This window comes from Anastrepha obliqua, chromosome 5, assembly GCF_027943255.1.
Source record: "Anastrepha obliqua isolate idAnaObli1 chromosome 5, idAnaObli1_1.0, whole genome shotgun sequence".
NCBI lineage: Eukaryota > Metazoa > Arthropoda > Insecta > Diptera > Tephritidae > Anastrepha > Anastrepha obliqua.
The window spans coordinates 45165650-45237738 of NC_072896.1; the positions used below are offsets into that span (position 1 = coordinate 45165650).

General features: G+C 36.7%; 2 protein-coding genes, 2 non-coding genes and 4 pseudogenes across 4 annotated transcripts; 1 reads left to right on the forward strand and 7 right to left on the reverse strand.

The window, feature by feature from the left end:
- Nucleotides 1-16888: 16888 nt before the first annotated feature.
- LOC129248716 (uncharacterized) lies at nucleotides 16889-18410 on the reverse strand. The gene is made up of 5 exons (XM_054888342.1): nucleotides 18226-18410; nucleotides 17868-18161; nucleotides 17698-17813; nucleotides 17548-17635; nucleotides 16889-17487 (listed from the first exon to the last, which is right to left on the reverse strand). The coding sequence occupies exons 1-5, from the start codon at nucleotides 18329-18331 to the stop codon at nucleotides 16889-16891; spliced, it is 1203 nt and encodes a 400-aa protein (XP_054744317.1). The 5' UTR covers nucleotides 18332-18410.
- Nucleotides 18411-23604: 5194 nt separating this feature from the next.
- On the forward strand, nucleotides 23605-24369 carry LOC129248717 (uncharacterized; annotated as a pseudogene).
- A 936-nt stretch (nucleotides 24370-25305) lies between these two features.
- LOC129248718 (uncharacterized) lies at nucleotides 25306-26464 on the reverse strand. The gene is made up of 3 exons (XM_054888343.1): nucleotides 26446-26464; nucleotides 25811-26389; nucleotides 25306-25745 (listed from the first exon to the last, which is right to left on the reverse strand). The coding sequence occupies exons 1-3, from the start codon at nucleotides 26462-26464 to the stop codon at nucleotides 25306-25308; spliced, it is 1038 nt and encodes a 345-aa protein (XP_054744318.1).
- Nucleotides 26465-52740: 26276 nt separating this feature from the next.
- Nucleotides 52741-52879, reverse strand: LOC129249560 (U2 spliceosomal RNA; annotated as a pseudogene).
- Nucleotides 52880-53592: 713 nt separating this feature from the next.
- LOC129249653 (U2 spliceosomal RNA) lies at nucleotides 53593-53788 on the reverse strand. Its single transcript, XR_008582695.1, has one exon. It is a non-coding gene; the product is annotated as a U2 spliceosomal RNA (small nuclear RNA).
- Nucleotides 53789-54020: 232 nt separating this feature from the next.
- LOC129249654 (U2 spliceosomal RNA) lies at nucleotides 54021-54216 on the reverse strand. The gene has a single exon (XR_008582696.1). It is a non-coding gene; the product is annotated as a U2 spliceosomal RNA (small nuclear RNA).
- Nucleotides 54217-54448: 232 nt separating this feature from the next.
- On the reverse strand, nucleotides 54449-54634 carry LOC129249510 (U2 spliceosomal RNA; annotated as a pseudogene).
- Nucleotides 54635-69882: 15248 nt separating this feature from the next.
- LOC129248719 (uncharacterized) lies at nucleotides 69883-70848 on the reverse strand (annotated as a pseudogene).
- Between the last annotated feature and the right edge of the window lie 1241 nt (nucleotides 70849-72089).

The window sequence follows — 72089 nt, forward strand, 5'->3', positions numbered from 1 at the left end:
TGCATTGCTTTGGATATTGCAATGCATTGGTTTTCGTTGCATTGTCGTCATGCCATTCAATTCATTGCATTCTTTGCGGGCATTCTCTGCGCGACGCCATGAAATTGCGATTGAAAATGAGCAGGTGACGGAAAGTGCTTGCTGGCTCGTAATGAGCAGGGCGACTCGGGTGAGCAGACGCCAACCAAAGGCAGCGCGTACTTGTATCAAACATAATGTATATGTATGTGTGTACATATGTATATACTCGTACATATTTGCCTCAGGCAGTGCAAGCAATTGAGGTGAGTTTTGTTTAAAGGTAAAACCAGAGTAGAGAAAAATAAATATCAAGCAAGCGAATAAAGGGACGAAAGAAGCGTTAATGAAGCATTGTTAATACGCTGGACTTTTGTTTGTTACTTTGTTGTTGTCATTGTTGTAGCGCCTATTTTCGCGTTACACGCCAGCATCGGCCGCTTGCACAAACAAACAGTTGCGGTTAACTGTCTCATTGTGACACACTTAAAGGTAACAAAAAGAACAACAACCACAACAAAGAATTTGTGAGGCAGAAAATGTATTAAATGCACCTGAGAGTTCACTTAACGGTTGACCACTTGGCGCTGAACCTCACGTACATGCACACATGTGCATGTAAATATGAACTTATGTCCATTTCGTTACTAAAGCGCACTTTGATGAATGATAGTTTTCTTTGGCGGCTGCAGCGATTACCGGCAACATTAGTTAAAAGTACCATTAAAAAGGGTCACTCAACGAAAGAAAATCCCAGAAATCTGCAAAGTCATGACTTATCTATTGACCCATATAGCACAAGTGGACTCACGCAAAACAGCGATAGATATGAAAAAAAAACAATAGGGATGCCAGTCCCGTAATACCAGGTTTTCGGTATATTTAAGACCCGAAAATCCCAGGATTATTCGCCAACAATTAACAACTTCTTATGACGCATATGAAAGGGAGACAGAAAAATGTCATTTTTAGAATAGAAACGCCATTGACTTTAACTTTTCAACATATATACAGGGTCCGGCACTCGAAGTGTAACCAATTAAAAAGGCCATAAATTTGGTTTGGAGAATTAGTTTTCGTCAATTCAAAGTAAAAAATGTGTGAAAATAATACAAAATTAAGAATCAATTTACTTTTACTCGATATGATCAAATTATTTTTTAGGCATTGTTGGTTCACTCGAGCTTTGTAAAACGGAGCCGAGTCTTGTTGAAACGTCCATGGTCTGCCACCGAAATCTCTTTCTGCCCACGGTTTCAAAGCAACCTTCAGAATGCTTTCCCAATAATAATTCGCATTTACCTTGATGGCTCGATGAAAACGATTGGAGAGCGCCCATCTACGGTTACAGCAGCTCAAACCATTACCTATGGAAATAGAGTCTTCAAAAAAACAAACAAGTAAGTAAGTGCTAAATTTGATTGCGACGCTCACAAGTTTTAGTAAAATTTTATAAGGGCTCTAGCCAATTTGTAACATCCGACAGATGGAAGGATATATCGCCTTAACACTTAAAAAGTGTGCGTAATTTTTAAACGATCTCAAAAATGTCTTTCCCCGAGTGATCAGTCACAACTAAAAACCGTGTGTTCAGCATGATCGCTCGATGCCTCGCAGTATATGCACTAGGGATCACTTACCTTACCCATACGGTATAGGTATCTATGGAATTATTCGTGCCCCTAGAGGCACTGAGTTAAGAAGTAGTTCACCTCCCCGAAGTTCCTTTGGAACCATTTGGCAATTGATGAGAAAGTTTCGCCCTCCATCTACCCCTCGGTTCAGTGTCCCATCGGCTTTGCCACCACAGCATAGTTTGGCATCCCCGTTCTGGGATACTAGTGAGGTCTGGTTCTTTTTAGAGTTCCACGTATCCATTTGTTCCCGAATCATGAGGACAACGGGTATCCTCCCGCTGATCACAAAGTCTGCAGCCCCAGAGACAGTGCGGTGGTTGAGGCAACTCTGAGTGCAGCTGTTCGTTGGCTTTGCAGCTTAGCACAATCCCCATACTTCGCTGCTGTACAGAAGTATTGAGTTTGTAGTCGCCATAATTAGCCTCTTTTGCTCTATGTTAGCCCACTGGTATTTTCCATTAATCTACTTAGCATTCCCGTGACCGTTGCTGTTTTGGTAGCCGCATGACGTACCTGGGCCCAGAAAGTAAGTCTGCAGTCAAGTTGAATACCTGGGTATTTCCCTACTTTTTGGATGACTAAGGACGTGTCGCCTATTTGCATGCTATTGGCATGTGACCTCGTGTCATAAGGATAACTTCGGTTTTGTGTTTGGCGAGTTCCAGGCCGTGGTCCTCAATCTTACGTCCTTATCATAACTTGGTACAGCTTCCTTCTAGTCTCCTCAGTGTCCCGAGCTGGTATGACCGCCGCTATATCGTCCGCGTATGCCACTAGATATGTATCTTCTGGCATTTCTATGCTCAAAATCTCGTCGTAGCTCAGATTCCAGAGATCGAAGCCAAGAATAGATCCTTGAGTAGTGCCAGAAGTTACCGCTTAGGTTTTCTGGCCATCTGGTGTGTCGTAAAGCAGTTCACACTCACTCAGGTAGCTATGGAGCATCCTGAGCAGGTATGCAGGTATTTGATACCTTTCTCGTAGTGCCTTTAGACATTAGATCCATCGTAAGCTGTGAAAGGCGTTTCGTACAACAAGCGTTGGCAGTACGGTTCTTAAAGTTGTTGATGTCAATATCATCGGCATATGCCAACAATTGTACGCTTTATAATTGCGCCGGAGCGATTAAGTTTTGCGGCTCGCACGATCTTTTTCAGCATCAGGTTAAAAAAGTCACACGACAGCGAGTCACCCTGTCTAAAAACTCGTTTAGTATCAAACGGCTCGGAGAGATCCTTCCCAATTCTGACGGCGCCGCTGGTATTGAGTTTTTGGTATTAGTTTTGCGGGGACAACAAGTTCAGACATTGCGGCACCGAATGTAGCTTTAAAGTCGACAAAAAGATGGACCCAATAAGGTCCAATCAGTTGTTTGATGGTGGACTTCAGCCTTTCACACAATACGCTCGCCAGAACCTTATATTTAGAAGACTAATCCCGCAATAATTGACACAGATTGCAGTATAACCTTTCTTGTGGATTGGACAGAGCACTCTTAAATTCCACTCGGCGGGCATGCTCTCATACGACCCGCATAGGCAAAGGAGCCTAAGCCATACCTCTAAAACGAATTTGATGTCCCCCGATTTGGGTCGAACTTTTTAGTTTCTTTTCTCATGTAAAGGCCAAAAATGGTGATATTTTGAAATGATTGTATGGGGAACGCCCCAGGGGAGTTCCAGGGGGTGTGCCACTGGCATGTGTGGATCGGCCGTCCAAAGTTAGTGGGGGTCGGTCATACATTTGGACTCGATTGGAGCACTCTAAATGGGTCAAAGTGGGATTTTTCAAAATTTGCCCCTACCCAAAAGTTCGACCCAAATTGGGGGACATCAGAATTCGTTTTAGAGATATGGTTCCTTGGGCAAAGTTTCTTATTTTGATCCCTAGAATACGATTTTCACAGAGCAATGAGCGATTTTTAAATCGACCCGCCCTACCAGCTCCTCGCCGCCATGTTTGACTAGCTCAGCCGGCAGTCCGGATATATCTATTCGGGAGATCTATTTAGTGGCATAAGGAATCTAAGGGCAAACAAATAGCCAGACGAACGCTAACATTTATAGATTAAAAGGAAGTGGGGCCGAGCTTATTTTTATACAAATTTTTCCGCAAACTGTCAGTTTTAAGTAGGAAGCCACTTTAAAAATTTCCTCCCTAATGAGCTTCTATTAGAAAGTAAAAATCTTAGGAAAAGCATATAATTTCTCAAATCGGCTCTTGTAAGTCGTAATATAATATAATTATTGTAGGTAAATGAAAACTTGGATTTTTCGCATTTCACCGCATCTCACGTCATGGAGCGGCAGGCGAAAGGTGCAACGAGCGGTGCGTATGTAGCCTCACTTGAGGCATTTTAGTAACGAACTTTCCCCGTTAGAAATTTTTTGTTTGTAAAAAATTCTGCAAAAACAAAACTGCATCAATTTTTACGGTAATAAATGCATTTTACAGTACCTGCACTAGCAATTATAATAATAATTACAGTTAATTGCTAATATTGCATTTGTAGTTGCACATAGCAGTAGTCATGGATGCATATATCTATGTGCATCTATATTATATATTTATCTGAGTATATACATACATTTTTTTTATATATATGTACATACATACAAATTGCATTTACAATTTAAGCGCTCACATTTCTCGTGCATGGCGTTTGCTGCTGATGCTTTACTTTTATTGCACTTCTCTCTGCTTTTGTTGAGTTTTATACAAGTAAATAATTCACACTACGCTCTGTTAAACAGTTTCACCAAAAAAAGGAAATATATAGATAAGAGGCATAACACATAACTTTCATAGAATGCATATGAATACGGCAAAACATATGAACATTTGCAGGTGAAGTTTATTATTACATTTTATACTGGATTATTAGGATGATCCATCTTTTCGTCGTGAAAAACTTTAAATAATGTCTATTGAGGTAAAAAATTAGAAATAACACGGATATATAGCGTTTTTCAATAGGTGCGCTTCAACTTTTTTCCGATAGGGATGGCGAACGACGCAATATTTTTTATTTTTCGCTTGTCATTTGTAAACTGCTACACACTTGAGCAAATGTTGCAAATCGTGCAAATTTTTTATGAAAATAATCGTTCTGTTGCTGCTACTTTAAGAGCATTACGGTCATTTTACGGTCCATTTTTTAACAAGCCATCCCGTTCGACAATCGACCGTCTAGTGAAAAAATTTGTATCTACATTTTCGCTACATAATGTTCCGGTGCCAGTGAGAGCAAGAAGTGCACGAAGTGTTGAAAATATTGCTGCCGCCAGGGCTTCAGTTCAAAAAGACGCAAATGTGTCGCTCACACGACGTTCTCAACAATTGGGCCTTTCTGTGTCGTCATTGTGGCGAATTTTGCGAAAAGATCTTGGCCTACCAAGATCAAGCTGACACAAGAACTGAAGCCGGTTGACCATTTGAAGCGACGTCGATTCGTAAATTGGACTGAAGATCAACTCGAAAATGATCCAGATTTTTTCCAAAAAATCATCTTCAGTGATGAAGCTCACTTTTGGCTCAATGGCTTTGTCAACAAGCAAAATATGCGTTACTGGGCAGAAAGCAATCCACACGTGATTCATGAGGCACCGTTGCATCCCGAAAAAATCACTGTTTGGTGCGGTTTTCATGCCGGCGGCTTAATTGGCCCATATTTTTTCGTTGACGAGAACGATCGCCACATTACTGTGAATGGAAATCGATACCGCGACATGATAAACGATTATTTTTGGCCGCAATTGAATGGTATGGACTTAGACGACATGTGGTTTCAACAGGACGGGGCCACAAGCCACACAGCACACGCTACAATTGATTTGTTGAAGAGTAAGTTCGATGAGCGCATTATTTCCAGAAATGGACCGGTCGAATGGCCGCCGCGCTCGTGTGATTTGACGCCTCTAGACTATTTTCTTTGGGGCTATGTGAAGTCATTGGTCTACAGTAATAAGCCGGCGACGATTTGTGAGCTCAGAGCCAATATTGAACGCGAAATTGCTGGAATTTCGGCCGATTTATGCAAAAGAGTGGTCGAAAATTGGGTTCAACGATTGGACTTCGTAAAACGTGCACGCGGTGGTCATGCAAAAGAAATCGAATTTCATACTTAAATGTATATGTTCAAACTCGATAATAAAAAAAATTAGTTAAAAAAGTCAAACCGTTTGTGTTTTATTCAAAAAAAAAGTTGAAGCGCTCTTACGCTTTACAGTAAATCGGCAAAAACCTTCACTGGTATTTCCACACAAACCAACGTCTACCCCTTACCTGTTTGAAAAAAATTTGTATATTTCGATATTCAGCTGTAAAGTTTTTATTCTGAAATGCCAATGGTAGAACGTTCAAACCATCTACTTACATTTTTTTTTGTTGTTACTGTGCAACTAGAAAGTACAGCACTCAGCTCCATTAAGTCCATTGTACGCACTCGGTTTCCCTTTTAATTTTCTTTAAATCTACCCGACCTACGAAGAAATCTGAGTAGATTTTTTGGTGACAAGGAGCCAAGGTGGTCGTTTCTTAGCGCATCAGTGCCGAAGACCTCAAGGCTGATTCGAGCGAAGGCGGGGCAGACGCACAGAAAGTGGTCCGCTATCCAATCCTCCTCCTCACAAGCTGGGCAGAGTACACTGTCTGAGATGCCTACCTTTTCCATGTGCTTCGCCCACAGAAAGTGGCCCGTCATCAGTCCAACCAGCCGTCTGCGCTCCCTGCTGCTTAATGACAGAAGGGTTTCCGACAGTCGATCGGACATGACCGGTAACATCAGTTTAGTCCATCTACAGCCTCTCTCAGCCAGCCAAGCTCGCTTGTGGGTTGTAGTAACCCATTTGCTAATCGTGGCTTTGATAGCTGCAGAAGGGAGTGGCAGAACGGGCTCCGGGCCAAAGAAGTTGGCCTCAGAGCCTATCCTCGCTATGGAGTCAGAGGTCTCGTTACCCACGATAGCCACGTGTCCCGAGGCCCATATTAGCATCAGGCTATTATGTCTATCGACATAGTTCAGCCCGGATTTACAGGACTCCACTACCCTTGTTGTGGTTGGGGGCTGCCTAAGGCTATGAGCGCAGCTTGGCTGTCTGCCTCTCCATCTGTTTTCCTCCACAAAGTTCATCGCTTCTTGAACAGCATACACCTCCGCTTGAAACACAGATGCATGCATTCCAAGAGCAAAGTGCAGTTTTGTCCTGCTGGATTCCACGTAGACCTCAGAGCCGTGGTTGGGGAATAAGTTCGTAGAGTTTTTACCGAAGACTTCAATTTAAACAAAAACCAATAATTATATCAATAAGTTATTCATTTATATATTCGCCGTTGCTGTTTACGACCTCTTCCCTACTCGATTAATTTGTTGATGCAGTTCGCCTGGTCTGGTGTGAAAGAAGTTGTTGTTGAGCCAGTTTTGAAGGACTTCTTTGTATCGTAGTTAACGCCTTTCATATGGCTTGACAGAGAGCGAAAAAGATGGTAATCGGCCGATGCAAGCTCCGGAGAATACAGCGGATGCTGAGGGACCTACCATTCGAGCTCTCGGAGTGCGGCTTAAACGATTCTGCAAAATGGAGTCTGGCGTTGTAATGAAGGAGTATGGTTTGATCATATCGATCAGATCTTTTCAGTCGAAAAGCCTCATCCATGCGTTGTAACTGGGCAATGTAGAGCTCCTTGTTGACCGTGGCATTCTTTTCGAGCATTTCCCAGTGCACAATGGCCTCCCAGTTCCACCAAACACATATCATGATCCTCTTTGGATGAAGACCCGCCTTGACCCGCAGCTTTGCCCTATCTCCTGGAGTCACAAACTCCTTTGTTTGCTTCATTTTGTTTTATAGGCATCATTTCTCATCTCCCGTGACGATTTGGTACAAAAAGCGCTGTTTATGACCGCGTGATGCTCGATAACGGGCGAGATGCTGAGTGAGGCGCCTAGGCTCCCAATTATTCGTTAAATCACATTGAATGAATGTGATTGATCGTTTTATAATCGCAGTTCATCTTTTCAGTCAATTCACGACTGGTTTGGCGACCGTTCTCCTTCAAAAAAGATTTGAGACGTTCTTCGTCAAATTCAGAAGGTCTTCCGCTGCGGGACGTGTCATCGACGTCAACTTTTTTTAACCTTGCAAACGTGGACGGCATTTTTGAACTTTGTAAACCATTTCCGTGCTGTGGACTCGTCTATGAAACCGTCTCCTTCTGCTTTGGCAACTTTTTGACCTCGACGAAAAGCAAAGAAGAGCAGGTATCGAAAATATTGATTTTTACCTCCGGGCTATTCCATTTCTAAGCCTCAAAACTAATAAAAAATTAACTAAGTCAAAAATACAATTAACATAGTTTTGTAGAGCAGAAATAATTCTACAGAAATAAATACTTATGTACCCTTTGCCGAACAGCAAACAAATCGTTGTAAAATAAAAGAAACGCAAATTAAATAAAAATAAATAAATAAAAGTGGAAAGTGCCACAGACAGAGAAGAAGCGGCCTCCCACCGCTCAGCGGGATTAATGGTGTAGATGAAGACTCAGGTATTTGGAACAATAGACAATAGAAGAAAAATTTAGAAATAAAAATATTTAACAAAAATTTCGAATTTCTAACAAAAATTTCGAATTTGCAGCTGCCTGCTATGTATGTCCGAGTTCTTTATTGAGCCACTGTGGTAATAATAGCAGTATCCAATGAAAATAATAGTTCGGCTCAAACATCCTTAACAACTATATTCGACGAGCGTAAACTTTCCTTCTATCACTTTGAAGTTTTGCGTTCGATACAAAATTTAAGAGTGAGTGCTTTTTAATAAATTTGTTGCAACAGGTATAGTTAATTGGAAGTATGTTTATAAAAGTATGATTAATGCCTGCTGCAAGATATAATGAGAGAGTAGCACGGAGCGTGGTAACAAGTAATAACAACAAATATTTAAACCAAATTGCTTAATACACTCAACTGCACATTGTACGTGATGTTGGGCGACATACAACTGCCACCTGCATCTGCAGGCAAACATACCCACATACGCGTATGTATGTATGTCGCAAACATGGAATAATAAATATAAATACTTTTAATTTTTGTTTCTAGCAATCTTTCGATTTAACCTACTTTTCTCGCTAATTTGGCATTGGCAGTGGCGCATGCGCATGCGCATCAGTGGAGAATAGAAAGAGATTAAGGTATGCGAAATGTGGTGAGGCGCCTGTTGATCAATGCGCCTGTATTAAAAATTGCTGCTCTATTACTGAATAACTGCTGGCAGCAGAAACCAATTGGGTGTTGCGGTTGCTGCTACTGTTCCAAGTGCAATACAACAACAATATGCATGAATTTAGCAAAAACAAAAACCAACTGAAATAACGCCTTGATCAAAAAGCTTCCGGAGTATATTCAGAAAATTGAAAATACAAGTTTATTCCTCAAAAGTGATATTATCGCCTTCAAAGTACTCTCCATCAACTGCAACGTATTTACACCAGCGTTCAATCCAGCTCTCGAAACATTTCTGAAACATTATTTTCGGTACAGCCATCAGAGCCGTCTTCGATGTTTCCATTACCTGCTTTCGGTTGTTAAAACGCGCTGCCCGTAGTGATTTCTTGACTCGAACAAACAGAAAAAGTTGCATGGAGCCATGTCAGGTGAATTCGATGACTGTTGGATGGTATTCCTTTCATTCTTGATCAAAAATTCACGAAATAATGATGACACTGTGTGGCGGTGCGTTATCATGGTGCAAAATCCACGATTGGTTTTCCCACCAATCCTTTCTCTTTGACTTCACGTAAACGTCTCATAACGCCCAAATAGTCCTTAGTAACTGTCTGAACTTCTGGAAAAAATTCGTGGTGCACAATGTCGTTGTAGTCCATAAAAACCGTTAGCATCGTTCTCTTTTTCGACTGAAAATTAAGTGTTTTTTTGTTTTGATTCATTCGGTCCACCTGAACGTCTGAGTGGCGCGTCGTACTCATAAGTCCACGTCTCGTCTTCAGTAATGATGCGTTGGATGAATATTGGGTCGGATTCAGTTTTAAAAATCATTTCTTTGGCGATATCAACGCTGTCCTTCGGGAAAATAGAGGTCCTTTGGGACCGACTTTTTAGCAACATGGCGTAAAACCAAATCATCAACTACAATGTCCTGATTGGATCCATAAGTAATGTTCGAATCCTCTGCCAACTCATTTGCGGCTATTGATCAAATTTTTTTTCACTTATCACTTTATTGTTGTTCTCATCAGCTTTCGATATCGATGGCCTAAAGCGTTCGTGCCACTCCTGGTTTCTTTAGAGTATCATTATCGAATCAGTTTCTCAACATTTCTAAAGTAAAGTTTTCTCACCATTGAATACATTTGTAAGGCAAAATTTAATACAAACTCGAGGTTGCAAATTCAAACCCATTTTTAAAACTGTAAGAAATCGAGGTAGGTTTTAACACATGGGCTGAAAAGTAAAACAATTAGCTTTATTAATTTCTATCAAGAGCAACGCAATCATTTCAGCGCCGCTCTAACATTTTAGTACCTCTTTTTTTTGAACGATTTACCTTTTGGCTCAAAATAGGCCCAGTTTCAGCGGTAATCTCTTCATTTGAGCGAGAGTTCTTCCCAGTGAACATTTTTTTACGTCTGCGAATAGCCAGTAGTTCGCAGAATGTGGCGAATACGGTGGATGTGGAAGCAATTCGAAGTTCAATTCATGAAGTTTTGCCATTGTTTAGCCATCATCATCAACAGGTTCTTCTTTTTGGTCAACAGTAAGCAAACGTGGCACCCACTTTGAACAGAGCTTTCTCATAGTCAAATGCTCATGCAATATAAAGCCAACACGTTCTTGTGATATCTTTACGATATCAGCTAACTCACGCAACTTCAATTTTCGATAATAGGCGTGGCCATTGAGATGATTGAGCTTTGGTTTCCACGTCATAACCATAAACCCCACGATTCGTCACCAGTTATGACCCTCTGGAGCAAATTTGGATCGTCGCGGACAGAGTCCAACATCTCATTGGCAATGTTTATGCTCGGTTTTGGTATGAATTTTGCGGCGACCCGACTCATGCCCAAATCATTGAAAAAATCGAATGGCATGCGCCAATCGTTATGTCTAGGTCCTCAGTAACTTCTCTAATACGAGGTGTGCCTTTTATATGTAGGGATTAGAGAACAAAAACAAATTTTAATCATCGAAAATCATTTTATTGTTTTTCAAAATATTCTCCATGAAGATCTATACACTTTTGCATGCGTTTGAACCAATTGTCGAAGCAATTTTGCCACTCTGAATGAGGTACCTCCAAAACATGCATTCTGAATGGCGCAACCGCTTCTTCAGGTGTCCAAAAACGTTATCCTCTCAGTTTGTTTTTTACGCACGGGAATAAAAAGAAGTCATTCGGTGCCAAGTCAGGCCTTTTGGGTGCTCAAAAATGCATTTGTTTGAGCCGATGTGTGAGAGCTCGCATTGTCCTGGTGAAGAGTGATCCGTCTTTGGCGATTGGTTTTCCTAATTTCTTGGAAGACAACTGGCAAACAAATGGTTGTGTACCACTCAGAATTTACTGTTCTGCATTGTTCTAGTGGTACGGTTGCGACATATCCAGTTTTTCCGAAAAAACAGGCGACCATTTGCTTGGAAGTGCTTCGTGCGCGAACAATTTTTGTTGAATTTGGCTCATCTTGAAACACCCATACAGTCGACTGCTGTTTACTTTCGGGCTCATACGCGTAAATCCATGATTCATCACCTGTCACGATGTCATAGACGTTCCTTCGACCAATCGACACGAGCCTTTTTTTGAGCGATTGACAAATTGTGTGGCATCCAACGCGAACAAATTTTTTTGACAGTCAAATATTTATGCAATATTGAATGTATGCTGGTCCCACTAATGCCTAAGATTGTCTCAATCTCACGATAGGTCACATGACGATCTTGCAATATCAGTTCGCGCACAGCATCAATGGTTTTCGGAACAACAACTGATTTTGGACGACGTTCACGAAATTCGTCTTGGAGTGAACTACGACCACGATTGAATTCACCATACCATCGACAAACACTGGTCCTTGATAGAGCTTCATCGCCAAAAAATGAATTAAGTTCATCCATGCAATGTTGCTGAGTTAATCCACGTCGAAAGTTGTAAAAAATAATCGCACGAAAATGTTCACGATTTAATTCCATTTTTGGACCGAGATGAATCTTTTAAGTTATTGTAAACAACACAAATAGCGCTAGTAATTCAAAACGTTCTGAGTACGTAAAAGCCAAAAAATGTCAAACTTTGCGATACAGCTGTCAATTGCCAGATTGCAACACCAGGGTTGCCAAATTCCGAAATATAAAAGGCACCCCTCGTATTGGCCAATACCATTTTCTTCACTTCATCAATTTTTTCCTCTGTTGTTGAAGTGCTCACGCGTCCGGCACGCTTTTCGTCATTCGCATCTGCTCGGCCTTCTGAAAACATTTTGTACCACCGATAAACGTTGCTTTGGTCCAAAGTAGCTTCTCCGTATGACACAGTAAACATTCGGAACTTAATTTCGTTTTTCTCACAAAATTTGATACAGGTTCTTTAACCCATCTTTTTGGATAGGTAAAAATCAAGGACGAGCTGAAACACGTGCAAGCAAAGCAGCTGTCAACAATTAATTGAACATTCAAAATGGCCGAACTCGTCGGCATGAGTGAGAGACATTAGTACTAACATATCGCCACAAAAAAATCGAAATTCGAATATACGTAACCTGTGAAAATTTAAAATTCGCGATACTTTTTGAACGCACCTCGTATATACACTTGCCAGAAAAGGTATCTGTACACAAAGCAATGAAAGCAGCATATTAAGAAATTCATTGTGAAAAACTACAGGGTCCGGCATTCGAAACCAACCAACTTCAGACTGCTCGCGCAGCTGATGCACAGGCATAAATAAAGCATTTGTATATCGCACCATTACTCGTTACAACGATACTGGTAACATCGTGAAACGGCGTGGTCATCAAAAGATGCAACGTTACGTGAAATGATTCAAAAAGTGAAGAAGCGACTTGAGCAAATTCCCCGACGAAGTGCCAATCAAATGGTGAAAGAACTGAAAATATCTGACCGTAACATACGCCGCGTACTGCAAAATGATCTCAAGGTAGCATTACCAGATCCAAAAGGTGCATGATCTCACACCAAAGCAGCAACAAGTCAGAGTTGAGAGAGCGAAGGAGTTGCTTCGCTTGGCCAAAAGCGGTCAATTTCCGAACGTTGCTTATTTCACTGAATGATAGGGTTTATTTGACTGACCGTTCATACGAGAGTTTGAGTCATCCAAGTGAATTCGTTATACCTATGTAAGTTTGTTCTAAAAATATTTACTTTTCGAAAAGAATACCGATTTACAACTCATGTGAAATAAAAAAAAGTCTTCGAGTCTATAATTTTTTTAATCACTCCACGAGCCGCCTAATTAGATTGTATTGCCATCCATTGCCTCTGCGCTATATAGCAGGTCAGTCAGAGGAAATGGTTTGGGCCGCTTTAACCGCAGATGGGCGCTCTCCAATCGTTTTCATCGAGCCTGGCGTCAAGGTAATTGCGAAATATTATCGGGAAAGTATTCTGGAGGTTGCTTTGAAGCCGTGAACAGACAAAGATTTTGGTGCCAGACCATAGACGTTTCAACAGAACTCGGCACCGTTTCACAAAGTTTGAGTGAACCAAGAATGGTTAAAAAACGTTCTGAACTTCATAACCCCCACATAATGGCTCTCAAATTCACCAGACGCGAATCACATGGATTATTCTCTTTGGGCCACTTTGGAGTGCAAAGTCCGAACTAAAAGATTCACCGCACTCGAAGCGCTGAGAAAAAACATTGTCCGCGAGTAGACCAAAATATCTGCAAGTCACATTTGGGCAGCTTGCGATTCGTTTCTGGACCATCTCAAGGGCATAGTCAAGGTGGTATTATCGAGCAAAAGTAATTTGATTCTTAATTTTGTATTATTTTCACACATTTTTTACTTTGAATTGAATAAAAGTAATTTTCCAAACTAAATTTATGGCCTTTTTAATTGGTTACACTTCAAGTGCAGGACCCTGTACAAGTATATAAGACGATCAGTGGTCAAGGTTTTTCTCAAATGCCAAAGCACATTTCTGCTGACATGAATTTGCGGTAGCCGATTGCTGCAGCTCTACACCTTCGTCTCAAATTCTTTTTCGTTCTTATTAGTATTTCCGCGTTGCTGCTACTCCCATACAATCAGACTTTTACTAGGTAGTAGAATCTCAATAAAAATAGAAATAAAAATAAAAACAACTACACATAATATTCTTACGACTAACTACCTGCAACAAGCCAACCTGCTACTATTTTTTGCATGCAGCACGTTGCATGTTCCTGTTGCAAATTCCACAGCAATCAATGCTCAGCTGGTCAAGTGGAGTACTGTGCCACTGAGCATTGAACACATGTTTTCCCAAACTCCTACCCGCCTTTTCGCATGCAGTGGCGGACTTCCTCTTTGCACGAGCGTTGACTACCATTTCGCCATCTTTTTAACTACCTGTCTGGCTTATTCAAAATTTTCTCTGCTCAACTTGTTTGTTGTTGTCACAGTTTTTTACTTCATGCCAACAACTACATACATACATACATACATATATATTATTATATTTAAAACTTGCGTTGTTGTTGTTGTTGTTGTTGTTAGTTGATTACTGGGACAACGCATTGCAGCTTTGCATGCATCATTTGTGTTCTCAATATAGAATATTTGCTTCGATTCTCTATTTTCCATTGACTTCTTCAAAGTTGGCTGGCACTTTACAGGTGACTGCCTCTTCCGCTATAACAAATATCGGGTGCATGCAGCAAAAAAATTATAATGAATGAAAATACATACATACATACTTGTGTACATAGGCTTGCATGTGCATAAAAAAGCAAATAAAGAAATGTCATAGGCAGAGTAAAGATTTCGTCACAATTAATTTACAGGCAACCTGCATCTTGCAACAGCATACATACATACATATGTTTATACCTATACGAGCATATGTTTTTCGTGTTGCTCAACTTTTTTTCTCACCATCACCGATCAATAATTGGCGATTTTGTCTTCCAGTAATTATTTTCACATTTCACATGTCCGTAATTGGGTTAATTCCTCGGTTTAAAGTGTAGCACTTAGATGGCTGCTAAACTTATGTACGTTGCTATTCTTACAAGTATATCTGTCACAATACAAGTAAACTGGGATGTGGCAACTTTGTTCATATAACGGTTCTTCGAAAAAATGTGATGCGCGGCGGAGTATCAGTGTGCTTTTCGCCCCAGTCGCTCAACAACAGACCAGGTCTTCAATCTAATGCAAAGCCTTGAAAGATGTTACAAGTACAACAGCGATGCGCATCTGTATGCTCTTCATCGATTTCAAACAAGCTTTTGATAGCGTGCTTAGAATCAAAATCCCTCAAGCATTCACGGAACTCGGCATAAGCAAAAAACTATTACGCTTAACTTACAACACCAAAGGAAAAGTCCTTGTGCAAAAGTCAACCTCGGAACACTTTGCCATCGAAAGTGGTGTCAAACAAGGCGACACCTTATCACGAACCGAGGATTTGTTGGTCCTTTTAAGGTTATGTTAGAATCTTAAATCTTCTTCTCTCAAATCTTCTTAACATTGAAAACCTTTTTACACATTTAAAAAAGCGTTTGAATTTACTGAATACGAATTAAAACCATAGACCCGATTTACACGAGGAGACATCTGGAAGGGAAACATTTTGTTCGGGGACGAAGGACGGTCGGGGAAGAGAGAAGGGATTTTGTCTCCCGTACTCGGCGACACGCTTTGTGCTTATCCGTATTTTCAATGTTGAAGTTGGCTGCAAGCTATTTTTTTGACGCTTGCTTCATTCGTTTTCGTCATTTGTGAGATAAAGTCCTGTGTTTTAAAACGTATGTATATCGGAAAGTAAAAATGGAATACAATTGGGAAAGAGAAGCAGTGGAAAAGCTTATAATATATGTACATATGTGCAAGAAAATACTTGCTTATATAATGTTCGGTCTAGTGAGTATATGGATCGAGGCAAAAAAGCGTCAGCATTTACCGATATCCATAAAAAATTGGAAACGGAAATGTTTGGCGTCACACTGGACGATGTTAAAAAAAAAATGGAAAAACCTCCGTAGCCAATATATGAGGGAGCTACGTATACAAAAAAACTCCAAAAAAAAGGGGAAGTGGAGTAAACGATTTATACGAAGCAAAGCTTTGGTGCTTTGACCAGTTATCGTTCCTTGAAGGCCATGTTGCAACTAGGCAGAGCCAAGACAATACTGAAGTAATAATAAAATGTATTTCAATACATAACTGACATAATTTAACATGTTTCACAAATTTGTTTTTCAGATGCCTTCTTCGAGTAACTCAAGTAATTTAAGTACAGCAAACAGCGCAGAAACCGGTAGCTCGAGTGTAAATGATGAGCCACTGAAAAAACGAAAAAAGGTACAAAACTTGACGATAAATATACAAAAAAAATCAAATTTTGTTTTTTATAGAAAAGCAACCAGTTCGCTGATGTGCAACAGGAGCTGTCAGAATTTAGGTCTATGATCGAATATAAACAACAAAATGGCAAAAAATACGCATAGTTGGGAGCTTTGGTTTCCAATCAAATGGAGGAGATAGATCCTGATAAACAGCAGGACGCCGCTTGGGAAATCCAATCAGTGATAAAAAATATATAGGAGAATCTCAACAGAAGCGTAGCACTCCAACATCAAACAGAACGTCTTCATCGTCAGACAAGGATCTGTTGCAGCTATCTATGGAGGGAGTTTTTGACGGAGAAGATTTTTGCGAATAAAGTAGGTATGGCTTAAAAAACTTATGGAACATGTTAATGTTGAATTACAATTGTTTTTTTGTTTCATTTCTAGACACTGAAGCACCAAAAAAAGTGATAATTATACTCCGTGCCAAATATTATGTTTTAGTAAATAAGTAATAATAAGATAATAAGACGTTATGTTTAAGAAATGTGAACACCAAAGTGCCTTAAAGAAAAGACTGCATTGAAAGCCAATCATTTTTTTGTAACTTTGTTTCAGTTAAACATTTACGCATGAAGTGAATTTTTTTTTAATTCAAAAACAAAGACTAATGTTTACATATATATAAATAAAAACAAATTATTTATTATGTAACCAATCCAGTTTTCCTTCTTCATTTAAATATTTGAGAAACTGTTCACGTACGTTCTCTGCTGCACCTTTTCGCGGATTGTAGAATACATCGAAATCAGTTGAGTGGTTATTATTTACAGTTTCTGCGTTTACTCTCTCATCAGTGAACATTTCGCCATTTTCGATTAAATAATTGTGTAAAGCACAACACGTCAATACAATTTTCTCTACAGTGGCCACTTTCAGATTTATCGGAGCTAGAAGGACGCGAAATCTATTGGATAAAATTCCAAATGCATGTTCCACCACATGCCTTGCACGAGAGAGTCTTTGATTAAAAACTTGTTTTTCCTGGCATTGCGTGTGGTAGGGATATGGCTTCATTAAATGCATCTGCAGAGGAAATGCATCGTCTCCGACTACGACGTACGGTAGGCGTCGATCGGAAGCAGCTTTTGGTATTTCCTTCTCTTCTTGCAGAACATCCCTTAATTTGCTTTGCAGAAATACTCCAGCATCGTTACTGCGACCGTTACAACCAACGTCCACGAAAATAAATTTGGAATTAGCATCCACCAGGGCTAGTAAAATTATACTTCTAGCCCCTTTATAATTGTAATAGAAAGCTCCTTCAGTACGTGATGGACGAAAAGTTATATGCTTACCATCTAACGCGCCAATGCAGTTGGGGAATTGCCATTTAACTGCCAATTCTTTTGCAATGGCCTCCCATTCTGAATTGCTGTTTGGAAACTGCGTAAAAATTGTCATTAATTGCAAAATATTACAATTTCTATACTAAAAATAGTGCATACCTTTAAATACGACGATTTCAATTTGTTATAAAGGGCACTGCATACCTCAGGAACTATAATGGAAATTGAAGATTTGGATACACGGATCTGGTAATCCAAACTCACGTAAGACTCTCCTGAAAAAAACACCCGCTCATAACAATGCTACATTACCATTTCTTTTAACTTACCAGTGCTGAGAAATCGCAGCGTTAATGCCAATTTTTCTGCTGCGGGAATCGCGGCTCTCATAGTCGAATCAGAGCGTTGTATTTCATTCGCTATTAGCGACAGCAAATAATCAAATTGAGATTTTGATACTCGTAGGAAGTTCCTGTAGCTTTGCTCATCGTGTACCAGCAATTCTTTGTTTAAAAAGGCGAACGAGCCGCGATCGCACCTATTTTTCCTCCATTCCTTTATCCATTGCCGCTTGGCTCTCTTGATAGGCAACGATGCAGCTTTCTCGCCCAATCTGGCCAATCCTATTAGGAATATATAGTAATTAAAAATCGTATGTGCACATTTTACAAGCACTTAGTAACATACCTAAAAGTATTTCCTCTTTATCGCTGTCATCGGAGTCCAATTGCATAGCTTCTCTAATGGATTGAAATATGCTTGTAATTAATTCGCACTTTTGTTTTTTATCCATATTTTTGGAAAATATTTCCTTCACTTTATAAAATTGAGAATAATAATCGCTGCACAAATTAGAGAAATGTCAAAATATGCAAAATGTCAAAAATGTCCCGGAAACATTTTTGCCCGTGTGAAAGCGAATGAAACATCAAAAGAGAATTTCCAGTGTCTCCCTTCCAGATGTCTCCTCGTGTAAATCGGGTCATAGAGGTGTAATCGTTTCTACCGGTCCTCAATCCTTAATGGGATTAATCAAGAGGTGTAATCATAGTAAAAATAAGCCACAAAATACCAAAAAATACTGAAGAAACCATACTGACATTTTTACAAAAAGAGTTCCTTATCTAGTTACATAACTTCAAATATAGCAAAAAAGTCGTTCCCTTAACAAAAGAGTCTCCCTTAACAAATTAGAGTCTCCCTCATAAATTAAATTGTACATAAGCATAACACATTTATTTAAAAAAACGCACATTTTAAAGACAATTTGTCACGCATACAAAGTTCTTTAAGTAAATCAACAAAAATTTGGTATTTTATGTTCTTTAAATGGAAATTTTAGTGCGTTTTTATATCCAAAGCTAGGCAACATTGCAGTAGGGAGAGAGAGATTTGACTGCTGAAAGCAGAAGAACACCAACAAAAAAAAGTAAAGCTAAAAAAAATGTATATTTTACAAAATTAAAAACATTACTTTTAATTAGAACAGCCTAGAAAAATGTCATGAAGAAAGAACTAAAACTCCAAGACTAAATTACAAAAATCAAAATGCTAAATCATGTTACGAAAATGGTAATCTGGCCATACTGGTGCTAATACGACGTCACTCATTGTGTAATTTGCTGAGAGCAAAAAAAAAAACCGAACAACGAAAGCCGCCATCTCATTATTCGGGTTGGCTTTCCATTTCTACAAATTTCCATTACAAATGTTCTTCTAAACGTTTGTCAAACGAACGCTGAGAGAGAGAAGATCAAAGCGAAATAAGAAAACCCCAGTCAACCACAAGAGAACAATTCTTATATCATGTATAGGAGATATATACAATATAACATACATATATAATATATACACTGATTCTTAAATTATTTATTTTAGAAAATATAAAAAACAAAATATTATGAGAACAACAGTCCATAATACTGTGGTTAAGGAAAAAATTCTGTTTCATTACACTACAGTAACAGGAAGACGAATTCTATTGATTGAGGGTTATATGATCATGAGCGTGTTCTTGGGCCGGAGGCCGCCAGACGTCAACGCCCCACGCGTGAGAGCCACGACAACTTTTAATTTTTTCAGAGATCTCGAGTTGATATTCTGCACTTTTTTCAATATGTTCAAAATGTACTTATTTTTGCTTATGAATTTTAAAACCTTGCCTAAATGTTGGTTGGGCTAACAATAACGGTACTCTCTTAACGGTATTCAAATTTCCCTTATCTATTCAGTGAAACGGCTGTTGATATTTTTACTGAAACAATTTTGTGCAATATGAATAATTATTCTGGCAAATGTAAATAAATTAACAAACAAAGAGTTTAATTACATTGATAACACTGTGGTACAAAAAAAAAAGTTGCAAAAAAACTTTGGATCGGATATGGTGAGGGTTGTAGCTTATGAAAAACTGGAAAGAATGGTATAGTTGAAATTTCCAATACACCCTCAAAATCTCGTTTTAGAGCCAAAAAACCGTTTTTAGGCATATTCATGTACAAAATGCATCGTATCTTTGTCATTTTTTGACAAAATTAAAATTTTTTTTTTTCATTTTCCAGCTAAATGTTTAACCTTTCCAACCGTGAAAGAATTTTTTTATTATCTTTTGAATTCACGGAGATAGAGACCAAAAACTTTCAAAAAATTTAATTTTTTTACTTATTTTTCAACTTTGAGACTAGTTGGTAGCTTTAATTTTATATAAAACATCTATTTTTCTCTTACTAAATCAAAAGTGTATTTAATTTTGCTTTTAATGACCCCTAATTCAAAAGAATTCGTTAGAAATTATCCAAGGAATTGCGTTTATAAGATTATAGTCACTTTACTAGTTTTACAAGTAATGTGATATTTTTTCTATTCTTACTTCCTCGTATTTTTTTTTTTGCGTTTTATGCACTTTTCTATACTTTTTCCACAAAATTATCAGTGTGTAGAGTTTAGTAATACGTTTATCTGATATTATAGAATAATAATAAATATTTTCGTTATATAGAAACTATAAAATTTATTAATTCCATAAACCATTTTAATCTATTAAATTATCTAACAATATTCAATAACACAAAATCTTCTTTCAAAATTTAAAAATGCTTATTTAATCTTTTTCTCTTTAACTTTGAACCGTCTTCTTCGCGTTTGAGCGACCAACAATACTCTGAAAGCATATTAATAGTGCTTTTCCCCTGAAAACGTTTTTCAACGGCTGTCATTTCCTGATGGAATCTTTCCCCTTGCTCGTCACTCATTTGTCCAAGATTTTCAGGAAAGAAATCTAAATGTGAGTGCAAAAAATGGATTTTTATGGACATGTTGCATCCCATTGCACCATAAGCACTTAAAAATTCCTTTACGATTGCTTTGTAATCATGGCTTCTATTGTTGCCAAGAAAATTCTGACATAAGGAAACAAAACTGCTCCAAGCTCGTCTTTCTACATCATTCAATTTCGATGGAAAAACATTGTCGTTCATGATTTTTCGAATTTGTGGACCAACGAATATACCTAAAATTTTTTTAAAATATACAGTATTTTCAAGTTACAACATGACTACTTTAACGTATTAAGACTTGAGTTTATTGTAAAAAAGCTTATATTTCTAGAGATTACCTTCCTTCACTTTGGCGTCACTCAACCTTGGAAATAATATTTTCAGGTATCGAAAAGCTTCGCTGTCAACTGAGAGAGCTTTAACAAATTGCTTCATATATCCAAGTTTTAAATGCAAAGGAGGTAGTATTATGTTTTCTGATCGCACTAACGGAATGTTCAATACATTTTTCTTCCCAATCTTAAAGAATGTACGAATTGGCCACTCTGTTTTTTCATATTTATTCGGTGCTCGACTATCCCACTCGCAAAAATAGCATGGATTTTTGGTATATCCGCCTTGCATGCCGAATAAAATTGTTAAAACTTTTAAATCTGCCACAATTTGCCACTTATGCTCATTGTATTTTATCATTTGAAGTATTTTCTCCATTGTAGCATAGGACTCCTTCATGTTTGTTCCGTACGCTACAGGAACTGACGGAAATGAATTTTCATTGTGTAATAACACAGCTTTCAGACCTTAAAAAATAAATTATCATTAATTTTTAAAAAATATATTTGTCAATCTAAAGTTAAATTAGAGTGTTCTTACTTCTACACGATCCGTCAATGAACAGGCGCCATTCATGCGGTACATAGGTGTGATCCAAGGCAATAAACAATTCATTAACATCTGTACAATAAACAAGAGATTGGTTTTTATCTTCTTCAAAAAGTAGTTTGAAGAACATTCGATCTAAATCATTGCGACCGGAGGTGATCTTGAAGTCACTATCTACCACATTCCACTGCTTTAATCGTGAAGCAAGACCTTCGCTTTGTCTTCGAGAAAATTTAAAATCACGTACAATATCTTTGTAATCTGCATTAGTTATTAGATGGCGTTTAGGTGAATGTGATGTAGAAGGAACACTTTCTGTATCACTGTCTTCACAATCTATTATATTTACAGATGTGTGCAAATTGTCAACGGCTACTGGCACAGGTTTTGTTACGGTCAGAACATCAGCATATTTTATATTAGAACGTGTTTTGTAATGGTGACCAGTAACATTTGTTTGGCAAAAATAGCAATCTTCTTCTTTATGATAAGTTTGATTTTTCCATATCATTGGACTCAAAAGTTGTAGATGATTGTTATTCTTTTTTGATTTTGCTAGTTTTAATTTTGAAGAACAAGCCACACAAATATACTCTGGTTCATACCATTTACTAGTTACGTATGAGCGGTTAAAAATTTCATTATACACTAGAACCATTGCTTTATTGTTTTCAAATTTTAAACGATGCTTCTTATCTATAAACCAGCCGCAAATGTAGCAAAAGCTATTTCGATTTTCGCAAATCATTTCCGATCACACGTTTTTTGTATCTTTAGCACATAAACGACATGACAGTTCCGTTTTATTGATTCCTTATAACATTGAAGATAGCAGCAAACAATTCTTTCACGCCAAAAACGAAATGAAACTTCATAATTTATATCGATATTTGAATAGTTTTGCTATGTAATCAAATTTTTGACCGCACATACGTAAGTAGTAGATGGAACGAACAAGAATATATATTTCTGGCGGGATCTTCAAATTTAAAACTAACAAAAATTAAAAAGAATAATAACTAACATCTACAATTTTTGAGGAAGTAAGAATAGAAAAAATATCACATTACTTGTAAAACTAGTAAAGTGACTATAATCTTATAAACGCAATTCCTTGGATAATTTCTAACGAATTCTTTTGAATTAGGGGTCATTAAAAGCAAAATTAAATACACTTTTGATTTAGTAAGAGAAAAATAGATGTTTTATATAAAATTAAAGCTACCAACTAGTCTCAAAGTTGAAAAATAAGTAAAAAAATTAAATTTTTTGAAAGTTTTTGGTCTCTATCTCCGTGAATTCAAAAGATAATAAAAAAATTCTTTCACGGTTGGAAAGGTTAAACATTTAGCTGGAAAATGAAAAAAAAAAATTTTAATTTTGTCAAAAAATGACAAAGATACGATGCATTTTGTACATGAATATGCCTAAAAACGGTTTTTTGGCTCTAAAACGAGATTTTGAGGGTGTATTGGAAATTTCAACTATACCATTCTTTCCAGTTTTTCATAAGCTACAACCCTCACCATATCCGATCCAAAGTTTTTTTGCAACTTTTTTTTTTGTACCACAGTGTAATTTAATAGATGACGATGAACCTTCCACCAGTGCAGGTGTGAAAAAAACTATAAGCGCGAGAGAAATCAAATCAATGTTGAATTGGACAGACGTGGTTACCGAACTGGGAACACAAGAAAAATGCCTTAAATTCGCGGAAGAAGCTGGGCTCTTGAGAAAAACAATGTTGTGTGCAGTGCATAAGACATAAATGCGACTAAAAATAGGCAACAACAAGGTTGGGTTCTTCGTGTGCTCCCGCTGTCAGTGCAGGTCCAAGAAGAATATCTCTCGTGCCACAGGCACTTGGTTTGAGAACGCGCGACTAGATCTTCCGCGTATTTTTTACTTAATGTTTTGTTTCGCATACCGCACGCTTCATGCAACGGTGCAGCGTGGAGATTTTATAAGGAATGGGACCGTCTTATCATCAAGAACGATATCTGAAAGGTATAGCTACTGCAATGAGGCTGTGGTAATATACCAGTTAGATAATCAAGTAGTTCAAGGGAGAATTGGCGGCGTTGGAAAAATCGTGCAAATTGATGAAAGTAAATTTGGAACAAGAAAGTACAACGAAGGTAATTTGGTTAATAATGCACAAAATTTGTAACAGCATTATCTGTAACTTGACTTACATATATTTTCCAGCGAAAAGAGTCGAAGGACACTGGGTACTTGGAATGATAGAGGATGGAAAAGAAGACCTTCGTTTGGAGGTGTGCCCAGACAATGTAAGATCCGCCGAGGTTCTAATCCTCTTATAAGAAAACATGTGATTGAAGGCACCACCATTCGTACTGATTGCTGGCGAGCATACGACTCCCTGTCGGAGCATGGGTACGTGCACCAAAAGGTGAAACACAGCGATCCTGTCAGTCCATTTGTAGCAGAAGATGGAACACATACCCAGCGCATCGAGTCGCAGTGGCGGGTTGTGAAACGATTTTTTTGCAAAGATAACTGCAACAACACTGGCAACTTCTCCGATGTCATTGTAGAATTCATGTGGAGACGCGACATTAAGTCGAGAAAACTAGACCCATTTAAAAATTTAATTGAAGCAATAAAATATTTATATAAAATATAATAAATTCTTATAATAATTCAGGTTTAAGTAAAGAACGCGAACCGTTTCTCAAGAAACAATATTAAAAAAAAAAAAAAATAATAAATATACTGAAAATTTGGAATAAAAATCGCGCGGTTTTTAGTCCAAATTTTCGCTTGCGACGCTTTTTTGATTGGTGGATTTCCCCCTTTTTTCTGATGTTCAATTTAAATAAATATTATTAATGAAAGAAATGCATTAATTCAACTAAAACCACCGGCCAGACAAAAACGACTCGCAGTTTAAACAGAAGAAAGATTTATGCATGAATTTATTGTGCATTCCAATTAATTTTTGATATTTGGCAAAGAAAATCTAAGCGTTCATTAGGCCTGCGAAATATGATTTTCTGTCTTTTCAAATTACCGTTACTTATTAGCCTTCAAAGCGAACTCACTATTTCAGATTCACAACACCATTGACACGAACCATCTCAGCTATCGACCGGCAGGTGATACTGAATTGCCACCAGTGTAATAAGACGCCAATTTATATGCAAAAATTAGTCTTCAAAATAGCCAATTCTTGCTGAAAAGCCATACCTTTAGTTTACTGGAATTCGTTATTTTTTAATATCGCTAAAGCAATATTGTCTTAATGCCGATAAAGACTACGTTTTCATTCTTAAATGGACCTTACAAGGCAACGGTGCGCATTTTTGGCAATAAAATCTAACAGATTTACAATTATTTTATTAGTCTCTAATGCATATGCATTGAAAAGTATGAACGGGAAAATTTGGAATAAAAAATTGCGCGATTTTTAATTCCAAACTTCCTCTATATTATGAATATATGATATACATATATTCTTTTTTATATATTAAATATCTATATAAAAATAAGAATAGTTAAAAAATTTTAACTTTTCTTAAACAAAACCTAAGAAGCAAGAAATATGTAAATACCGTAGAATAGAATAAATGATTAAATATACTGAATGTTATGGTTTGTAACTGTATTTGATGACATCAATCAGCTTCTCAAAAGGATCATAGCGATTTTTAATTATTGACTTGCGCCAAAGATACTCTACAATAATATCGGCAAAGTTGCTTCGGTTGTTATAATTATCCTTTTGAAAGAACCGTTTTACCACCCTCCATTGAGATTCTATCCTCTGCGTATGTATGCCATCGCTCGTCACAAACGGATTGTCCGGGTCGCTGTGGTTTACTTTTAGGTGCTCATACCCATGATCGCGAAGGCAGTCGTATGCTTTCCAGTAATCCGTGTGGATTGTTGTACCTTCCGCCACATGCTTTTTAATCAAAGGTATGAGCACCTCCGCCGAACGAACGTTGTCCGGACATACCTCCAGCCTTAAGTCTTCGCTGCCGTTCTCTATCATACCGAGAACCCAATGGCCTTCCACTCTTCTCCCTAAATTAACAACAGAAATATTTTAATTAATAAAATGTTTTATATTGCAGGCATACAAAATTTACCTTTATTATATTTTCTTTTGCCGAATTTGCTCTCATCTATTTGCACGATTTTGCCCGGTCCTCCTATTTTTCCTTTGGACTCCTGCTTGTCAACCTGATATGTTACCACAGCCTCACGGCAATAACTGTACCAGTCAGTTATTGTTTCGTTAGACAAGCAGGAGCACTCGACGAAATTTTCTTCTCTAGTCATGGCATTCGACCAGTGATGTGCATACCCATACATTATGTGAAAAATATGGGGGAGCGAAATCTTGGCCTTTTCAAACCAAGTCCCGCTCGCTCTAGACACCCCAGAATTATCTCGGCATGATGCTTTTCTGCACCGAAAAATGCCCAGTGAGCTGTTGCCCCTCATATGCAGTGACATCTGTGTCTTATGCTTTTTACATAATTTCGACCGCAGAATGAGGCCGTTATCCTCAGCAAATTGGACGCACTGCTCTGTTGTCCCCAATCTCCTTATCACTTTTGCAAAATTCCAGCGCTGCTTTATTTCAGCAGCAGTGAGAGCATTGCTTTTAGAAATTGCTGCTTCTTGCAAAGTCCTTCCACTGCTTGTGGAAGGTATATTATCATCTAAAAAGTATATTAATATAATTCAATATATATATGTTTTATAAGAAATAAATTACCTGCTTCCATTTGACTCATTTTGTATTATTAAATATAATCTAAATCACTGAATTGAAAACTTTCAACGTGTTTTAAATGGCAACGGTAAATGGAAAACACGAAAATGCAAAACAAAATGAAAGTAAAAATTACCGTTTTTGGAAGATGCAGGGATGCATTCCCAGTAGGTACGATAGGAGAAATTCGAGTAGGATGGTAGAAATTTTAGTGTTTTTGTGTAAAACTCCTTTATGCGTAGGCGGCCTTCGACGGCGCTTAAAAAAATAAATAAATAAATAAAATAACCGGATACTAGACCGTATGTGCTGTCCACAGTATTTTTGCGTAAAACTTTCTTCTGCGTAGGCGCGCTTCATACAAATAACACCGTCTCCGCTGCACACAGGAGTTTTACGTGAAGCCAAGCATGATATGTTTCAAGGCTTGCTTGATAGCTTTGACGAAAATAATTTTTTTTTTTAAGAGAACTTTGGCTGCCACATCACCTGGGATATGTTTAACGAAATTTAGCTTCTGCTTGTGATATACGAATGCCATGAACATTGGCTGTGTTGATATAGTAAGTAACTTTCAAACTTACGCCTTGAATATCAGATCACTCTTGTTGAAACATAATCCAAAAATGAGACTGATCTGGATACCGATACTCTTCGGCATTACCGGTAATCAACTAGCAATCCAAGCTGCCTAAGCATGATTCAATAATAAAAGGTTTGCTCAGCTTGCAGCTTTCTCGTTTCCTTTTAACAAATCACCTCCTTATTGAATAAAAGTCGAGGAAAAGGGAATTTACTTTTTCTAAAAATTTCACTTTTCCTCCAAATTTGGAGCAAGAACTTGCATATTTAGTCCGTTATATTATACTTAACTTTACTGCGTAAAAGTACATAAATTATATATTTGCTGCGCCACAGAATATGCAATGCTCATTTATGTTGGCTATATTGCCAAACGTCAACCTATACGAGCGAAATGTCCCACCGGTGCTTATCACTACTTTTTTCCGATGGCGCATTACTGGCACCTAGCGACTACTTACCCACGGATCATGTCATTGCTAGCGTAAAACGAAATAGTATGTAATTTTAGAATTTGGGCGAAATCCTTTCATATAAAATACGTAATGAGCATTACATACTCTTAGGCGCAACGATTTTCCTTTTCAAATACATAAATTGAAGTAATAATATTTACAAAAACATGAACACAAAACAAAACAAACAAAAAAAATCAACACAATCTACACACTCATCTCACTTCGTTGTCGTTAGGTTTATATGAAAATTGCGCCAAATATTGAAATGCTCTTATGACTGCATGTAACCAATTGAACTTTGGTTTGAATTTTAATTCGAAAAGGAAGGCCATTGTGACTGCACGTGCGCGGTGGAGTAAATATTATGAAATTATGAATCATTAATTAACACAAAAAATGCCTAAAGCTTCAAAATGTCGTGTTCGATAGTGCAAGAGTGAACAAGGCGTTCGTTGTTTTGCATTTCCCAAAAATCGAGAGTTACTAAATTTGTGGAAAGAGAATTTAAGGATCTCACCCTCAATCAGTGTTGCCATTTTGGTGATTTTGGAGCTAGATTTAGCTCTTTTTTTTTAAATTGCTCCAAAAATTTGGATTTAGCTCCTAGCTCTTTTTTTAGCTCTTTTTAAAATGAAATAGTTCTTTTTAGCTACAAATATTTTGAATATTTAAACGAAATAATTTACTACTCTTTGTACTTAAATTAATTCGACGTGTTTTTTTTGTTGCCGTGTGGTAACTCCTGTAGCCATAATCGATTAGTTTCAAAAGTATCATACCTAATACTATTGGCGCATTTTCACTTAAAAACGCGCAATGGAGAGGTAAGCCTTTTTTTTATTTTTCTAATTAATAATACTTTAAGATCACTTTTTACTTATGCAGATTTATAAGCAAAAGACTGCCGACTGCCGCCAATGAGGGTTCTGACCATGAATTTTTGTTTAATATAAAAATAACCTCTTTAAAGCTTATAGGAAGTACGAGCAAAAACCGCGATCTACATGGCTTCAAGACAAAAGATTCAGGAAGTGGTTGATCGAGACTGGAAAAGGTTTGCAATGTAAGTACTGCCACTGCAGCTTGAAATCCAAATTACACGGCCTTATTCGTCACGCTGCCATAAGCAAGCACATAAATTCAGCTTCGCCATTTATGTCGGGCTCTCAGCCGACAGTTTCATTTATAAAAAAGCAAGAAATGGAAGTACACAGAGCGGAATTGGCCAATGCGTTATTCATCGGAGTACACACTTCAATTAGAGTGGTTGACCACCTAACCATTTTGCAAAGCGGGATATTTTCGGATAGCAAAGCTGCACCCAATTTGAAGCGACGAAGATCAAAGTGTAGCGCTATACTTAAAAATGTGCTAAGTCCCTATTTTAAAAGTTTGCTAATGGCTGATCTCAAAGATAATAAATTTAGTCTAATTATCGACGAAGCAAAAAAATATGTGGGCATTGTAGTCAGATACTACAGTAACTCATCGAAAGTTTTCGTTAATACTTTTTTAAAACTCGCGGAGTTGGAAAAGTGCACGGCGGATGGCATTGTGTTAGCCATTTCCAATACATTAAAGGAATTTAATTTAAGTTTTGAAAACATGGTGGGTGTAGGAACAGATAATGCTAGCGTTATGGTTAGGGTTAATAACGGAGTCATTACTCGACTGAAGGAATTCAATGCCAATATCAAACTCGTTCCTTGCATTTGTCACTCAATACAACTAGCTGTTTGTGCGGCTTCGAAATGTATGCCAAGTGAAATCGAATTTATAATTTCCGAAACCTACAACTGGTTTTCAAAATCTTCGCTGCGACAAGCACAATACGAGTCTCTATACTCTACCATTAACGATGGTATGTGTCCATTAAAAATTACTCGAGCGTGTGAAACACGGTGGCTGTCAATCGAACCAGCAGTCAAAAGAATTGTAGATCAGTGGTTGGAACTTAAAACTCATTTTGGCATAGCCGCTTTGAATGAATCATGTCACAAAGCCCAACTTCTTTCAAAAATGTACACTGATGAAAATTTGGCATATTTCCAGTTTTTAAAACCAATTTTAAGTGAAGTGCAAAAAAGGAACAAACTTTTTGAAAGTAACATAGCTGACCCTATGAAATTGTTTTCCGAAGTTGTATATTTAATTTCAAGCTTGTGCATCAGTATAGTGTCACCTTCTGAAGATTTCAACCCTTTAACGTCTGAATTACACAATTTTTTTACTCCTATTCCTTACTTTCATTATAATTTTGAACAATTTATTTGACAAAAAAAGAAGAAAACACCATAAATAAGAGCACAGAAAACGAAATTCGTAATATTTGTCGAAAATTTATAATGAAATTAATTGAACAGTTGAGGCAACGTTTGCCACATAACATAAATACTTAAAAAAAAATTGATTTTTTTTCCACTGAAAATACTCTAAAAACAATAAAGCCTCAAATTTTTGATTACTTTGAAAACGAAAAAAATAATTTCAATATAGATGAAATTACATGTTTGGAAATGCAGTGGCGCAACATACATTTATATGATTGGAAAAATGTGAACAATACTTTAGATTTTTGGATCGAGGTTAAGGAATATAAAAATTCTGTAAATGATAATCCGTTTAATGAACTGGCAAATTTTGTATTTTCTCTTCTTGTGCTACCACTTAGCAACGCTGAAGTTGAAAGAACTTTTTCGATGATGAATTGCATTAAAAATAAACAACGCAATAAAATTAATTTGGTTATGTTAAACACTTTGTTAACAATAAGATGTGGGCTTAAGAGACTTAAGAAGTGTTGCCATGATTTTGTCATAAAAGATGATCTCTTAAAGTTGATGAGAAATGATATATACGACTGCAACAATAATGATGATATTGTAGAAGATTTTTGTGGTGATGAAGAATTTGATATATTTTGATATATTTAAATTGATATGTTACACTTTATTTAAAAAAAAAGTAAGAAATGTATTTTTTTCATTGTTTTCCATACATAAATGTGTTCCTAATGAATTCTTAAAAGTACAAGATTTATTTAATGTGATGTTTAATAGACTATTTTTTTTTTGTTTCTGCTTTTGCAAATAAATGAATATATGAACTTTTTCATATATTGTTATTACTGAATTGTTTAAAAATAATTTTAATTTTTGTAAAAAAATAAAATATGTGAATATATAAATGTTAAATATAATAAAAGTCACTGAAAAAATTTTAGCTTTTTTATTAGCTCCAAAAAAAAATTTTTGGCTCTTTTTAGCTCTTTTTTTTTGACAAATTTAGCTCCAACAGCAAATTTTTTCTGGCAACACTGCCCTCAATATGAGGACGATGCCATGGGACCAAAACATCTCAAGAATGGAGCGGTTCCAACTCTGAACTTGGGTAAGTAAATGAATTCTCAATACGTGTGTGCCTATTGAAAAGCTGTTTATACACAGCCATACATGCATATGAAGTAATTATTTATTTAATTTAATTAATTAATAGGAGTCGCTCGCCTGGTGTTGGCTCTGATTGGGTTTGCGCGGCAGTGACTGCAGCATATGTTTGGGTAGTTCAGCAAGAAGAAGTAGATTTAAAAGAATTAGGAAAAAAGGCAGGCTAGTTAAGGAATGAACCAGAAACAGAAACCTATAAAATAGACTAAAAAATAGAAAAAACCTAAAACGAAAAATACCTGTAAAATATATAAATAAAAAAAAATCTGAAATATAGAAAACTGGAAAACCCTGAAGTAAAAGAATAGGTATCATCATATGCAAAAGATAGCTAAATAGATTACACAGGCCTGCGAAATTTAACTTTTTTCAGTTTCTAGAATGGCTGTACTTGTTTCTTGTAGTTTTTTATGCGCTGAAAACGAATCTGACCTTCAAAATGCTCCATCACGTCAGGATTTTTGGTAAATGAAGAGCCTAAAAGGTCAAAAAATGGCCATTTTTGATAATATTTTTGGGATAGAAAATTTTTTTTTTCAATTTTCGACGAAAAGGTCGCATAGTACAACTCTTTAGCTTTAAAACCCATTTTTTTAAATTATTGTACGATTTTAAAAAAAAAAGTTATGACATTTTGAAAATAACAGTTTCAGTTACGCCAATAGACGTTATACCCAACGATAGGCGTAACTGAAACTGTTAATTTCAAAATGTCATAACTTTTTTTTTAAAAATCGTACAATAATTTTGGGTTTTAAAGCTAAAAAAATTATCAAAAATGGCTAAAATGGTCATTTTTTGACCTTTTAGGCTTCATTTACCAAAAATCCTGACGTGATGGAGCATTTTGAAGGTCAGATTCGTTTTCAGCGCATAAAAAACTACAAGAAACAAGTACAGCCATTCTAGAAACTCACCCTCGCAGGACTGTGTTATTAATTAGCTGTGTGAACGGTGTATCTCTTTTCGTGGGGCCTGGCTTACAACCTACTACAGCTTTTTTAATTTATTTTGGAGTTTTCTCTGACCCTATTGACCTCATTTTGCAAGAGCCACTTTGTATTTTTGAATAGAAGGACAGTTAACAGAAAATCTAATAGCTTCACGCGATGATCTCTACACACGCCAGATCTTACAAACCAGTCGGGAAAAACTTTTTGTGTTTTTTCTTCTAGAGCGGACAACATAAAACATCTAAGACCTGCAATGTGGGCATATTTTGCGAAGAGCTGGCGGTACCACACCATTTGGAGTCGACACACTTCGAAAACCCTGTCTTCAGGATTGACAAGCCTTAAATCGCTGTCATCGGTGAAGTTTTTGGATCTAATCAGGGCTTTTGAATGCAACTTCCGGCTTCCCTTTTGTTTTCGTCATGGCGTTGGTGCACTTTTCACATTTCAACTTGCACGGTACTTTTTGGTAAATACCATAGCCAGTGAAGTAACGCTGCACTTGTACCTCAGCTTCATTACTTTCTTCAGCAAAATTTACGTCTTCCACATCAATCTCTTCTAAAACGAGATCCTCATTTCGCTGGTATCCTACTTCTATCTCAAGATGACGATCCTCGGGGCCTACATTCCAATCTAAATTTATATCGTAATCATCTGCACAGTTAAAACCTTTTTTCTCAAATCTCTGGCGTAAAATTTTCATTGAGATCAGTCGCGCAACTATGTATTGGATTTCGTGAGCTGTTTTCTAACGCACCTTGGTTTATTTTCCCGGTGAAAATAAATTTGAGGGAGCTTTGCTCGATAAAAAGTTCCTCCCATAACTTTTGCATCGCTAAAATCGTTATGCGGAAACCTTCGATGCACTTCACGCGTGCGTTTCCCGGCAACTTGAATGACCGCAAAAAATCTAGTTGTTTATTCAATTTTTCTTGTGTCACCCCACCTAATCGGACACTTTAAAGGATTTTTCGACTGAAAATTTTTTGCATCCAATTCGTCAAGCAGATCATTCATTTTTTTAACCAACATCTGTGTGGGCTTAGCGCATTTGATCACGTAGTCGTCACTGCCTAATAAACTTTGGGTCAAGGCCATGTCGATACCAGAGGCTACCCGAATTGCTCAGGACCTGAGTCGCGCGTGAAACGCTCATTTTTTTCCATAAAACTGGGATATATATCCCGTTAGTTTCGGACAAATTTTAAAATGGGGATTCATTCGATCTACATATATCAAACAATTTTTTAATAACCTTGAAGCTTTGCACTCCATCTGATGTTAAAATGTCATATTTCATTAAAGTTTTTCGGACGGACTTTATCAAGTGACAATAATCGAACATGCAAAAAATCTTTGTGCCTTCGTGCAGGAAAAAGGGGCACTTCTCAGAAATCCCTAATGATGTAAAGATACTAACGTTGGTGGGCCCTTGATCGCAAACTATACCTTTCAAATTTAACCCCATTTTTTTAGTTGTGCTATATTTTTTCCCAAAATGGACAATACTGTCTCCGTACGTATACCACCACTGCAGATATAATACGCAATCCCTTAATCATAAAAAATAAACATTTATTCCCAATTTTGTTTTCGCGTTGACCTTCCCCATGGTCTACGAACCCATCGATAACATCTTTAGCTTTATTATAGCTCAAGTCCGATTTGATGATGATTTCATCGAATAATAGAACACTTATGCGTTCGGTGTCGGACATAGTTGAAACAATTTTTTCTAAATTACAGACATTGGCATCGAACCCCGGAACAACATATTCGATGCGGCGCCAACGAGAAAGGGATGACTTATGGGGCAGAGCAAAACCTAGATCGTCACGCATAAACGTATATGCTTTGGAGGACATATAATTGATGTTTTGAGCCAATGTCTTTTCTTCCTCGCTATAACGATTTTTTTGGCCACTGACGATCATTCTAGCATCACTGCTTGAAGTTTCTTCTTCTGTTTCTAACTCCTCAATTCTTTTCTTTAATTTTATGTCATTGCTCCGATAAAATTGAGCAGCCTGAGGAGATCGTTCGCGACTGCTAGTGATTTCTAAGTCCCCACAGATATTTTTGTTTTTGGAAACCTGCCTTGTTTCCTCTAGCATGGAATATTTTGCGAATTCTTCTAATGTAAGATCGTTTCCTACACCTACTGTGCCACAACATATGGCTCAAAATGCTTTACGCACACATATGAGTTGTGGGGTGGAAAATGCACCGCCGTCGGGATTTGCAAATTGTCCCTCCACTTTGCCACTTCTACGCGATCCTTCGGGAACGAAAACAGGCGTTTTTCGTCCTGTGAGCAACCGCGTACGCGACACAACCTATCGTTGCTCATTTTTGCACAAAATTTTACTTTTTTTATTGTCACAAATTTTAATTTTTTACAACACACAGCGCTTTTAAAAAACGCTAAATTACTGACCGCACTTTAAACACTCGAAATACGAAATTTCCGTTTTTGTTAAACGTAAACGCTTTTAAAGCCCGAATAAACTTTCGCCCTTTGAAATTTGAAAGTTTGTGCCACTAAATAGAAAAGCAATGAGTCGCTTTCGAAATTTCACAAAACTGAAATCCCGTTAACTTCTTGCGGTTGACATTTATTATTCTGGCGCAATTTTCCAAATTCCAAAGGGCGATATAAATAAAAAAAAAACACCTGTAATGCTAAATACATTACGCCCCTCACACAAACTTTTCTAATAATATCTTACATTGCTAATTACTGTTAATAATACAATAATTGCGGAAGAAAGTTGTAGCAGCGATGATTTAACTTTTGCAAAAATGATAGTCAATACCAAAAATGGTTGGTATAATGAGGACAAAACGAATGAGACACACAATTTGAACTACATATATGTCCACTAAAGTGTTGGCTGCCATACATCGCCGTGCGCGTCTGGTGTACGTTCACCGACATTCGAGGTGGACTCTAAGGCAATGGTAATGTTTTATTTTCCGATGAATCTTTTTTTGCAAATTAAAATAAAAAAAAATTTAAAGTTTTTGAAATTGAAAATTGATTTTCTTTGAAATTTGTAACTTTTTTTATTTTTGTTTTTATTCAATAAGATATTAATGCGAAAAACGTAATAAAAAATGTTTTTTCAATTTTATGTAATAACACAGGCCTGCGAAATTTCGCTTTTTTTACAGTTTCTAAAACCGCTATGGGTGCTTCCTGAAGGTGTTTTTATGCTGAAAACGAATATGACCTTGAAAATGCTCCAGCACGTCAGGATTTTTGGCAATTTAAGGTTAAATAGTCAAAAAATGCAGATTTTGCCCATTTTTATAATTTTTTTTTGAGCAAGGTAAATTTTTTTTTTTAATTTTCCAGACGGCATCGCAAAGTACTACTCTTTAGCTTTAAGGTCCTTTTTTAAAAATGTTTTTACGATTAATATAAAAAAAGTTATTCTATTTTGAATTGGAGACTTTTAGATATGCAAATTCAACCTTTCTAACTCTCTAACGCCCCTGTATAGGGCGAATTCAAAATACATATATTAATCGCCAAAAAGTTAAATGGATACTGAAGAGTAGTACTTTGCGATGCCGTTATAGAAAATTAAAAAAAAATTTACCTTTCTCAAAAAAAAAAATCATATAAATGGTAAAAATCTGCATTTTCGGACTATTTAACCACAAATTGCCAAAAATCCTGACGTGCTGGAACATTTTCAGGGTTATATTCGTTTTCAGCACAAAAAAACCTTAAAGAAACACCCATAGCCGTTTTAGAAACTGTACCTCGCAGGACTGTGTAATTTTTAGCCCAATGTGTGGGCTTAGCGCATTTGATCACGTAGTCGTCACTGCCTAATAAATTTTGGGTCAAGGCCATGTCGATACCAGAGGCTACCAAATTGCTCAGGACATGAGTTGCGCGTGAAACGCTCATTTCATCAAAAAAAATTTGGATACAAGGCCTCCGTCAGTTTCGGACAAATTTTAAAATGGGGATTCATTTGATCTACATACATATATCAAGCAATTTTTTTTATCATCTTGAAGCTTTGCACTCCATCTGATGTTAAAATGTCATATTTCATTAAGGTATTTGCAAATTGTCATCAGTGCAGCAGTATTGCCACTTTTAAAAAAAAAATGTGTATGTCCACGCTGGCACTTATGTATGTATGTATGTGTGAGGAGAGTTTTAAAAGTTTCTCCAAATAATTTGGAATAGTCGAAATTTTGTCGCCATTAAAATTACAAAATACAGATTCCATCTATTATATCAAATTTAGGAAATTGCTTGTTGGCATTGTAAAAGCCTTCGACAATTCGTCGATCCATGTAAACGTAGGCTCATTGAAAACATGTTCCGTTAAGCCTAGTTTACGTACGATAAAGCCAGCTATATATTCTAAGGCATGTTCGTGCAAGCCATTAAAATTCTCTTTTAGAAAATGCCAGCTAAGTGGAAAACATAAATTCCTCAGAAACCACCTCATCATCACTAAGGAAAGTCCTTAAGCGTTTCGTTAAAACGTCATTGAGGCGAGGCTACTCGGTTTCATCCGTCTCTACGTTTCCACGAGAAGCGAAGTTTTCCGTATTTGAGTGCTATAATTAAATCATGTTGATCAATTCATTTATGTCAAACATTTACTAAATATTACCTAGCAAATATTTCCGCAATCTATATTTGAATTGAAGTGCATCGCTCCAAAAAAGTGCTCAATTCTGTCTTGATTTAATCAGTAAGTCAAGATGTATTCCATGCCATACCTTTCCTGAACATAACGATGTAAACCTTTGAGCGAATTATTGCTCATAAGGATTCCCTTTTGAAACGGTAAAAGCGATTGGCGTCCAAAGGCCTTTGTATTTCTCATACATACGTCAACTTTGTGAATGAATTCCTTTTGATTTAACAAATCCATGCCAAACGGTTTTTTCGTTGGATTGTTGAAAATTTTGAATTTAAAATGTCGAACCAGTCGTTGACAACTTTCGCAAACTCCGCTCTTTCTACAGCGTTATACATTTCATGGCCTAGCGAATAAACCCGTCGAATTGCGCTTGAAGTGCCAACTGGATTTCGACCATATTTTTCTTTTTATTACGTTCGTTGATACGTGGAACATCTTGATTGCTTCTTGAGTCCATGTTTTGTGACAAAAGATGCAATGTGCTTTTGGCATAACCTTATTAATATTTCAACCAAAAGTTGAAAAAGGCATATTTTTAATTGAATGTATTTTTACGCGAATTATTAACAAAAAATACATATAATATAATTTCCCTCCAAAAAGGATTAGAAATAGATGACTTACTAATAAAATATTATAACTTACGTGTATTTGAGGATACAAAATGCGTGCGTATATTTCACACAATGCAAACAGTATTGCCGACCTTATAATTTGCACTAAAAGTTTAACTTTTACTACAATTTAAAAAATTTTTTGTGAAACATGTACTTTTTTTTGTAAAGAAACAACACATTTTCAAATAAGAGAGCCAATTTATCAAGAGGGAGCGAGAAAGCAGCTTACTTACCTAATCTTCTATAATTGAATCACGGGTCTGTCCAAAAACAATGTGGCCGCTTAAGTTCGGATATCATAGAGTATCTTTTTGGGGCAAAGTCCTTCAAAAATAGGTTTCTATGCTTGCGATAGTAATAATTATCATTACGCTATGGGAAGAATGAGGACTGTTTTTCAAACCGAAGTTTTTGCCATCGTGAAAGTAGTCGAATGGATAACCGAGAGGAGATGGAGCAGAAGCAGATTGGAGTCTTTAGTGACAGCCAGACTGCACTGAAGGTAATGAAGAACACAAAGCAAACATCATAAAGTGTTCAATAATGTAAGAAGAAGCTTGATTATGTTGCAAGACGGAATAAGCTTGCACTTACATATATAGGTTCCAGGACACTGCAGTGTTCAACAAAATGAAATTGCCGATGAATTAGCCAACTGCGGCTCAGCGGTTACCCCCACAGGAACCAGGGCCAATAATCCGAATCAGTTATACAGGAATTATGCATTGGACCAACGATTATGTAGGCAATATACATAAAGAGCGATGGTCCGGTCTAGAACGCCGCAGAACTGCAAACTGTTTTGTGACAAGCCCGAACAGAACACTGCGACAGCGAAATTCTTCTAAAACTTGCTAGAATACGTTCGCTATTATTAAGGGACACAACACATGGTCAGCATTGACCACCATTGGAATCATTGAGGATCCTGATTTGCCTGTATTGCTTAGAGGATAGCACTGAGCACTTTCTTTGAGAGTGTGGGGCGTTTGCTAGAACAAGACTACGAAGTTTGAGTTCCGGTGTTATGAGAATAAGTAAAATTCGTTCTCTCAAACTGGAGGAGATTTGCCAGGGAATCTGGAAAATTCTCACAGAACGAGGTATCCCTGTCTATATTCTATACTATATCTTTCTCTCTGTTTCTTCTCTCCTTTCCTACGTGACTATCAGCCTTTTTACTGTCCAGAGCTTGTGGGCTTTTAACCTGAGTATTTTAGGAGTTGCCAAATCTCTCGGTGCTTCTCGGCTCGCCTTTTTCAATTTTCAATTCAATTTCAAAGCACGAGAATGTTCAATGTTTGTTTTTAGTCAACTAAATTTTTGATGTATCCGCTTCTTCTATAAAAAAATTCAGTATACTTAGGTAACATAACAACGTCATATTGGCGAAATTTCGCGATCAGTTTTCAATTTAAAAATTAATTCACAAAATGTAATTCTGGGATTAAGTTAAAACATTTTTTTGTAATTATTTTTATTTACAGTGACTCAATAAAGAACTTGGAAATACATAACATGCATTTCCAAATTCACAATTTTTGTAAGAAATCCAAGTTCAATATTTCTAAATACTTCTGAACGCTGGTATGAATCGGAATTTGCTAGTACTGAGTGTTCATTGAAATTCAAGAGATATAAATCAAAACGTTATCATCGGGAGCGTGTCATTATTCTGTATTACAAAATTCTGGGTGACAAAATTCTGTAAATTGCAAAAAAATTCTGCTTTTTAAAATTCTGCTTTCTAAAATTCTGCTTTTTCAAAATTCTGCATGTTTAATGCGAAAAATTCTGCTTTATTCAAGTTTTGTGATTTTCGTCATACAAGAAGTAACAAAATAAACATTTATTCCATAAATATACATACAGTGGCTCACAGCTTATTTTATGCAGTGCATAGTCTCAAATCCCAAGCTTTATAACTACAAAACTAAGAAGAATTTGAAAAAGAACTTGGTACCATTAAAAAGATAAAAAACTCAAATTTAACAAAATAACTTCATTTATTGTGAAAATATGTATTTAAATAACATAAAACAACCAAAATCAAAAATACTGCGTAATTTCAGGTCACAGCTTATTTTATGCAGTCGCTTCTTTGTACAACGGTACTTAAATATTACGTTATTTAAGAGTAGTAGGCGTATGTAATATCATCGCTTATTTATAAAATTACTTTGTATTCGCTTTTTAGTTTGATTTTAGTATTTGAAGTGTCAATTAATGTGATTAATAAAATGGGTCCGCGAACAACGATAGGTCAACGTGAATTGGTTATTCACCATTTCAAAAACGGCCAATCGCAGCGAAAAATAGCAGAAATAGTTAACATTAACGCCCCTACAGTACAAAAAATCATCGAGCGCTTCGTCCATGAAAATCGTGTACATAATAAGGGCAGGGAACCACCAAACAAAATTTTCAGTGACACTGATGAGCGAACTATTGTAAGAAGGATAAAAGCTAATCCACGACTCTCGGCTCCGAAACTGACCTCTGCAGTTCAATCTGACCTCGGTAAACAATGTAGTGTGGAAACTGTTCGCCGTATTCTGCGCAAACACGAGTTTCATGGCCGAGTAGCACGTAAAGGACCTTTTATCAGCCCAAAAAATAGACTTTGCCGACTTAGATTTGCCAATGAGCATGTTTCAGAGACGTCAGAGTACTGGAATTCTGTTATTTTCGCAGATGAATCGAAATTCAACATATTCGGCTCGGATGGGATGTCCTATGTTTGGCGAAAACCAAATAAGGAACTCAATAAAGAAAATTTGAAACCGACAATGAAACATGGCGGTGGCAGCGTCATGGTTTGGGCCTGCATGTCGGCTGCTGGTACTGGGAGGTTGACATTTATTGAGACAACAATGGACAAATTTAAATACCTACAGATTCTGAAGGATAATTTGTTGCAGAGTGCCGAGGATCTGGGTATAAAATCAGATTTTCGATTTTATCAGGATAACGATCCAAAGCATAAAGCGGGTATTGTACAAAGCTGGCTAATATATAACTGTCCTCACTTGATGACGCCGCCGCCACAGTCGCCAGACTTGAATGTCATTGAAAACTTGTGGTCTATACTAGAAACTAATATCCGGAAACATAAGATTTCTAACAAAAACGACCTAAAGGAGGCGCTGAAAACGGAGTGGACGAATATTTCGCCAGATATTACAAAAAAACTGGTGACATCAATGCAAAATCGCCTTAAATCTGTTATAGACAACAAGGGTTATCATACCAAATATTAAAAATACTTCAAATTATGTTTAATATTAAGTTTTTTATAATTATAAGTAACTGCATAAAATAAGCTGTGACCTGAAATTAACCAGTATTTTTGGTTTTCGTAGTTTAAAGTTATTTAAATATACATTTTCACAATAAATGAAGTTATTTTGTTAAATTTGAGTTTTTTATCTTTTTAATGGTACCAATTTCTTTTTCAAATTCTTCTTAGTTTTGTAGTTATAAAGCTTGGGATTTGAGACTATGCACTGCATAAAATAAGCTGTGAGCCACTGTATGTGTGTATATGTTTAAGCGATAACAATACTTTAGTTTAGCCAATTACAATATTTTTTGGAATTCTTTTTAAATATGTAGTGTGACTTAATTCATTTCTTTTCTTAATAATTCTTCGCAGCTGTCGTTTTTTTTAGAAGAGTTCTACGCAAAAATACTGTGGATTGCTTAGCCGGAGTTGGACTGATGAGGGTTATTTTTTTTGAAGCGCGGCCGAAGGCCGCCCCACGCGAAAAGGAGTTCTACGCAAAAATACGGTGGATTCTATCGAAACTGAAGAAAAAATTATTATTATTATTATTTTTTTTTTTATTTAATATCTCGAATAATAATAAAAAATAATAATAATAATAAATTAAATAATTACATTACCTCTTTAACATTGTTAACATTATATTTTAATACAGAATGTTGTAATACAGAATTTTGAAAGCAGAATTTTAGAAAGCAGAATTTAAAAAAAGCAGAATTTTGTTTTTAGAATTTTGTACATACAGAATTTCAACACCAACCCGATGGCATCATCAGCCTTATCATAAACCAGATGACTGTTATCTTTGTAAAACGGACGTAAAAGGTCATCATTATAAAACTCGAAAGCACATAAAGTATGCTGATATTACAACTGTTAAGAAACCCGTAGTCTTGAACGATATAATGACTCAACTGCAGGTCATGAATTGAAGGCAGTTCAGCTCATTGCTGATGATGGTCAAACTGATAACATGATGATGAAGAGTACTTTCCGTTTGGTTATATGTCTTCAGAACGATACATTGTATCAAATTCAGATGTTCAGGATCTTTCTCGTGATTTACTTCTATCGGGAAGACAATCTGAAACGCTCGCTTCTCGATTTAAACAATGGAATTTAGTTGATGACGACTTCCGAATTACGTATACCCGGAAAGATGATGATCGAATTTCTTACAGAGAAGTATTCAAAACTGATGAAGAGAATGACAAACTTGTTTATTGCTCGAATGTAAACGAATTATTCTACTTCTTGGACTATTATCACGAATCAAACGAGTGGCGACCTTTCATTAATGGATCATGCGTGAGTAAGTAGAGCACTTATTTATTTCATTCATCCAATATTTAAATTATTTTATTAATTTTTGAATGTAAATGATATTACATATACATATGTAAGTGCATATATATATATATTGTGCTAATTTATTTGATATACATATGTATGTATGTGCATATATAAATACATATGTATGTATATGTATAAATAAATAGAAATGGGAATTACCAAGTGTGATAAAATTAGCGACCGGTCAAAATTACTGGTGGTATTAATTGTTCGAAAGATTTTCCCTCTAAACTTCATTTGATATTTTTTGATAATATTATGGCTTTTTGAAATTTCATGTATTAAATAATATGCCCACTTCCACTTTATTTTTTTTACGTACATATATCGTATGTTATACGACCGATAGTTGTGCTTTGATGGTGTACTTCTACTGAGTACAAAAAATAATTCAGAATATATATCGCGATTTTTTTTTTTTTTTTTCAATTTGCATAAGTGGAGTATAAAGATTCATTTGAACATAATTTTTGAATTGGGAATTATGTTATAAATTATTATGTTATAAAATAATTTTTTTTAATAGGGCATGACGACGACCCTACGTACAGCTGTACAATGCCAAAGAAGCAACGAAGGTCTTGCGTGGTAGGATGCTTTGCGGAAAAGGGTCACACGTTGTACGCCTTTCCTCGACGGGGAGAGGTTCGAAATAGTTGGGCCCTGGCTTGCAACGTGCAACCAGCAGATACTTACAGGCTATATGTTTGTAAGCGCCACTTTAGTCCAGAGCAAGTAACTCGTTTTAAAGTTTGAGATGGGGCTGTTCCATCTTTAAGATTAGAGCCAGTTAGTAGAAGTCGCTCACCTAGTACTGGCTCTAATTGGGTTTGCCCGCCCGTTACCAAGGTATACGTAAATCGTATAGTAGGTGCAGGTTCCCAAAAACAAAAACATCTGTGAGGACTTAGAAATCACTAGCAGTCGCGAACGATTTCCTCAGGCTGCTATTATCGGAACAATTGCGGTGATATGCATTCTTTCTTTGGCAATGTTGATGTCGGTGAAATAAAAATATGTGGTGGCGGTATAGGTGAAACAACGGGTGATAGGTTTGGTGATGGCGCTCTACTTGGTGTCGGTGAAATATGAAATGGCGGAGGAGTTGACGATATATGCAAACCACATATTGATGAACCAGTAGGTGGTGACGATAGTGGCTTTATTGTCGTAGAAGGGCAATTCTGCCTCTCGGATGGCACATTGACTGCGGGTTCTGTATCCTCAACTTCAGAGTCACGCTTTGAGTATAGCGTTTTGATATGTTTGGTTTCCGTTTTTTGCTCTTTTTATGTACATATTTTCAAATATTATTGTGTTATTTCCGGCTAAGAATAGAACAATGCGAAAATGGTTGTAAGAAATAAAGATGCGTTGAAAAATACATAGACATATGTGTATGTATCGTAATGAAGTCTAAACATATTGAATGAAGCAGTTCTCAATGCTGTTAGTGTTTTCTTACTAAAATCACCCCAATTTCATTGTCTCAAAAACAAGGTGGATCATAGCATAATATTGGTTTGGGGGAAAAGACATCCATTATTCCTGCGCAAATGGTGAGGAGGATTTTGATGACTTAGTATTCGATGACATTGTTGAACTGATAGTGAAGATCCTGTAAAATGAACTGCAAATTTAATTCAAGAAGGACTTCAACTTGCAAATAAATTAGGACACCATTTCATCACAAATGATCCCAATGTCGAAAGAGCTGCTGCACAATTACAACGTGAGCTGAATTCTTGTATGGCTTGTTAGAAAGAATTATACAAAGGGGTAGCAAGAATTGGCGAGCAACGGCTCATAACTGAGTTCATAGTTAAAAATGTAGATGCTGAACGTGCAAGAGAAAGACCAGTTCAAAATTATTCCAGCGAGGATAGTTATTGTATACGCGTTCGAAGCAAGCGAATGCGCGTAACTGATAATGACAGCAATTAAATTTATGTTCCTGTATTTATGAATATCACTTTTTTAAAATTTATTTACCTTAATTGAATAACCAATTCGTTAACAATATAACTGTTTAATATAATTTTTTATAGTTCCCGAACTTGCCATACATTTAATTCATATTATTTTAGGATTAGAGTGCAAAGATTTTTTATCTTTAATAACTATGTGTTTAGGCCACACCCTAATATTTAATATACATTTTTTAGCCACCCTAATGGTAACTGCGCCTACCGATCCGACTGTTGCTAACCACCGTTTCCAGTCGCTGCAACGTGAAGGCCGTTAACCCTGGCATTTCCCCGCCGAACAGTTAAAACGTTTACCGTGTTAAACGTTGTTCGGCGAGGTTACTTTCACTTCAATTTGAATTATAACTTTCTCTGCGATTTTAGAACTCAAAGCATCAGGACGTGTCAGCCAGCTAAAGGTAATATGTTATCAATTATTAATTTTACTTAACATAATACGTAAGCAACGTATTGCCATCTATATATACCATTTGTAACGCTTTTAAGGCTATATGTACATACTAGCAAACTCGGCCCCCTTCGCTGGGTACACTAAAATAGAATAGATATGGTTTAGAACAGAAAATATATGAATTTCATATTATTTATTTCTTTATTCTCTATTCAAGCGCTTTGGCATAAACAATATTTTTTGTTTTTCTATTTGTTTTTGAGTAAATATAAAATATAAATTGAAAATCAGGAAAAAAGAAGACTGTTTTTAAATTTCAAATCAACGCATATGAATAAACAATCGTCTTTTTTCCTGATCATCCATGAATTTTTCGTTTCAATTTATATGTTTTATTAAGCATTGGAGCTTTTTTAACCATTATCCATTTATATTTATCAAAAAAAAAAACGAAAAAAATTGTTTTTTCCACGAACACATTATTTCATTCGGATTTCACATTAAATTCTCAAATTTCGTAAGAAATTATTCACTGTTCCAAAATCCACTCCAAAAAAATTCACAAACAATTTTTACATGTTGCACTTACGTTTTTTCCTTATGGCATCCAAATCAGAAAGAAATATTGACACATTGTAACTCACACTGTCAATTTGACAGTTCAGTTCCGCCCCAAGCGTTAAAAAAGTAAGCGACATTATGGCTGGTTCAAAAGAACGCTGTACCCGTTGCCAGTGCTCCGAATTACAACCAAACTTTACGAAACCCATTTTCAATACTTACTTAACAATGTGCGTAAGTTTGGTTTAGTTCGGTGCAAAGACACGGCGGGTCCACGTTTTGGCATATATTTCGAGACCTCAGTCACGGAACGGCATGAAAAATACCCCGTATTAAAGCACTTATCAACAGCTTTCATTTGATACCCATATTATACATACACAACCAAAGGTTACCCGGGTCCACGTTTTGACCTATATCTCGAGACCCCAGTCACGGAGCGGCATGAAAAATACTCTGTACTAAAGCATTCACCAACAGCTTCAATTTGATATCCATATTGTACAAACACATTCTAGGGTTCACGTTTTGGTCTCTATCTCGAGACCCTAGTCACGGAGCGGCATGAAAAATACTCTGGACTAAAGCATTCACCAACAGCTTTCATTTGATACCCATATTGTACATACACATCCGAAGGTTACCCGGGTCCACGTTTTGACCTATATCTCGAGCCCAATTTCCAAAATAAAATATAATCCATGTTACTCGTGGATGATGTAGCTTTCGAATGGTAAAAGAATTTTTAAAATCGGTCCAGTAGTTTTTGAGCCTATTCATTACAACCAAACAAACAAACAAACAAAGTTTTCCTCTTTATAATATTAGTATAGATATATACACTGCAAATAAAATATTAAGAACTATATACTGACACGCCTTTGTGCTTTTATTTTTCAAAAATATATCATCGAAGCGACCGTGGAGGCCCCACATTTTAAACCGCCCATTGCGTCGCACTCCGATGAGAACATGGTCCTTCGAGCCGGATAATAAAAGATCCATTTAAACAGAGCATCAGCAAGCATCAAGCCAGCAAGCACCAAGCAAAGCTGAGATTAACAAAGCACCAAGCCATCAGCAAGTACCAAGCCATCAGCAAACAATCCGTTCCAGCAAAACCAGGTACGTGGATTTATTGCACACTTTTTTTTTGGTGGAAATAAGCTAATTAAAAAAAAAATCAAAAAGGTTCAACGACTCCGTCTGTCCGCAAACAGACAAAACAAGTGCGCGCGGTATTTTCAAGCTAAACCATCTAACAGCGCGTTGTTGGGAATTTTTCAACTTTTTCTTATTCCGTTCCTTTTACTTGTACATTCCCGCTGGGAAGTTGAGTACACAACTACACAAACAACGCCGCAGTAAATTAAAATCGATCCCAGCGCACTTTTTGCATAGGTATATACATACCACTGATTATTGTGTGGGTGGCGAAATCACATACATAAATATAAATATATTATCTTTTTGTCAATAAATATATATAGATACATAATATATATTGTTATTTTAATCTCGGTGGTGCATTTTGGGCTTGGGTCTTGCTGTGAATTCGTCTCCATTTCGCGAAGGAGCATTTTTTTAATACCGCGTAAGTTTTTGTATCCCATACTTACAATATGGATACCTATATTCGTTTAGTCGACGCCGTGACGGAATTCGAAGCCGACTTTAATGGCACTCCGTTAAGTGACCATTCGTAATTCGTAACAGGAGGAGTTGAAAGCAATGTGGGAAAAGGCCAAAGCAGCGTACGACCACTTGCTTTCAACAGAAACTCCTTCTCCTAAGGATCTTGCCGCGATCAAGAAAAGGAATAAAATATGTTACCACACATATTTGCGCGGCATGTCGACGATAGCTGATCTCTCTGCGAGGCTGGAAAAGGCAGACCGGGAAGGCGAAGAACTAGCAGTACGCAAACATAATATTCACCTTCCACCGTGTGATACGGAGGTTTTCAAAGGCGACTACGTATCTTGGCCAACATTCCGCGATATGTTCACGGCCATTTACATATTAAATAAACGCCTTCCCCGGTCGAAAAGCTGTTCCACCTCAACCAGAAAACGCAGGGTGAAGCCAGAGACATCGTGAGGAATGATGGGTTTTCTACGGCGTGGAAAAATCTTTGCGAAAGGTACGAGAACAAACCGATTCTGGTGAACACGCAGCTGAAGATCCTGTTTAACCTACAGTCAATCGAAACTGAATGTGGCAGTTCGATAAAAAAAACTCCAACGAGACATTAATAATTGCATTTCCTCTTTACAGACTCACCAGATTGACATTTCAAACTGGGATGCAATTATTACCTACTTATGCTCCACGAAATTGCCAGAGAGTACTCTATCGCTTTGGGAACAAACGATAGAGAATAAATCTGAAATTTCAAAGTGGACAGACATGGACAAATTCCTTTCCAACAGGTTTCAGACAGGAATTAAAGCCTACAAAGCGCTCAAGGCGCAAAGCTTACAACAGTTCACGGAAACTACACCAAAAAGGATGGGTAACTTTCAGGTAAGTGTCGCCAAACATATGTGCAAATTATGTGTCACTGACGACCACAAATTGCAAAGTTGCCCAAAGTTCCGCAAGTTAAAGGTCACCGATCGAATCGCGTGCGTCAAGAGCAACAACTGTTGCTTGAACTGCCTGTCGTCAGGACATACGGTGTCAAGATGTACGAGCTCGTATAACTGCAGCACATGTCACTCAAGACACAACACGCTCCTGCACATTACAGCAGTTCAACCAAAAGCAGCAGCTCTTAAGGAAAGCAGAGATCCCGCTGATGACCTGCCCTCAACATCCAAGGAGGCCCTAAAACGACTCGATTCCAATAGGCCAACGGATAGCAGAATCCATAATTTTAAATCGTGCTATTCCAATACGGACAAAGGGGTTCTACTAGGAACAGCCATGGTGAATATATTCCAAAATAATGTTAATTTTACAGCACGAGCTCTGATCGATTCTGGTTCTGAGTGTTCGTTCATCACTGAACGCCTCAAAAGTAGAATCAACCTGCCATCTAAACGCTTGCATGCCCAAGTCTCGGGCATCAACAATTCAATATCTGCGGAGGTAAGACAAGCGTGCTCATTACAACTGCGGTCGCCTATCGACCCTTTTGTAAAAATAAACACAATTGCGCTAGTTTTGCCGCAATAAACTGGAAATCTGCCAACTTGCCTAGTAAGCGCAATGACAAGGCAAGCATTTCCAGATCTCACTTTGGCGGATAAGAGGTTCTTCGTCAATGAACCAGTGGACCTTGTCCTTGGCGGAGACATTTATCCCCAAATTATTTTAAGCGGCTTGAAGAAAAATGTACTAAGTACACTTCTTGCCCAAGAGACTGTATACGGGTGGATACTAACTGGCCGAACCGAAACAGTCAGTCCACCAAACAAGATAGTTTCTCTTTTCAGCGAAGTCACACTGGACAAGCAACTAGCTGCCTTTTGGGAATTGGAAGACATCCCAAGAAAAGAAAGGCAGACTGAGGATGACGTGTATTGCGAGGAGTTATATCGGACCACTACGAAGCGCAACCACGATTGAAAGTATGTCGTTACTTTACCCTTCAAACGGGATTTTCCATCAAACATCAAGCTGGGACCATCACTCAAGAGCGCCTGCTCTCAATTCTTCCGGAATGAGACGCGTCTCGCAAAAAATCCGTCCCTGCAAGAGGAATATACTAGAGTGGTGGCAGAATATGAAACGCTACGTCATATGGACAAAATCACAACCAACATATCTGCAGATGCAACTGACCATTATTTTCTACCTCATCATGCCGTCATTAAGGAAGAGAGCACCTCCACCAAAGTGCGCGTGGTATTTAACGCCTCATGCCCGACTGCCAATGGAACGAGCCTCAACGACGTCCTTCATCCAAGTCCGGTATTGCAAGCAGATATGACTGTCCTGATCCTCCGCTGGCGATTATACAAGTATGTCTTCAACAGCGATATTGAGAAGATGTACCGTCAGATAATGATAAGCAATACACATACCAAATATCAGCGAATAGTTTTTCGCACTTGCCCGAAAGACCCAATTAGTCTATACGAATTAAAGACTGTTACTTTCGGCATAAATTGTGCTCCTTATCTTGCGATAAGAACATTACTTCAACTAGCTGATGATGTTGAAAACTCCTTTCCAACAGCATCAAACATACTGTGAAAATGCATGTATGTTGACGACGTTCTTGCCGGGTGTCATAGCATCGACTCTGCAATAACAGCCAGAGACGAAATTATGCAAATTTTGCAGTCCCTGGATTTCCATTGCGAAAATGGACTTCCAACTGCAACAAAATTCCAAAAGGCATCCCAAAAGCCCATTTGCTTAATGAAGATATTTAGATTTTGAAGATACTAGTTCGGTAAAGGCCCTCGGCATAAGATGACAAAGCCAATAAAAACCCACGATGTTCTTTCGAAAAGAGCAATCCTCTCGGCAATCGCCAAACTCTTTGATCCACTAGGGTGTATCGCTCCAATAATAATTACCGCGAAGATTATTATGCAAAACATTTGGTTAGAAGGCACTGATTGGGACGACACCGTATCTGCGGTCACATTAGACCGCTGGCAGACATTTATGCAGAATTATGGGGAAATTGATCATATCCGCATACCTCGTTGGGTGCACTATTCACCAGCAGACAACGCCGAAATCCATGGGTTCTGCGACGCTTCGGAAAAGGCATACGCGGCTGCTGTCTACTTGCGTGTGAAGAAACAGGATCAAGTATACCTCAACCTACTCCTCGCGGAAACCAGAGTGGCACCTGTCAAGACGATATCCCTTCCACGTTTGGAACTATGTGGCGCCGTACTATTAGCAGATATTATAGAAACTGTCACGGAAAATCTGAGCCTCGCACACTTGGATGTTCATCTGTGGACAAATTCGACAATCGTCCTCGCATGGATTTGCAAACCGCCCTGCTCGTGGTCAACCTTTGTGGCACATCGAGTAACCAAAATAGCGGAAAAGGTCGGAAACAATAACTGGCGTCATGTGGACTCGGCATTAAATCCAGCATACTTAGCAAACAGAGGACTTCCGGCCAACGAACTGGTTCACAATTCTTTGTGGTGGCAGAGTCCTTCTTACCTGCAAGAAGACAAGTCACTATAGGTAAAGGTACATGCAACAACAACAATCAATTTCAGCGATATTCTTGATCGTTTTTTCAATTTACCAAGGGCTTTGAGAGTTTTATCATATATTATGAGATTCTCTCAAAGAACCCATTCTAATACGAAGATTGCATTTCAAGCAAAGTCTTGCTTGATTTCACCTGATGAAATTAAAGCAACGACACAACGCTTAATCATAAACAGTCAAAAGTAATACTACGGTGGAGAATACGCGAAATTGAAACAAAAGAAAACAAAAAGTGAGATATTGTTTCTCAATCCATTCCTCGACAAAGATGACATCATGAGGGCAGGCGGTCGTCTGGGCGCATCTCTCAACTTAGCATATAACGAGCGTCATCCTATTATCCTTCCATACAATAGAAGGTTATCGTGCCTTATAACCAAATTCATTCACGAAATATCACAGCATGGCGAAAATCAGCTGATGTTGCGTTTAATTCGAACACAGTGCTGGATTCCGCGAGTTAAAAATATGATCCGATCCATCATCCATAATTGTAAGATCTGCACGATCTATAAAAAACGGTCGCAAACCCAACTTATGGGTATCCTCCCTCAGGTACGAACCACTTTTCCGCGTGCTTCCACCAATACAGGTATAGATTTTGTAGGATGCACGCAATTATTGCGGATGCACGCAATAACACGCTTTCAAAATATGTCCACCAAGCATTAACATGGCACTTCATACCTGCAGCAGCCCCTCATATGGGCGGACTGAGGGAAGCAGGTGTGAAAAGCTTCAAAGCCCACTTCAAAAAGATTGCCTCTGGCCTGAAATACACTTTTGAGGAGTTTAATACCCTCTTATGCCAAATTGAGTCCCGTCTCAATTCGCGACCCTTAAGACCCTCTTCCAATGAGCCAACCGATCTACAGCCTCTCACTCCTGGTCACTTTCTGGTTGGCAGACATCTCCTAGCCCCGCCAGAAATAGAAACCAGCGAGAATCCTGCCTCTATTGTGAATCGGTGGCAGAAATTGAAGGCCATCCATCAAACCTTTTGCAAACGATGGAAAAGGGAATTCCTCATCGAATTCTAAAACGCACAAAGTGAAAATATCAAAAACCTAACATGAAGGTAGGGGACCTTGTCGTCATTAAGGAGGACATCCTACCACCAAACGAATGGAGAATGGAACGAGTGGTAAAACTACATCCACGACCCGACAATCAAGTACGCGTAGTGGACATCACGACACAAAGGGGGCAGGTGACTAGACCACTAGTCAAACTGATTTCTACTTCCACCTCACTTAGAAGTTGAACTATTAGCTGTTTTTGATTGCACAAGAACGCAACCTATAATATGCAGAATTAATTATGAAATTCATGAATCGCAAAATTGCACTAATTACACATAATTGTATATTTTTTTATATATTACCCTTTTATTCAACTTGCCCACTTGTTGCTGGTAGAATATACAGAGACCGTGAACATAACCGTTCTCTGCTCGTACAATGCCTATATATCATACAAGAATTATATTTAACCCGTTATATAATATGTACTTTACTGCATAAATCCACATACATTATACATTTGAAGAAAAGAAAAAATAAAAACCCGTTGCGCCTCAGAATATGCAATGTTCATTTCGTTGCCTATTTGAGAAAAATCACAAATTTTTTCCAATAATTAAAAGCGAAGAAAAATTATCTGTTGATTTCCAAATACACCTATGACGTATCAGTGGCAGGCACCTAGCGAGTAATTACCCACGGATCGTGACATTGCTAACTGAAATAATATGTAATTTAGGAATACACAGTAGGGCTGACGTACGGAACATTTCGCTGACATCCACCAAAATAAACCACATACTGTACATACATTATAGGCTCTTAGGCGCAACAATTTTCCTTTTCAAATATTTATATAAATTATAAGGCTTATCATCAAAGTGATGTTTTTATATAAAGTAATAGTATATATAAAAGCGTGATATAAAACAAAAAAAAAAAGACAAAAAATTAAAACAAGAAAAAAAAAAACATCAACACATTCTACTCCACCCATCTCACTTCGTTGCCGTCTAAACAACGACTGCTTATCCGTATACATGATTCAATTATAATTAAGTCCCAAAAGTCATGCCGAAAATGCAAGCAATTAATTTTACAACGAAATATTATATATTTATTAGTGCAATTATATTAGGTTGCCTTTTTCCTTAATCGTAAGCAAAGTGCCGGTTAAAGACAGTAAAGTTCAAACGGAGTAAGGCAACAAAAACAGCATTTATTCGTTGACTATTTCAAACATAACAATTTTCAATCGTGCTTCCAGTCAATGAAACTAGAATTCTCTGAGCTGAAAAAGGAAGTGCGACGGTTGAAAATAGAGAAGAAAGATTTAAATATTCAATTGGAGGAAGCGAGCACAGTCGTAAATAATTAAAAAAAAAAAAAACGTGTCTAACGGTTAGACGCAATAGAAGTGAAACCTTCCGTAAAACAAACTGAGAGAGAATGAGACGAAAGCAGCATTAGGAGCGGGATAATTATAGGTTCATTATAATATTGCTATAAAGTACATATTTTATGTTCTTCATTTTATTATTATTCATCCTCAATGTTTTCAATTTCAACAAATGATACGAGTGGCTTATGATAGATAAAATATGATACAAATGCTTTGGTTTCGATGTTGTCAAAAAAAAATACCCAAACGGACCGAAGAAACAGACTTACAAATTTCTTCCATTTTCGTCTACTTGTATTCATATAAAAATTTATGTCTCTTCCCACCAAAGCTAAATGTATTTGTATATTTCTTCTTGTATTTATTCAAGGCCGAAATCCCGGCGGTACTGCAATACCGGGCCAACCCGTGGCAGAGGTGGAGAAAGCCCCTAAAGCACTCCGCCCATTTCTAAAAATTAGTTTAACACTTTGATCTTAGCCATAAGGCCGAGAAGCGATAACCATACACAACCAACAAACTACCTTGTGATTACATTTTCTAATAAACCTTTTGAGAATTACAATATTTATACCGATTCACTTAAACACGGCGAGCTGTTTGATTTCATGTTCGTGCCTGTGTATGTGCATTTGTGCGTTCATATCGCCACAGTGCATGACTACCAGCCTTGGCTGAGCACAGTAAGAAAATGTATTCGAGCGTATATATGTATGTATGTACGTTAGTGTGTTTGTACGATTGTGCTCTGCGCTCAGCTTTGTGTCGATTTTACTGTGCGCTGCGCAGGTTGGGGTATTCTTGCAGAATGTAAAGATGATTCACACACTGTCGACCGACTGGGTACAGTTGTCACAAGTGATGATATGTATAATTTTTATATGAAAAATCAAGGCGAATCTTTTGAAGGTGGTAGCAATAACACAGCTGATTTGTTATTTTTTTCTTCCGCCGTGTACATTTGGTTGTCAACACAAAATTGAATTACGAAACGTTTTACTTAGCTTAGTGTATGAATTCACCTTGGAAAAAATTCAATTTTCTTCTATAATCAATTTTAATAAAAAAAAACTGTTTTCAATAAATAATCAGAAATGTCCTACAATGCAAATTTCACTTCAAAAAAAAATTCCATTTTCGTCTACATGTATTCATATAAAAATTTATGGCTCTCCCACCAAAGCTAAATGTATTAGTATATTTCTTCTTGTATTTATTCAAGGCCGAAATCCCGGCGGTACTGTAATACCGGGTCAACCCGTGGCAGAGGTGGAGCAAGCCCTTAAAACACTCCGCCCATTTCCAAAAATCAGTTTAACATTTGTTGTCCTCCGACGGAGGATCTATCAGATGTTAAGCTGATAAGAACAGATACCACACTACCTAGTTCAATAGATTTTCTAATAAACCTTTTGAGAATTACACGCTCACAAAAATTAATGTACGAAATATTTATACCGATTCACTTAAACTGACTTTCAGTATCTAAACCAAAAAACTGTTTTCAATAAATAATCAGAAATGTCCTACAATGCAAATTTCAAAAAAAAAAAAAATTCCATTTTCGTCTACATGTATTCATATAAAAATTTATGGCTCTTCCCACCAAAGCTAAATGTATTAGTATATTTCTTCTTGTATTTATTCAAGGCCGAAATCCCGGCGGTACTGTAATACCGGGTCAACCCGTGGCAGAGGTGGAGCAAGCCCTTAAAACACTCCGCCCATTTCCAAAAATCAGTTTAACATTTGTTGTCCTCCGACGGAGGATCTATCAGATGTTAAGCTGATAAGAACAGATACCACACTACCTAGTTCAATAGATTTTCTAATAAACCTTTTGAGAATTACACGCTCACAAAAATTAATGTACGAAATATTTATACCGATTCACTTAAACTGACTTTCAGTATCTAAACCAAAAAACTGTTTTCAATAAATAATCAGAAATGTCCTACAATGCAAATTTCACTTCAAAAAAAAATTCCATTTTCGTCTACATGTATTCATATAAAAATTTATGGCTCTTCCCACCAAAGCTAAATGTATTAGTATATTTCTTCTTGTATTTATTCAAGGCCGAAATCCCGGCGGTACTGTAATACCGGGTCAACCCGTGGCAGAGGTGGAGCAAGCCCTTAAAATACTCCGCCCTTTTCCAAAAATCTGTTTAACATTTGTTGTCCTCCGACGGAGGATCTATCAGATGTTAAGCTGATACGAACAGATACCACACTACCTACTTCAATAGATTTTCTAATAAACCTTTTGAGAATTACACGCTCACAAAAATTATTTATATCAACATATAATATAACGCTTCGTAACTAAATAACTTTTAGGCCAGCGATGACAGCATGGCGCGGTAGCCGAGCGACTAGCAATGTGAGCTTCCGATCCAAAATCCTTGGTTCGAATCACAAGAAAAAATAAAAGTTATTTTTATTTAGTTCGTCGCTACGTTTATATCAACATATAATATAACGCTTCGTAGCCAAGAGGGTCGCTTTTTCGTTTCACTTTTCCTCAAATCACTCCCAACGATTCTAAAGAAGTTTTCACTTCAAAAAAAAAAAATTTACCGCCGGTTAAATTCAAAAAATAGTTTTCCCCGATATGTCTTATTTTTAATTGACGAAACAATCCATTTATTATAGATCGAAAGGTGATGTGGTCATGGAAAGACATATCAACTGCCATATGTTTGAACGCAGCGGGACCCCGGGCATACAGCCATTTGTCTGACAAGGGATTTCCGCTTCCTTACGAGGCTACACTGCAGCGCTGGTATCGCAAAAGTAATATAAGCGAGGGTCTCCTAACTGCTTCAATCATGCAATCAATGAAACAAAAGTCTGAACTTTGTGATTATGACAAAATTTGTGTTCTTGCTTTTGATGAAATGAAAGTCGTCGAATATGATTTATCAGGAGACCACGTGCGAAAGCCTGCGAACTACGTTGAAGTAGTAATGACACGTGGCTTACAAAAATCATGGAAGCAGCGCATGTTTTATAATTTTGATTGCCAAATATTGGCAAATAGTTTCAATTCGACGCTCGTTTTATGAATGAAAGTACTTTGCCCCTACAAATATGAGCTCGAACTTATGAATGAATTTTTTGTTTTTGTACCATATAATATTCTAAATTGCGACTAAAAAATCATGGCCGCTGCGACTGCGTTTACGAATGTATTAATTAAATTTAAATGTAAATTAAAATTAAATTAGACAAAACTGAATTTAATTGGTTAACTTTTTAAGCTTATTAGCTTTCAGCCGGGCCTGATTTTGTTCATAACCCTCCTGGGCTAACCATTTTGCGTTTTTAAACAGCAAAACAGTAATTAATGACTCCATTAATTCTTTTCGGTGCTCAAGACATTCTGCAGCTTTTGAAAACCATTCCGGGAAAACCTCCTCTGTCTTTTTGGCTATTGCTTTCATCATTAAACCCCGAAGTCCGTGCACATGAGCAAATTTCTTGAAGAGTTCTTTGTACCAGGCTATTCATTTGCAATCGGCAAACGTCAAATAATTTGTCATCTGGGTTTATTAGCCTCAGATCGGTACAGCCTTTATAATTCTTTGAGCGATCAATGCCTCGGAATATTTCTTCAAATCCCCTGGCGTTTTTACCATCGCTGTACAACATTTCTCGCAGCTGGACTAGAAAATTGTTGTGTATTTTTGGCAAGTTACTCCAAAGGTTCCAAGTTTTTAGTGCTTGGTTCTTTTTCAGTAAGATTCCAATCCAAGTTGATGTCATCGTCATTTTCACAGTTAGATTCTTTATTTTCAAATTTCTGACGTAGGATCTTCAATCGAGCAACTATAAATTGGACTTCATATGCTGTAGGGTGTGTGTTCATGTCATGGTTTGCCCGGATTTTATAAAAAAAATGTTCCAGTGCATCTTGGTTCAACTTTCCAAGTAATATAAATTTTAAATCTTTGTGGGTTTGAAAGAGTTCTGTGCTAAGTTCTATCATTAGTTAATTGTGATTATAAAAGCACGAAAACAAAATGAATGTTTATTATTTGGAAGTTGAACTGATGCTAAAAATTCGATATGTTCCCTAAGCCTGTTCAACTTTCCCTCAAACCCTGGCCATATTGGACACTTCAAAGGGTTATTACTCTTCAGGCCCTTACAGTCAAACTCATCAAATAAAGCATTCATTCGTTTTACAAAAAGCTGGGTTGGTTTAGCGCAATTCAATATACATATACGTATCTGATCCTAATAACCCTTACTTAAAAAGCATGTCTATACCAGCAGCCACTGAATTGCTGAGTACCTGTGTCGCCCGGGAAACACTCATTTTTTCAAAACTATTGGAATATATATGAGCCGAAGTGAGTTTCGGGCATATTTTAAAATTGATATTATCCTTATCAATGGAAACAAGTTTTCGAATAACTTTGAAGCTAGCAATACCATCATTAGTCTTCAAATCATGTTTTAATAAATTGTTCCTCACAGATTTTGATAAATGACAATAGTCGTACATACAAAAAATCTTTTTCCCATTGAAAAAAATGTACGGATTAGTCTCTGTGATATGCATCACTTTAAACAATTGAACATTAATCGGGCCTTGATCACAAATGATCGCTTTAACATTTAAACCTATTTTTTCTACGGCTTCTATATTACTAAATAAAATATTTTTTAATTGTGCTTGAGGTACGCCTCCTTTTGCGAGATAATATACTTACATACTTCCAATCTCCTGCAATGGCTTTTACCATGAAAAAACAACATTTGTCTGCAATAAACATCTTCCTGTCATTACCACCGCTGTCTACGAAGCCATCTATAACATCCCTACTTTTGTTGTAAACAAGATCACTTTTGACGGAAATTTCGTCGAAAATTATTTCGCAGATTTTCTGCCTTTCAGACATTTCGTTTACTATTTTTTTTAAGTTTTCTAAAACCTTCGCATCAATTCCTGGTCTAACATACCTAATTGGCCGCCAGCGCATCAACGATTTTTTATGGGGCAGTGCAAATTTGAGGTCATCACGCATAAAACTATACGCTTTGGTCGACATATAATTCAAATTTTGGGCCAAGTTTTTCTCCTCTTCTGTATATGTGTTAATTTTGCTAACTATCATCCTAGCAAAATTTATTGCATCTTCGCTTGCATTTTTCGAAGCTACAATTGCCCTTTTTTCTAAATTTGAATATTGCTTTTTCAAAATTTCCACTTCCTGTTTCAGCTGCATAATTTCTTTGTCCTGTTTGTTGGCATTACTTTGAAAAGAACGTGCCACCTGAGCGAAATGTTCTTGGTCGTAGACCAAATCATCGCTACCTCGTATGTCAAAACGCTGCCTATTTTCTTCCAAAATTGAAAATCTTTCAAACTCTTCTAATGTCAAGTCCTCGTCCAGATTAGGCCTGATATAAGTCCGCTGAACAGGCTGAAGGATCAACTCCGAAGAGCCACTATTACTAGAACTACTAAAACTGTTTACATTTAATTTTAATTTTGGAAAAGCCCCATCCAAAAGTCTTTTTTTTGAAATGTACTTTTTTTCAAAGTGACGTTCACAAATGAAAAGCTTCTTGTGGACGGGAAATGGCATCTTTACATTGCACGCTAAAGCCCACGTGTTGAAGGCAACTTCCGTTTTAGGAAATGCGAACAATATTGAATTGCTATCGGATTTGCAATCCTCGATGCAGCAACACCGATTTATTTTTTTTCATGGCATTCGGAGCATCATCAAATCCCAACAATCAAATCCAAATATTTTTTTTTTATTAATAAAAAAAATTTTTCTAAAATATTTTGCTATAGAAAATAAGAAATAAACATTTGCTTAAGTAATACATATTGCCATACAGCATAAACTTTCGTTTTCAGTATGCACACTTGACAGTGAATTTTTTTTTTTTGCAATATACAGTTAGTAACATAAATAAGTATACAGGAGCCTGATTTATCGAATTGTTTGATGCTAACGCTTTCCTTAATATGTAATCAAAATATTTTCCACATGGTAATTGTATACTGGGAAAAGCTTTTATATGCGCCTTCATTTAGCTGTAAATTTTAGGTACCGTTATCCACGCTTTGCTTTGCCTTTGATGCCAGCGAAATTTATGTCACAAAAGTTAGTATTCAGCAAAGGATTGCTCAGTTAGCATAACATTTATTTGGGGCGCAATGTTAGGAAAAAGCCCTTCGTGAAAAATATGACCAAACGGTTTAGAACCAAGTCATATGTATTTTCTGATGAGTATAAGTTCAGTATCTATGGATCTGATGACCGTGAAAAAGTTTGGAGAAAAATTAACGCGGAATTGAATCAAAACAATATGACCGGCACTGTGAAGCATGGAGGGGGCTCTGTGATGGTTTGGGGATGTATGGCTGCGAACGGGGTTGAAAACTTGGTATTTATGGGAAATATTATGGACCGATATGGTTATTTAAATATTTTGAAAAATATTTTAAAAGAAAGCGCTACGAAATTGGGCCTTGTAGGAACGTTTATCTTCAAGCAGGATAATGACCTCAAGCACACATCCAACATTGTACGAGAGTGGCTGTTATACAATGTGCGAAAACAGCACCCCCACAGTCTCCGGATACCAACCCAATCGAACATTTATGGGAACATTTAAAGCGGCAAATACGTAAACATCCGATTAGAAATAAGGAGCAACTGAAAAATGTCCTTCAATAGGAATGGAATAAAATATCACCAGCTGTAACTGAAAAGTTTAATGTTATCCTACCAAATACTAGGATTTTTTTTTAATTATGTTTTTAATTTCACAAATGAATAATGTGATGAACTGTATACTTACTTTTGAGACATGCATTTTTATAAAGTTTTATATGAAAAGCTATAATTTTGTTCCTTTTTAAAATTTTGTCATTATTTGAATTAAATATTATTTTTGTATTTCATTCATGTATATTAATGATTATCAATTTCGTTATAACTTAGATGGTTTGAAGTAATCGATTAGGGCAAAATTGAAAACGTATCCGGTGTATACTTACTTCTATTACTAACTGTACATACATATATCGTATGTTATACGATCGATAGTTGTGCTTTGACGGTATATTTGTACTTCTACTGAGTACAAAACATAATTCAGAAAATATAACGCGAATTTTTTTTCTTTTTTTTTTTCAATTTGCATAAGTGGAGTATAAAGATTCATTTAACATAATTTTTGAATTGGGAATTACATGTTGATGAATTATTATATGTTTATAAATTATTATGTTATAAAATACACCTTTTTAATAGGGTATGACGATGGCCCTACGTACAGCTGTGCAATGCCAAAGAAGCAACGAAGCTGTTGCGTGGTAGGATGCTTTTCGGAAAAGGGTCATACGTTTTACGCCTTTCCTCGACGCAGAGAGGCTCGAAATAGTTGGGCCCTGGCTTGCAAAGGATAAACGCGAGTGAAGTCAAATCAATGTATGATTTGACAGACGTGGTAACCAAACCAGGAACACATGAAAAATGCCTTAAATTCTCGGAAGAAGCTGGCCTCTTGAGGAAAACAATGTTGTGTGTAGTACATAAGACACAAATGCGACTAAAAATAGGCAACAACAAAGTTGGGTTCTTCGTGTGCTCCCGCGGCTAGTGCAGGTGCCATAGGCACTTGGTTTGAGAACGCGCGACTAGATCTTCCACGTATTTTTTACTTAATGTTTTGGTTCGCATACCGCCCGCCTCATGAAACGGTGCAGCGCGAAGATTTTATAACGGATGGGACCGTCCTATCATCAAGAACGCTATCTGACTGGTGTAACTACTGCAGGCAGGCTGTGGTAATATACCACTTAGATCATCAAGCAGTTCAAGGGAGAATTGGCGGCACTGGAAAAATTGTTCAAATTGATCAAAGTAAATTTGGAAAAAGAAAGTACAGCAAAGGTAATAATGGACAAAATTTGTAACAGCATTATCTGTGACTTATCTTATATTTTCCAGGGAAGAGAGTTGAAGGACACTGAGTACTTGGGATGATAGAGGGTGAAAAAGAAGACCTCGGTTTGGAGTTGTGTCCAGGCAATGTAAGATCCGCCGAGGTTCCAATGCATCTAATAAGAAAACATGTAATTGAAGGCACCACCATCCGTACTGATTGCTGGCGAGCGTACGACTCCCTGTCGGAGTATAGGTACGTTCACCAAAAGGTGAACCGCAACGGTCCTGTGAATCCATTGTCACAGAAGATGGAACACACACCCAGCGGATCGAGTCGCAGTGGCGGTTGTGAAACGTTTTTTTTGCAAAGATAACTACACCAACCCTGGCAACTTCTCCGATGTCATAGTAGAATTCATGTGGAGACGCGACATTAATCGAAAAAAACTAGATCCATTTATAAGCTTAATTGAAGCAATAAAATATTTATATAAAATATAATAAATTGTTACAAAATTGTTTTTATTTTATGTAAATTAATATTTTCAGGTATAAGTAAAGAACACGCACCGAGTATTAAAAAAAAATAATATTAAAAATACTGAAAATTTGGAATAAAAACCACGCGATTTTTAGTCCAAATTTTAAGCTGCGGCGCTTTTTTGATTTCAAATATACATTCCCGACAACGGACTTGTGTGAGTTTCTAAGCTGGTGGTGCTTCAATTGTTTCGTTATATACTTATGTACATATGCTTATTTGATATTTCGTTTCAACGGATTGATTGAAAATTTTCAAAATGACAAAATTTTGATTACTGAAAGCGAGCAACTAATGCATATCAAATCACTTCCCATACAAATTATCACATAAGCATGTTGTTAATGGCTGGTCCACTGTTTACACTGTGTATTTTTCATTTTGTCTTGATTCTGCTTAATTAAAAAAAAAATATTTTCAAAAACGAAAATAAAGAAATTTCTCTGGTTGGCACACTTGGTATTAATATTCTTTTGTCATTACTATACACTTTTGTGTTATTAGACTTACGTATGTGTACGTTATACATATTTATATGCATACATACATACATATACGTACATATATACAAAAATATATGGGGCAATATATTCGCACATAAACGCATAAATGCTGAACTTACTGAGATTTATGGTTGGAACTGCATTGCGTTTTAAAAGTTTCTTTCCCAACAACGTAGTCCTCAAAATGATTCCTGCATATGTATGCGTTATAAGGCCTGCAACGAGCAGTTGGCTCCAAACGCAAATTTTCCAACCACTTCTGTGCCACAGCCTTAGCACGCGGCAAAAGAAACAATTGTTGGTTTTTTTCACTACACCCGCGAACTATGCACTTCCGAATTTTAGGCGTTTTGTTTAAATGTTAATTATTTTAAATTTTTTACACAAAACTTTCCAAAACTGCTTAGCACGAACGACTCACTTTCAAAATTTTGCGTTCTGATACACACCAACTTTTCTTTCGAATTCTTTCTTTTTGGCGCATTTCTATATTCTAGTAACAGCTAACTTCTATGACATACTTACATTCATATTACATACTTTCTCTGCCCATATTTATCCAGGCTGTTTTTATTTGGTAATACCAAAATTTGGTAAATTTTGCTAAGCCCACGCTTAGCAAATGAATGATATTTTTGATGAACTCGATGGAATACATCGTGGCCAAGTTGAAATGCTACTAAATCACTTCAAGTTCTTTAGTCCAATGTCTTCAATTCGTACATATTCTACAGTTAAATGTACTACAATAACATCGATGCTGGAACAGCATCAAAATTTAAAATTTATTTTCCTTGGAAAGTTAAGCCAAGACAGTTTAGAAAATATCTTTTATCGAGTCCGAGCTATCCAGGGTACTAATACTCATCCCACAGCACACGAAATGCAGTACATAGTAGCGCGATTGATATCTACACAAGAAAATTTTACGAAAGCGGTTCGAAAACAAAGGCAATAATTGCGAAGATGAGATCGAATAATATCGTTTAGATTGGAATTAACGGAATAAGGATCACCATCTTGAGAAAAAAGTGAACTGCTAAATGAGCAACTCGTATTAGAAAATATAGAGGTAGCAGAAGAGAATTTTGCTGAAGAACCAAATACATCTAAGGTACAGGTGCAGTGTTATTATCCTGGTTATGGTATTTACTAAAGCTAAAATAAACTAAAATGCAAGAAATGTACGCACATTATGATAAAAACACAACAAGCAGTCTTGAAATTACATTTTGAGGCCCTGATAAGGTCTAAAAACTTCCCGGCTGACACCGATTTGAGACTGGGGAATCCATATGTATGTACAATATAAACGCATACGGTTTAGATGAGTTTTTTCGCATATGTTAGGAATTTGTTTGCATATGTTTGTCTATTTACTCTTGAATTGTTTGTATGTACATATATTGATTTTTTAACGAATGGCTGTCGGATTATATTGTTGGTATATGTTTAGATATATAAGTTCCTCGTACCAAATTAATATTATTAACCTTAAGCGAATTGAAATACGGTTTTTTTTATATTTTGATCAACAAGTAAGTTAAATATAAATGTACATATGTATGTATAGAATACTATACAATACAATACTACCTGTATGTAAAGTAATTAAATTTCCTAAAGTGAAAAAAACATACATACATATAGAGTTGTGAAAGCATGAATTACGAAATTTTTCTGATATTATAAGAATTTCTCTCACGACTTCGATATTGACATCGATTAAGTCATTGCGATTTACGTGACATTACTCTCAATGCACCATGATTGAAGAGGAAATTGTAGTTCTTTAAAAATCTTGCCCCAGATCCTACAACTTCTAAGACTTGCAATGTGGGTATACATATTTTGCGAGGAGCTGAAGGTACCATGCCGTTTGGAGTGGGCATAATTCGAAAACCCTGTCTTCAGGATTGACAAGCCTTAAATCGCTGTCATCCGGAAAGTTTTTGGATCTAATCTCGGCTTCTGAATGTAACTTCAGATCTCCCTTTTTTCGTCATGCCGTGGGTGCATTTTTCACATTTCAACTTGCACAGCAGTTTTTGGTAAATACCATAGCCAGTGAAGTAACGCTGCACTTGTACCTCAGCTTCATTACTTTCTTCAGCAAAATTTACGTCTTCCACATCAATCTCTTCTAAAACGAGATCCTCATTTCGCTGGTCTCCTACTTCTGTCTCAAGATGACGATCCTCGGGGCCTACATTCCAATCTAAATTTATATCGTCATCATCTGCACAGTTAGAACCTTTTCTTTCAAATCTCTGGCGGAAAATTTTCATTGAGATCAGTCACGCAACTATGTATTGAACTTCGTGAGCTGTTGGATGGGTATTCATACCCTGACTTGCTCGTATGCGATAGAAAAAGTTTTCTAACGTATCTTGATTTATTTTCCCGGTGAAAATAAATTTGAGGGAGCTTTGTTCGATAAAAAGTTCCTCGCATAACTTTTGCATCGCTAAAATCGTTATACGGAAACCTTCGATGCACTTCACGCGTGCGTTTTCCGGCAACTTGAATGACCGCAAAAAATCTAGATGTTTATTCAATCTATCAATTTTTCTTGTGTCACCCCGCCTAATCGGACACTTTAAAGGATTTTTCGACTGGAAATTTTTTGCATCCAATTCGTCAAACAGATCAATCATTATTTTTACCAACATCTGTTAGCGCATTTAATCACGTAGTCGTCACTGCCTAATAAATTTTGTGTCAAGGCCATGTCGATACCAGGACCTGAGTTGCGCGTGAAACGCTCAATTTTTCCAAAAAACTGGGATATATATGGGCCTACGTGAGTTTCGAACAAATTTTAAAATGGGGATTCATTTGATCTACAGTGGCTCTCAGCTTATTTCATGCAGTTTCAGTTTATGAGTTTAAATTATTGCAGAATGAAAAATAGTCGCAATTTAAAAGAAATTTTAATGTAAATATTTAGTTAAACGATTTGCTAACAAAATGAGTAGAGCAGAATTCGTGGAAATATAGTCCCACTCACACTACGGGATGAAATGCAACCAATGCAATTTTTTTTAATTTATTTTTTTTTTCAAATTTGCAAAAAAATTTTGTTCAGCAACAATACTGAGCACTTATTGAGACTATTTAACCGCTGCATACCCTAGTTTTACTTATGTTTATTTTTTTTGAATTGATACCCACAAGACATTATTCAGTACTCGATCTACGGAATTCGTGCAATAAATTTATTAAATTTTCTACTGGCTAAATGTACGTCCAAAAAATAGTTTTTTTCAAAACCAATCACTTGTCAAGATAAAATTATGTATTCAAAATTGTTTTCAAACGAAAATATTTCCGATCATGCCTAGACGGCATTTAATTGAGACAGAAGTCGCTCGTCTACTAGATGCAAATTTTGAAATGCTTGTGTTAAGAAAGGCTAATAGCTAATTGCAAATCAAATTATATTAACCCTTTGAAGCACACATTTTACTTACCAACCGCTTTTATGATTGCATGTAATTTTAAGGGTTTCAGGGGTCGCTGATTACGAATCTGAGGTCAGATTTGAGAAATTCAATATGGCGGATACAAAATGGCGGACCTATTTTTTGAAAAATTTTTTGGAAACTTACCAAATTTGACATTAGGGGGTTTTTGGGGTCGCTGATTACGAATTTTGGGTCAGATTTGAAAAATTCAAAATGGCGGATACAAATTACAGCGGATAAAAATTGTTGAATACTTTCGAAACTTGATGTTTGTGGGTTTTTAGGGTAATTGACTACGAATCTGAAGTCATATTCGAAAAATTCGAAAAGACGGATCCAAAATGTCAGACACATTTCTCGAAAAATTAAGATACCCACGAAACTTGGTATTTTGAAGTTTTTCCGATCGCTGATTGCAAACCAGTTTTTGAAAGTCCAATATGGTGGAACAGAAAATAAGAAATGGTTTTGCAAGAAAGTAATTTCACTCGCTCTTAGCTTTACCCAGAACTAACGACGAGGACGTGGCGAGCTTCCAGTTCCATTTTTTTTTTTCAAGTTTTTTTTGCAATTTAAAATTTTTTTTTGTATTTTTGTAATTTTTTTTTTTTGTATTTTTTATTTTTTGTTCCACCATTTTTATAATAATATAGTAATTGTCTTTTCTATGATTGAAAATATTTGATTGCACACAAAGAAAAAGTTCACTTGTGGTAATCTGCGAAACAATTTCGTTTTGGTTGCAAACAAAGACTTACCTTGCAAATAGTGCAACTCCATAAAGTTCTTCTGGTTGTACGTTGCAATCCAGGGCCCCAACTCTTTCGAGCCTGTCCGCCTCGAGGAAAGGCGTACAATGTGTGACGCTCTTTCTTCGAAACAGCCTCCCACGCAACAGCACCATTGCTTCTTTGGAATTGTACAACTGTACATAGAGTCATCATCATGCCCTATTTAATAAATAAATTTTATCACCACATTTTACGAATTTTTTAATATTTTTAATAAATCATAAATGGGTTGGTGTCAAAATTCTGTCTGTACAAAATTCTGCTTTTTAAAATTCTGCTTTTTAAAATTCTGCTTTTTCAAAATTCTGCTTTTTTAAAATTCTGCTTTCTAAAATTCTGCTTTCAAAATTCTGTATTAAAATATAATGTTAATGTTAAAGAGGTAATGTAATTATTTAATTTATTATTATTATTATTTTTTATTATTATTCGAGATATTAAATAAAAAATAATAATAATAATAATACTAATAATAATAATAATAATTTTTTCTTCAGTTTCGATAGAATCCACAGTATTTTTGCGTTGAACTTCTTTTCGCGTGGGCGGCCTTCGGCCGCGCTTCAAAAAAAAACCCTCATCAGTCCAACTCCGGCTACGCAATCCACCGTATTTTTGCGTCGAACTTCTTTTCGCGTAGGCGGTCTCGGGCGCGCTTCAAAAAAATAACCCTCATCAGTCCAACTCCGGCTACACAATCCACCGTATTTTTGCGTAGAACTCCTTTCCGTGTTAAAACCATTGAGGCCTTCCAGCCTTTTTTTTATTCAATATCTCGAAAACTAAGCGAGATATCAAAAAATTTTACTCCTTCATTTCGTTTTCTTTTGTCGAGTTCTATAAGAATTCGCCATAAGATTGCGGCGCCACGGAAACAGCAGAATCCCTCCGTACATATGTACATACCTACATTAATTATAGTTGACAACAACAGAGATGAGAACTTCTATCACAAATGAGGAATTACAATTTCACCACACCTGTATACAACGGTTCTTATATTGTTTGTTTACCTTCTGTTAAGTGCTGACTTTTTGTGAAAGAACGTGGTTTAATATTATATGTAGGAATCATAGCAACCCATGATTGTAAGAATCATAGCAAGCCATGTAGGTACATTTTGGTCAACTGTTATTCTTAGTTTTCATATGTATAGTTAGTTCAAATAAAGCAACCGAAGCAATTTCACGTGCGGATATATTAAGGTAACATAACCTTACGTTATATTGATAAAAATGTCCGAATAAAAATTTTGAAAACAAATAAAAATAAAGAAATGTTGGGTGTTGATGGGTATTTCTATTATTTGGAAAAAATAACAAAACAAAGGACATATAATTGGTCGTGTTCCAAAAGAATAGCGTGTCAATGTAAATCTCGATTGGTGACTAAATCAAAAGACGGTATCCATTGTGTGATTAAAAGGTCCGGTGTACATACCCATAGCCCTGAGGCAGTGGAAGATTTTGTTCGTGAGCAAAAAAACGTTGAAGTCATACATATGTCGCTGTTTTTAACGAGTTGCTGACGATTGCAGGTAACCATGAACTAAATTTATGCCCTCAGCGTATAATTTACGATTTCGAAATGGGTATCGTATCGGCAATTAAGCAATGTTTCCCAAATACTGATTTACGCGGCTGTTTGTTCCATTTTGGACAACTAATATGGCGAAAGGTTCAGAAGGAGAGAATTTAAGCCTATTTTATGGTTGTGTATGTATACTAAGTAATAATATGTTCTTTTTATGTATAGATTGGCTCAAAAATATGGGACTTCGGTGGAATTCGCACTGCAAGTCCGAATGATTAAAAGCTTAGCTTTCGTACCGCCAAGCGAAATACCGAATTACTTTCAAACAGTACTTAATAACTGCAATGATGAAAGTGTAAAAAATTTACTAGTTTGGTTTGATAAAAATTATATTGATATAAATAATAATAATTCCAAATATTTTCCCGAGTTTTGGTCAGCGCATGACCATAATGCATCGCAAACAGAAACGTTTCCTAGAACACAAAACAATATTGAAGCGTGGCATCGGCGGCTGAAAGTTATTGTTGGAAGAAGAAACTCGCAATTTTACCATCTTGTGCTAAGTTTGCAAAAGGAACTTATTTTAGCGAAAACTCAAATATCAAGAAAAGAAAATGGAGAAAGAGTTAGAAAAAGAGCAAAATAATTAAGAAAAACAAACAGCTGCGAAGAATTATTAAGAAAAGAAATGAATTAAGTCACTCTACATATTTAAAAAGAATTGCAAAAAATATTGTAATTGGCTAAAGTAAAATATTTTTATCGCTTAAACATATACATATGTATATGTATTTATGAATTAAATGCTTATTTTGTTACTTCTTGTATGACGAAAATCACAACACTTGAATAAAGCAGAATTTTTCGCATTAAACATGCAGAATTTTGAAAACGCAGAATTTTAGAAAGCAGAATTTTAAAAAGCAGAATTTTAGAAAGCAGAATTTTAAAAAGCAGAATTTTAAAAAAGCAGAATTTTAAAAAGCAGAATTTTTTTGGAATTTACAGAATTTTGTCATCCAGAATTTTGTAAAACATAATAATGACACGCTCCCATCATAAATAATGTTAATAGTAATATTATGAAATATTACTAATATAGTATGTATGTATGTATATACAACCCACACCCAGCCCGCACGCATTTTAGCAAATAGCATTGAATAGTTGGAATATTGATTTTTATTCATAATTTTAATTTGAATTTTTAATATTTTTTGTATCGTTTAAAATTTATGTAATACGAATTTAATTTTTTTTTTTTAATTTTTTTTTATTAATTCTTTTGTACGTTTTTCTGTAATATTTACAGTTTTTCGATCTGAAGCGAATCATACGGCTCAAAATGTTTAATACAAACATATGAGCTGTGGGGTGGAAGATGCTCGGCCCTGGCAATGTGCAAATTCTGCCTCCATTTTTCTGCTACTATGGTGTCCTGTGGAAAAGAAAACAACTTCACTTCACTATTTTTCAATTACGACACGTTCTGCCCATTTTGAATAAAAAAAAGTTTAAACAAATTTGTAAACTCGGGAACAATTGAAAATCACGCGACGCCAATCAAAAGTTTTTCTCAAACTAAAGTTCATTTGATTTCTTTTGTTTGATATTCACATTTTAGCGCAAATTACGGAAAAATCAATTAAAATTCAAAAATTATTTGAATTTGCATGCAATAAAGAGACACAGAAAGGAAAGTTTAAATGCCCTAAATTTGCCCAGTTGAGTATGTTGCTGTTCATTTCCAGCTAATCTGCATATGTGAACGTATTTTTATTTAACTGAAAATAAAATTTCATAGTTACGCAATAATGTTGTAGCCTCCACCAAGGCTGACAGAAAATCACTTTTCCAGAAGCTTGCAAGTAACGTACATTTTTAGTGTGTCCTGCAACCCGCTACTATTCGCCACTATAGCAAATTAATGCTCATGAGAATAGGATGATACCATAAATAGTGTGACTGAACTATTCACCGCTAGGGTAGACTGTGTCTTGGCTGTTGGTGGATCATATCTTGGCTGAGAAGCGGCTCATGTAACGTTATAATTATTTTTTGATGAAAAAAAGACAAATAAGGTAATGCAAAGAATTTGTTAATATCAAAATGAATTTGAAGGAATCAATCAGTGTATTCGTTGACGGCGTAAGTGAGATGACTGCTAATTAAAGTAGCACGTCATTTTATTTTGCGTCAATAGCAAAAAATAACACCTTTTATTTATCGTTGACTTCTTTTTTGTACTGATTCATATTTATTCACAGTGGGGAAGTAGCCCTTATCCCTCCTAAAACTAATGTGTACTTTTCAAAAATTTTGTAAGATCCTTAATTTCGACGAAGCCGTGTGCTTCTAATTCATTAAAGGATTGTCCACACAAAACGGCGAGTCTATCTATGTCTGGATATAGAGCAGAGCAGTGGCACGGAAGGTGCGGGATCGTCTCTTCATCGTCCTCATCTATACAACTTCTGCAGGAGTCACGTGTTTGCATACCCATTCTCTGGGCGTGCCTACCGATTAGGCAGCGCGCCGTAATAACTAAAATCAGGGTGTTAAGACTGTGCTTATCTCTTCTTAGTAGAAGTTCCGTGCCTTTAGCATTGAGAGTCGGCCAGCGATTTTGCAACTGGCTTCATTACGCCATCTTTCATTCGCTACTCTTACAATTTCCTCGCGAATACATATATACATATGTATGTATGTATGTAGCTCGTCGAAACTTAAGAACAATTATATTAAAGGTTAACAAATGGGTCTTCGTGATTTTTATTTACAGATTTTCTCCACAAATATTCCACTGTAACATCTGTAAAAAAAACAGGGTGGTTATAGTTTTCTTTATTGAAATATCTCTTCACTACGCCCCATTGGGACTGAATTCTTTGCGGGTGAGTAACATCTTCCGCCACAAAGGGGTTGTCGGGGTCATTGTGGCTTACTTTCTTGTGCTCATACCCATAATTATCCAAGCAGTCATACGCTCTCCAGAAGTCTGTATGTATTATAGAGCCTTCTTTGACGTGCTTTCTAATTAAAGGTATGAGCACATCCGCGGAGCGTATGTTGTCTGGACACACTTCTAGGCGGAGATCCTCACTACCGTCCTCAATAATACCAAGGACCGAGTGGCTCGCCACTCTTCTTCCTAACTTTAAACATACTAATAAAAAAAAGTGCATACTTTATTACAAATTCATATACCTTATTATCTTTATTGTACTTCCGCTTGCCAAATTTACTTTCGTCAATTTGTACTATAGTATTTTTCCTGGACCCCCAATCCTACCCACCGACTCCTGCCTGTCAATCTGGTATAAACTTACCGCCTTCCGGCAGTAATTATACCAGTCGGAAATGGTGGCTGTCGAAAGACAGGATCCTTCCAAATAATTTTCAAAGCGGACGTTTGCGTGCGACCACCGGTGCGCATATGCGTACATTAAATAAAAAATGTGTGGCAGCGATATTTTGCATTGCTCGAACCACGTTTCAGTAGCTCTGGACACTCCTGATTTCCTCTTGCACTCTCCCTTACTGCACCTAAAGGTACCCAAGGAATCGTTCCCTCTAACTTGTAGTTTCATTTGGGTCCTGTGGGTGCTACAGAGTCTGGAACGCAACACAAGGCCGTTTTCCTCTGCAAATGCCACACATTTTTCCGTTGCGTCCGGTCTTTGTATTATTTTCGAAAAATTCCACATGGATTTTATTTCCAACGCCGTCAGACTATTTGGCAAAGCAGTATTGCCTGGCGTTGGAATCGCTTTGCTCGTTGTAGGAAGTTCACAATCTGTAAATAAATTCATTCCTATGAGATAAATTTATAAATAAAAAAATTAAAACCTTTCCGCTTTCAAGTTGATTCACTGTTAAAATTTTCGATGGTGTCTTTTAAACAGCGTATTTTAAATTTTCAGTTGATTTGAAACTTGCATGATTAAACGTATCAAGAACAATGGAAAAAATAATATTGGAAAAGAAGAGTTGAGCAAACGGTAGGCAACACTCCTATAACGCGATAAGTGCGTACCTCGTTGTATGGAGACCAATAAATACAAAAGACAAGATAAATTATAAATTATTTTTATTGACTTGAATTGAAAAGTTCATATAAGAAAAATGATTAAAAAAATTGAGCAAAACCTAAACTAGAAAACTGTTTTCCCACAAAAACAACACAAACTTTTGTAAAATTATGTAATTTCTCAACACTCATTTTCACTGTCAGATATGAATCCCCTAACTAATCTCCTTTTAATTGGTAAAATGTCTTCCTCACTTGGTTCATCTTCATATTGGATTTCAATTGTGGCTCCTTTTTCTAACTGCACCAAAACCTCTCTATAGGGAGCTCAACAATTTATTAACTCTCTTTTAAACTTTGCGCTGCGCACCCTTGACTGATCAGTTTGAATGAAATGAAGTTCTAATTCTTTAGCCAAATTTAGCCTTTTTTTAAATCGAGATTTGGCTCCCATTTGTTTTCCTTATTTTTGTTTATCAATGTATTTGAGATGGGTGCATCAATTAATTCCATCAGTTCGTCTTCATCTAAAGTTTCCTCCCTGAGTACTAGTTCTCTTACATCCTAACGGACGGCCATCTGCCACAGTTTTCCTTACATTATCTGCATTTTTCTTTAAGGTTCGAATTGTATTAAAGATTCATTCAAATTTGTTGATTTTACAGCAGGAAATATTTTTCCCCGCCTTCTAAACGATTTAAAATTGTTTAGAAATACTTGGTCACTGGGCTAGGGGTGAAAAGATCTATCTATCTCTGGATCTCGTCTCTGCTTGGTGGTAGGGAAATAAATGCTGTGGCAGGAAGGGCAAGAATCAGTAGATTCGTACATAGGGGCACACCGCAGGGCGGCGTCCTCTCGCCTCTCCTTTGGCTAGTAGCTGTGGATGAAGCTTTAACTCGCTTAAACAGGGGTGGG

What these genes read in the sequence shown, in the direction of transcription:
- LOC129248716 (XM_054888342.1), bottom strand. Translation starts at nt 18,331, where the DNA reads ATGGATAAAAAACAAAAGTGCGAATTAATTACAAGCATATTTCAATCC. An exon ending in TAAAGAGGAAATACTTTTAG is followed by an intron (nt 18,162 to 18,225) that starts GTATGTTACTAA and finishes TATTCCTAATAG; the next exon opens with GATTGGCCAGATTGGGCGAG. An exon ending in TGAAATCGTCGTATTTAAAG is followed by an intron (nt 17,636 to 17,697) that starts GTATGCACTATT and finishes ATTTTTACGCAG; the next exon opens with TTTCCAAACAGCAATTCAGA.
- LOC129248718 (XM_054888343.1), bottom strand. An exon ending in CAAAAGAAAATATAATAAAG is followed by an intron (nt 25,746 to 25,810) that starts GTAAATTTTGTA and finishes TTGTTAATTTAG; the next exon opens with GGAGAAGAGTGGAAGGCCAT.